The sequence below is a fragment of the Brachycentrus maculatus genome, unplaced genomic scaffold (assembly GCF_059751285.1).
Source record: "Brachycentrus maculatus isolate JH-2025_06_01 unplaced genomic scaffold, ASM5975128v1 h1tg000543l, whole genome shotgun sequence".
NCBI lineage: Eukaryota > Metazoa > Arthropoda > Insecta > Trichoptera > Brachycentridae > Brachycentrus > Brachycentrus maculatus.
The window spans coordinates 750,453-822,541 of record NW_028281287.1 but is presented as its reverse complement, the minus strand read 5'-3'; the positions used below and the strand labels follow the sequence as shown (position 1 = coordinate 822,541).

General features: G+C 32.2%; 1 protein-coding gene across 1 annotated transcript; it reads left to right on the top strand.

Annotated features, from left to right (window-relative positions):
* The first annotated feature begins 15,710 nt into the window (after nucleotides 1–15,710).
* Nucleotides 15,711–51,329, top strand: Hmx (H6 family homeobox). Its single transcript, XM_088273073.1, has 3 exons — nucleotides 15,711–17,599; nucleotides 33,489–33,607; nucleotides 50,264–51,329. Exons 1-3 carry the CDS (start codon nucleotides 16,953–16,955, stop codon nucleotides 51,106–51,108), a joined length of 1,611 nt encoding a protein of 536 aa, XP_088129199.1. The 5' UTR covers nucleotides 15,711–16,952; the 3' UTR covers nucleotides 51,109–51,329.
* Nucleotides 51,330–72,089: the final 20,760 nt, after the last annotated feature.

Below are 72,089 nucleotides of genomic sequence, written 5' to 3'. Positions count from 1 at the left end.
TTTTGAGTATGTTCAAATACTTTTTCACAAATCTGGAATTCCCACTTCTGTTTGAAGGAGTTATTTTTCATATAAAGAATATGGAATATGGAAGTCTGGGCAATTACGGGGCTAACGAATGATTATTCCGAAACCGTTTGTCATGAATTTTATTTTATTTTAATGGTTTTACACAAATTTAACGAGGAATGATAAGGAGAGTGTTAATTAACGTTTTATTAATATAATAAGTGGTAAAAAAACTAGTGTTCTCATTTACAATTTAATAAATATTTGTTGATCATTGAATAAACCAAGTTCTGAATCCTTTTAATGTTATCTTTATAATGATGTGACTGTTACCATTAACTCTAATTATCATTTCATCCCTTAAATTTAAGATCATGTATCAGATAAATATGTACACGTGTGTGTGTGTGTGTGTGAGTGTGTGAGTACGTTTGATTCATCCCTTAACTGAGTAGCAAACCCTTAACAACGCTACCAACCCTTCAGTGATCGGAAGAATTTAGTTGAATAATTATATTCACAACATTTTGAGTGTGTACAAATACTTGTTCACAAAATATGTTATATCTCCAATTACAGGAGTTATTTTCATATTATTTTTTGACATCTCTTCAAAGATGAAGAAGAATATGGAAGTCTGGGCATATACGGGGCTGACGACCGTCATAGACAGGTTTAAGTGATCACTTTACACACGTGTTACATTCACCAATTCTACCCATTATTGACAACCACACTACTTAAATTCTTTGAAGTTCTATATATATGAACCAATTTTGAAACATTGTTCTTGAATCACCAGAACTTCACTAGTTCTTGAATCACTAGAACTTCACTAGAACTTCGCTATTGACATCTAATGATGAGATGAAAAGAAGCTTTTTACTGAGCAGAAACTCTTTTATTAGTATGTGAGATCCTCATTTTCATTTTCATCTCATCAATAGACGTCAATAGATGTGTAGACTTCCATACTCTTCTTCATCTTTGATGAGATGTAAAAAAAATATATGAAAAAAATTATATTTTTGATACATGCATAGTGTAAAGGAGTATTTATATCTACAGAATTAAGGTCCGTCTACCAAAATGCTCTTACCAACCATTTTTTATGCTTTTAATTTCAGGAGACTGCAGAAACCTGGTTTTGAGCTTAAGCAAATCAGTCATGATGGGTTCATGAGCTACCTGCATCGTTTCAAGATCTGCAAGATCGACAGCTGTACGTGTGATGATGAGACACTTCAAGATGTCCCTCACCTTTTGATGCTATGACGCCATTTCAACTTTCAAAGACAACAGCTGAAGGCGCGTTGCAGGAGCCTGGGTGAGGACCTATCTGACATCGGATGCGTGATAATTCATAAGGAACTGTCGCGAGAGATGGTATCATACATGATAAAAATAGTGAAGGACATTCATACCATAAACCAAGTTAGGACGCAAAATGCCGAAGCCTTTTCTAGTGGAACGGAAGATCTGCTGACGACAGTCAACAGTCTGGCTACTCCTGAGGAGTTTTACGTAGTTTCCTCCAAGCAATAAGCAAATGCTGAGAAGTTCCTGATTGGCCCACAATAAACATCTCTCCTGTTCCTAACACAGATTAAAATAAAACATATTTTTATAACTTAAAATATAACTTTGTTTAAATATCACCATAATGATTTTTACAGTGATTTTAAAACAAAGTTATATTTTAATTATAAAATGGAAAATCACAAAGTTATTGCTTCGAATATAAATTACATACATCTTTTTTAGATAAGAAGAAACAAAAAATTTACGATGAATGTGGAAAAAGCGAAGAATGTTTGCAAAGACAGACTGGTGTGGCGTTATATTCTCTCTGCCTACCCCTGCACGGAAGCGGATAGATACTTAGTTAATTAATTAAATAAATAAAATAAGTATAATAAATAAATAATTAAATAATTTTTAAGAGTTTAAAATATTTAAAAAATATTAGTTTCAAGAACATCTGCAATTCTCAAAACTAGTCGTGGTTACATTAACAAACTCAAAAAAGTGATTTAAAAAGACATCTTTCTATCGTTCGAATCCTAACTGTCCATCAAACTTCCTCCCTTAGCTTTTTCTTCTACCTCCTTCCCTAAACTCCCTTTTTTCTTTGTCATCTTTATTATCATCAATTTGTAATTTATGTTTTTTTTAATGTTCAAGTACTATCTACCCTCTGATTGCAAGCAGCTATAAGTATATAGTTTAAAACGTTTTGACCAATTTAACTTGTCTGTTTTTGGTTGGTTGGAAGATATTTCTTTTTAGCAAAAAGCTCGCCAATGCACTTATTTTTTCCGTACATGAAGTTTAAATAAATAATTTAAAAAAACATTTAACAATATTTTATGTTTAAATGATTCACAGTTGTAAGTTGGTCAAAATCGTTAGCTATAAGAAGAAATATTCGAGATTCGAAAGAATTCAAGCTGATGAATGATGAATTGTACGATTACATCAGTCACCGAGCGTCTCAATAGCAGTGTGCAGGAATTCGGTAGCTGAGAGTGCCTGGTAAAAAGTGGTGAATATGAGACGTTATCAAAGGAGCCGGCCTTAATGGTCCAGCGGCACTTTGGCACCCCGAAGTGTCGATTGTTTTCACAACAAAGGTGCCAAGGTGACGTGTTTTGGTACTGCTGCACCCGGATTAACGGATTAGTTGACAACTCCATTATGCAGACGAGAAAACAGAGATTCTCAAACTCACGGAACGGTTGAGATCATCAACCGTTCCAAAGATGCTCGATTAAAACCAATCCTCCTTTTTTTAAATAAAAATATTTTGCTCAAAAAATAAATTTTTATTGTATAATTTTGTGGTTTATTGGATATCAACCTTTCCGGGAGTATGGACGTAAGCGAAAGTCGGTGCAAATTTTCCTCAAATGAGGATCCACGCTAATGAACATCGAAGTCCATCTGTCAGTTAGTATGATGTAGTCATTACTTTCAATGATTTCTATCTTCATAATACTTTTATCGTAGGTTTTTTTACGAATATGACATGGCCGAATGATACGATATATTTCATTTCATTACTTAGTTAATTTTTTAATGACCTATCGATAGAAGAAGCAGGTTGTAAAAAGTTCTTTTGACTGAAAGAGGTATGTATGAAGTTTTATCTTATATGTATTTTTTTTAAACGAAAATCATTTTATAATTTATATTTAAAGCACTAACTTTTTGATATTCCATTTGGAAATTCATATAACTTTGTTTTAAAATTACTATAAACAAATTTAAGATTTTAAAACAAAGTTACATTTTAATTAGAAAATTAATTTAACGAAATTCCCATTAATATTTTAAGAAATTTATTCGAATGAATCTTCCATTAATCTTTAATATCTTAATAAAATTTTATCTTATTTCTTCGTTAAATTTCGTATTCTCAATAAAGTTTTAGAAATACTGGCAAAAATGGAATTAGTTCACGCGTTAAGTACCATATATTACCATAACGCCAAACTTCCACGAATTGTAATCTCACAAACTATTCAATATCCCCCCAATCCTACTGAGAATTCTCTCAGCGCTAATCTTTTTAGTCCATAAGTGTTTATAATTTAAGGGATGTAATAGATCAAGCGTAAAGATAAATAAAGAAAAAGCTCTAAATAAAACCTATCTTTATCTCGAAACAGAAGCTTTATTCTTATTTTTCTTTGATTTTTATTTTATTTATGTATTTTTCTTTGTAATGTTTTAAAAGCACCCATGAAATACGATATTGGTGTCTTTTTAATACGCATATAAGTATGTTAAAATATATTCCCTTTTTTATAAACCTATATAAATTATTTATTTCTATATAAATCAGTCACAACTTCTAATTTGGTATTATTTTTAAAATAAGTCAATTTCTTTTATATGCCAAGTAATAGTGAAGAACTTCGACATTCGCACGTACCTATACCATGTAACTTACTTTGTTATAACAGAAAAGCCTTTTACGATTTTATTTATATGTAAATAAACTACTAAAGATGAAAGCATAGTTTAAAAAACTAGTCGTTATAATAAAATAAACTCAATTGGTTAAAAACTATTGTTTTTCTTTTACAATTTCATCATGTCTTACCACAAAGTGAATGGCGAAACAAAAAATAAAATAAATAAACTACTTTAAGATATTTTTAAAAATTTAATAAAATTGTGGTTTAAAACCATTACAAAATTATTATCATTGCAGCATATTTAAAACACAACTCAATTTATTTGCTTGAGAGTAAATCTTTTTCAATGATACAAAAGGTTCTTGAATCAAGCCAATCCTTTTTATTGATATAGTTTATTAATTATTTATTTATATATTTATTTTAAAACATATCACATACATTAGTCACATATCGCTTACTCCTTTCAACAACGTCATATTAAGTATATATCAAAAATCGACCATTTTCAGTTGTGCATGTTTTCGGAATGCCCAAAAAATTTACTATATCCCAACAAAAGCGGCATATTTTTAACTTAATATTTACCGGCTACAGGGCAAAAAGTGTTGTTTTTGCATTTTGAAGAAAAGGTATTGTTTAATTATTTTTTTGTAAATACACTAAATATTTTTCAAATGGAGAAAAAACCTTCAGGTTTTACCTAAAAAGATCTGTTGCACAGTAAAAACTTCAATAAAAGGCTTGATACATTTAATTATATTCTTAAACTTTAAAAATGGTCTCCTGAAAATTCAAATTTTTTTATATTTGACGTTGTTGAAAGGAGTAAGCGGTATGTATTTAATATTCTTGATGAGTAATTCAATTACTCATTTTGGGACATGAGATTAAGGTTAACAAGACTGAAACATGAATAAGAAAGGAAAAAAAGATAAATAATTAAACAAAACTAATACAGGGAAAATGTAAAATATAAAATAATAAACGGGTATAGTAAATTTAGCATTATATTTATTTATAGACATACTTTAATTGGTAAATATAATTTTCATAAAATGCATTGTGACTCGTGTTTCCTTTCACTCAGCATTATTATCAAACACTGGTGTTACAAATACGAATATTACGGTATTTGATCATGAAACTGAAAGCATCGAAACACGTGAAATAAAAAAATTTAAGAAAAAGTTGGAATTACCAAGTAAAACTTAAAAGAAAACAAATAATTTATTCTTCAATATGGGATAGTGATTTTATAAGTTCTGTAAGGCGAATATCGAGTCGAATTTCAGGTTTAAATTCTAGACGATTGTCCGATTTGTCCTCTTTACTGTTTATGGCTTTTACGTTTAGGAAATGACTTTTTTTTTAAATCACCTAACGTCCAAGTGACTCTGAAATCTAGCTACGGCTTATGCAACACCGTTTATCATGTCCCTACTCAGGCTTCAACTTTTTAAGTTTCATAGCCAATGCTTACTTGTGAGTGGATTTACTCTTTATGTTTAAAGTTACTATAATTTCATGTAATTCATGTGTGAACATTCTAGGCAAAAACACTCGCAGGAAATGATTACAAATAAAACAATATTTCATATAGGGTGGTGATTTTTAAAGCTGTATGAGACGGTTATCGAGTCCCATTTCAGGCTTAACTTCTAGGCGATTGACGCGTTATACGAATCTCTGACTTATAATCAATACTGTTTATGGCTTTTATCTTTGGGAAATGATTTTTAAAAATACTACATTTAATATGGTACAGGGTGGGGATTTTTAGAGCAATATGTATGAGCAATATTGTATGAGACAAATATCGAGTCGAAACTAAGGCTTTCTTACTAGGCGATTAGTGCATGTACGAATGTCAAATTTGTCCTGTATACTGTTTATGGCTTTTATATTTAGAAAATGATTACAAATAATGCTACATTTCATATAGAGTGGTGATTTTTTAAGCATTGTGATACGCATATCGACTCAAATTTAAGGCTTGAATGCTATACGATTGGCGCATAGTACGAATGTTGGATTTGTACTCTATATTATGGTTTTTATGTTCAGGAAATGATTACAAGCGATCAGTGGCATCCTCAAAGGAAGGCGTGGTACGGTGGGGTAACAATGACGAGAGGAGCGAAAGCAGTTAGGAAAGGCAGTGGAATTCAAATGGTTTAATGAGAAACGCGACGACAAAGTGTCCCCCTTTGACTGGACCCGGTTTCCTCTTTTTATCTTCACTCTGCGACTGCTATTTCCTCCCAAACCAATCAGACTTTTTTGCAGACACCGTCACTATGCAAACGGGAAATAGGCCATACGCGTCGAACGGAACTCTATATGAAGAAATTTAGGTTTTTTTTTCAAACCCTTATCTGCTCCCGATGGTGCATAGGGCACTTCTCTGTTTTTTATTTGTATACATTTATTTAAATCACAATTTATACATATTTACAACTTCTTTTTTTTTGCAGAGACCCACCAAGCCACGTTCTTTTTTAGTAGATTTTTTATTGTTTTTAACAATTTTAACATAATATAGACACAAAAAAATGAAAAAATTAAGAATATAAACATTTTACAATTTTCATAAAATTAACTCTTGATCGTTTACCCATTCCTTTATTTTGCCTTTGTTCCATATTTTATTTTGACCTCTAACATCCGTCGGCAACAAATTAAAAATGTTCGGAACAATATATTGCAATGTTCGACTCCCATATTTACTGTTAATTTTCGGGACTATCAAACCTTCGCTGTGTGTAAATCGTGTGTCATGGTTGTGTACTAAAAGATTTCGATATTTTTGTCTACTGCATCATATAAACGCAGCGTTATCTTGATCGTTAACATACGAAGGAAAGGTGATCAGCCTTCCGCTTCAGGTACTATCCAGGGTAATATTAAATTAATATTAGAGTGAAAAAATCAGCTACATTTATTTGACCAACCTTGGGAATTGAATCCGGGACCTCCGGAACGGTAGCCGAGCGTGCTGACATCTTGACCGTTGGCACATGAAGGAGTTCCCAGCAATGAGTAAATTTTGAGAAGTTCCTGATTGGCCCACACTAGATTATCCTTCCTGTTCCCAACACTGATTAAAATGATATTGTTATTTTATTTATTTTAAAACATTTTTCATACATGAATCATATATGTTATATTCCCGATGAGTACTTTCTATTTCTTATTTTGGGACATGAAAAAAGTAACAATAGTTAGAAGAAACAAAAATCCATTTAATCATCCTTAAATCTTGTACATAGCAAATATTAACAATTACAATCTTTAAAAAAATAATTAATAGTTATAAACAAAGTTTGAGTTTCGTTACGAATATATATATATATATATATATATATATATATATATATATATATATATATATATATATATATATATATATATATATATATATATATATATATATATATATATATATATATATATATATTTTTTTTTTTTTTTTAATATTGAAAGCATTAACTTTGTGGATCATATTGATATATTATTTCGAGAAATAAAAATACTTTGTGTTTTGATCCACTCACATTTTTATTAACCAACTAGTTTGGGCAACAACCTGTTGCTCTCTTCAGGGTTTAATTTATATCAATTATATAAATTAAGAATGTCCGCCTCCGTAGTGTAATGGTCAGCACGCTCGGCTACCGTTCTGGAGGACCCGGGTTTGATTCCCAGGGGGGGTAAAAATAAATATGAGTGATTTTTTCACTGTTATATTTATTAAATATTACCCTTACCTGAAGCGGAGGGCTGATCACCTTTACTTCATGTGTAAACGATCAAGATAACACTGCTTTTATATGACGCAGTGCCCTATGCACCATTGGGGTACGGATAAGGGTTTTATTTTATTATTATATAAATTAAACCCTGAAGAGGGCAACAGGTTGTTGCCGAAACTAGTTGGTTTATAAAAATGTGAGTGGATCAAAACACAAAGTATATTTATTGAAAATATTTTTATTTATTTAAAATAAGTGGTGATAACCCTTTATAAACCGATGAACTCATTACAAATAACTGCGGATAGCAATTCAGTGCTACAAAGGCAAGCGACAATTGGAATATTCAGAGATTGGTACCCCCTTTGCTTCTGATACAAAGACTATGTTCAGAGCTGCAGGGAGCCTGTACACAAACTAATAATCTTTTTACAGCATCTTTAGTGTGTCCAAATACTTGTTCACAAACATGGATTGTCTCAAATTAGGAATGATTTTGTATATAATTTATATTTGAAGCACTAACTTTGTGATTTTCCATTTTATAATTAAAATGTAACATTGTTTTAAAATCACTATAAATATTTTATTATAACTTAATTATAATGTCTACCGGTTTCGAAGCTAACCGCTTCTTTATTAAGACTGATTAATACTAAAACACTATTTACTTAAACAAAATTTAAAAAAATAAGTAGAATTTTGAATTTTTGGTTAAGTAGATAGTGTTTTAGTATTAATCAGCCTTGATAAAGAAGCGGTTAGCTTCGAAACCGGTAGACATTATAATTAAGTTATAGTAAAATATTTATAGTGATTTCAAAACAAAGTTACATTTCAATCATAGAATTATTTTTTATTATTTTTAGACATCTCAACATAGATGAAGAAGAATATGGAAGTTTGGGCATTTACACACTCAAAATGTTGTAAATAAATTAATTGGTCAAATTACAAACTAAAATAATGGTGTGCGCGATCCTTCCTGAGATTATTCACGTACTGAGAGACGCCTGAAAATATTTTTGATTTTTTGATCAACTGATTTTTTATCAGCTCTTAAAAAAACACCTATTTTATTCACAACATTGGTGTATTTCACAAATCGAACTCTACTAAGGAGAATTTTGTCATCTCAATATAGATGAAGAAAAATATAGATGTCTGAGTATTTAAAAAGCTTACGATCTGTCGTAGGCTAGTTTGAGTGATGACTTTATACATGTGTAATATTCACCATTAAATCTATGATTGACAACCACACTGCAAATTTTTTTTAGAACTCTATATGTAAATAATATATGATATGATTCATACGTTGCTTAATGTACGAGTTTGCTGAGGTAACTATAGTTGATTTGAGTAAGTTATATTTAACAGAGACCTTTATTTTTAAATGTATGCAAGATCATTAGCGTATTATTTCACATACTGGTTAGATACATAATTAGGTTGTCAATTTCTCATTTGTTTCCTTTAAACATGCTTCTTATCTTATGTTTTTTATATGCCTACTTACTATACCCGTTAGTTGTTTTATATCGTATTTTATATTTTGCCCTATGTTATATTTGTTTAATTTATCTTTTTTTTTTCTTTTTTATTTGTGTTTCAGTCTTTTCAACCTTCATCCCATGTCTCAAAATGAGGGATGAAATTTACTCGTCGGGAATATTGTATATCGCTCACTCCTTTCAACAACTTCATATATCAAAAATCGTCAATTTTCAGTTGTGCATGTTTTCGGAATGCTCAAAAAATGTACTATATCAAAACAAAAGTATATATTTTTAACGTAATATTTACCCGCTACAGGGCAGAAAGTGTTGTTTTTGCATTTTGAAGAGAAGGTATTTTTTTAAATAATCGAATTATTTTTCAAATGGAGAAAAATCTTTGGTTTCACCTAAAAAGATTTGTTCCACAGTAAAAATTTCAATAAATGGCTTGACATTGTATTATATTTTTCTCCTGAAAATAAAGTTTTTTGATACATGACGTTGTTGAAAGGAGTGAACGATATGTGACTTACATTACTTATATGTAATATGTTTAAAATAAATAAATAAAATTTATCCTTCTCATTAGTCCCTGTTACACAGAGATTTTTGAAACTAAAATTTAAGATGCCACAAAACGTAATGAATTCATATACCTATTTTTTTATACAAACAAATAATAGGTACTTCGGACGGGCGCCAAGTCCTAAGACCTCCAAAGAGTCCATTTATACGAGTGTAAAAAGTGCACAGAGGAAATTCAACCATCCGAGCATAATTTCCATAGATTATCCGCAATTATTCCTTTGCAAAATACCGTGGAAAAATAAAAATATCATAACAGATCCTTTGTGCCATTGTTCGTTTGCCGGCAAATCCAATCGATGCGCGCGCATTGCAAGGGTGACCAAACGGTAATCTTTTGGGCAACTTAGCATTTTTGTTCTAGGAGTCGGTGAAAAAAAACATATTTTTTTATTTGATCAGATGGTTTAGAAGGCACTGCATCGAGTGAACACTACGCTAACTTAATCACGAATAATACTGGTTGACAAATTACGTTAAAAGTTTTTTTGCCTTCAATTGAATTATATTTTCAAGTATTTACTATGCATGAATTAAATAAAAATAAGTCCGGTTTTTTTTACTTTACCATATAATTGTTTAATTGTTTGAAAAGACTCGATGATAAAACTACACAAATTACGTTTATTTTATCCATTTTACTCCTAATTTACGCTTGTACATATGTCGAGTGAATACAGCTATTTTCTCCATATTTTTTTCATTAATTTTGTTACTAAAAATAAATAATTAAAAAATTCTGATATAAACTCACCGCACGTTTAACAAAAAAAATCAGCTTATAACGTTGTACTTTCGATGCATTTTTCTACTGTTGACTGTCAAAAATACATCGAAACACGTGCTCACTCAAAAATAATCGATAGAGATATACCTACATGTTTCAAAATTTTGTAGTTTCTAGTTTGTTCCTAACGCAGCTTAAAGTGTATGGTCCCGCTGCAGTCAAACGTATAGTCAGCCGAGTTTCACATAGATCAATGGCTACAATTGTATGGGAAATGTGTAACTAACCATGATAAAGCGTATAATAGCCTGTTTAGTGTACTAAAAGTTCCCCGATTTACAGCTGCCGCAAAGAGTCTCCACTACAATGATTATTAGGTTAATCTTCAAATCGTAAAATATTGCAAACCATATACCATACATTATACGCGCTTATAAGTTTAATACGCTCATTCGCGTTCATGTCAGCCATCAATATGCGAACATCTCAATATTTTGGACGATGCCTATAGTATTACCGACTTCAAATCAAGACGAACGATGTCGAAGCCGCGGAACGTCGAAAACAGTACGGGTCATGAGTATTCATGTAATGTTTATGTAATTCAGGTGTAATTATCTTATTGAAAAACCTTTAAACTGTAAATTATTTTTCTATCTCCTGTATGTTATGTTTATAATCTAATAATTTAAAAAAATATATTAAAAAATAACAAAATAATATAAAAATTGTATTAACATGTTAGTATTCGGCTGAACACAGGCCATGCCTAAAGAGCCGTAATACATATAATAAATGTATATATGAAATGAATATGTATATTTGAATGTATCCATGTATTATGAAAAATAAATAAACAAAATTAAATGATTTTTTCGTTATCCTTGTTCATAAGTCCGGGTTCCTCTGCTACACGTGTGTAAAGTGATCACAAACTCAGCCTACTACAGACTTTCATATCCAATGTTTATTCAATATTTCTTCATCTATATTGAGATATTAACATGTGAATAAAATACTTCCATCAATTGATACGACGTCACTTTGTAGTACCTAATATATCCATTTATATTTTAATTGTACATTTTAATACCCATATTTCTTCAAATCTATCTTAACCAGCTTATGACAGGTCATAAGCCACGTAAATACCCAGATTTCGGTAAAATAACACTGCTTCTATACGATGCAGTGTCCTATGCAATATTGGTCCCTATAAATTAAGAAAAATAAACACTTTATAATAACAATTTTTGAGTTTTATTTCATTACACACGACTAGTTTAGAAAAATTACAATTGTTTTCATCGACAGGTAAATAGTAAAACATGTGGAATTATACAAATGTTTTTTTTTTAAATCCGCCTCCGTAGTGTAATGGTCAGCACGCTCAGCTACCGTTCTGGAGGTCCCGGGTTCGATTCCCAAGGGGGGTAAAATAAATATAAGTGATTTTTTCACTGTAATATTTATTCAAAATTACCGTGGACTGGTACCTGAAGCGGAGGGCTGATCTCCTTTCCTTGTATAAACCATGTATAAACCATCAAGATAACACTGCGTTTATATGACACAGTGCCCTATGCACCATTGGGGTGCGGATAAGGGTTTTATTTTAAGTATATTATTTTTTGAAGTTATTGCCGAATCATAAATAATACCCCATTGGTACGGCTAAGAGATGGAAGAAGATTCTATAAACTTTATAAAATAAAATAACCTTGTTTTTAACCACTTATTTATTGGTACGTTTTTTCTCCAACTGGTTTCAAAAAGAACCTTGTCATCGTCAGGGTTAAACATGTGCGTTAAATTTTGATTAAAAAAATGTTAAAAACAAAGTTGTTTAATTTTATACAGTTTATAAAATGTGCCACAAAGTAAGTAAAAACATTCAAGAAAAAGATGATATTTTATAATTTACTTAAAAACTAGTATATAATTTGCTGAATTTTTTAATCAATATCTGTCTTTAGTAAAAACCCTTTTCCCACGCTGTTCGGTCCACACAAAGCAATACCCAATTTTCTGGTAAATTTCCTTCCAAATTTCTGCTTCATTGGGTTTAAATAAGATAGTTAAATTAGTTATCTAATTGGTCCGTTTGCAAATCTGACATGCTTACTGGACCCCGTCTCGGCTTATCTTCATAAATGGTCAGGAAACAAAAAAATACATCCCAATTTTCTATGTTGCATAAAGAAATCATCAGACCATTAAAACAAGACGCCAAGAGATTGTTTTTCTTAGGTTGATGCAGTTTGCATAATATGCGATTAAAAAACGAAGTAGGTACATAATTTACAACATTTGGAGTGTGTCGAAATACTTGTTCACAAATCTGAATTACCTCCAATTATAGGATTTATATTTCATATTATTTTTGACATCTCATCAAAGATGAAGAAGAATATGGAAGTCTGGGCATTAACGGGGCTGACGACTCGTTTTTTTCTTATTTTACTATGTTATTTTTCATAATAATATGAAAAATAGCTCCTATAATTGGAGATAATCCAGATTTGTACACACTGAAAATGTTTTAAATAAATTGACTGTTCAAATTATTAGTTTAAATAATAAAAAAGTACATTGTTATCTACCATAATACGAATACAAGTATTTTATAATGGAAATATCCTTTAATGAAGATAATTCGAAATTATTAATTATAAAAAGGAAAATATTTATTATTTATTATTATTATCAAAAAGTGGATGAAACCAAAAAATTAAAATATGATAAAAGTTCCAAGGATAGATATTATATATAGAAATACGTATATACATTGTAAAATTTAAAATAAATATTTTTGGAATACCGTACGTTCAAGTGTCTCTGAAAACTACGGCTTATGCAATACCGCTTACCATGGCCCTACTTAGGATACAACTATATAATTTTATAGCCTATACCTACGCGTGAGTGAGTTTACTCTTTATGTTTAAAGTTACTACTATAATTAATATGTATTTTGGATATTAAAAGCATTGTTAACTTTATGGTACGGTAATATAACACTCTCCTTATCATTCATCGTTCACTTTGTGTAATACTACTGTAAGAACACACTACTTTGTAACTGCCGGTTTCAGAATAATCATTCCATCATCAGGTTAAATGTAGATCAAAATAAAATTGTTATGGTCTGACATTTAATTTTTTTTGTGTATAAATGTCAGAATGTAACAATTTCATTTTTAACAACATTTGACCTGATGATGAAATGATTATTCCGAAACCGGTTGTCACAAAATGGTGTTTTTTAAAGTTTTACACAAAGTGAACGATGAATGATAAGGAGAGTGTTAAAACATTGATTGTGTAATTCAAAATCGATTTCCTAATAGCAAGTAGGTACTCGTAATATTTTTCAATAATGGTGAACGGTTTTATTCTGAACAATATTGGCCCTTATATCAATAAGTTGTAGACATTCCAAACTAAGCTATAATATTTTTAAATATCCAGAAATAGTGATAGCTTTTTTTTAAAACACACATTTTCGCCAATTGCAAAATAAATTCAAGAAAGATTTATTTTTAATTGGTCTGGGTGTTTGTGATGTATTTTTCAATTATATATCCTTACTATCCTTCTTGCAGACAAGCCTCAAAAAATAGAGGCTTTAGGTGTTATTACTTTTTTTAAATAAAGACAAAAATCATAAAATGTCATTTATGTCAGTTTATTTAAAATATAATCCATTCAAAAATCCTTAAGAAATTATTTTTAAAACAAAATGTTTTATTTTTTAATTTGATTGATATTTAATTTTTAATTTTAGTTTTGATATATTAATTCATTAATTTTTATTCCAAGGTAATGTTTGCGAGCTTTTAAGTTTCGTATGGTGTATTAATACAGTGAAAAAAAATTTAAAAATATAAAAAAGAAGTAAACTTAAGCAAAGTAAAATAAAATTTTGCTTTTGAGTTTGAATACCGATTGTGAATTATGATTATTATAATTAATACACACATACATACCTTTATACTCGTGAGTGTATATATATATATATATATATATATATATATATATATATATATATATATATATATATATATATATATATATATATTTATACATGTCTGTCATATCGGTCATTTTCGACAAAAATACTGTTATTCGATGGAAAGATTATTATTTACAATCCCAATTTTAATATGTGCACAGAGAAATCTCAGAAAATTATAGTTATTTTTATCATTACCTACAAATCAATGTATCCAATCGTTAAATCCTCCCTCATAAATCGCTTACATTCCATTACCGACGGAGATTTCGCCGCCTCCAAATATTTACACACTTTAAAAAAAGCAAACACACTCGCCTGCCTTTCCCAAATAGAGAAATTCCGACACCCGGGGTGTCGACGAAAATAAAAAAAAGCGGACCAGAAATCTAATCTGAGAATTCCTCGTCAAACGAGTAAACACCCCTGCGGAAGACAAGGACGACATCGCGCAAGAAAGGCGGGGTGGAAAGAGACGGAAATCTCGTTCGAGGGATGAAGAGAGATGGAAAGTAGCTTCCGTTTCAGTTAGGGGTGTCGCCGACGCGCTGGTAGACGCCCACTTAGGGGTAGGTCGCATTCACCCTTGTGTTCAGTATCCAAGCACATTTTACTACAGCGGTCGTTCATAGATTGACAGTTGTCGAGTCGTGATATGAGTGCTTCAAAATGATTCGCGTTATACCTGGACTCGCAAATTTGCGAATCTAAAAGTGAACAATTTAGACTGAAAAAATTATTAAAAAAACATAGTTTTAAACAGTGCAGAAAGTGAATTTTAATACAAGACCTTTTCTTTGTTCATTTTGATATCATAATTTAATGATTTGACATCGTGACTGAAACTTATTATTAGTGTCAAATAGTGTAATCAGTTTAATGAATGTGATATTGGATTATTTTAATAATTTATATGTGAAATTCTTTCGCTTATATGACATTTGATTTATTGTACAACAGCTCTGATTTTGTCGGATGCAATACCTCTAAGTGGTTGCATGTCTGTCGACAATTCAATGGATCGGATGTTGTATAGACTGTGGGGAAACGCTGCCCGAGGCTTGCTGTTTTGTCAGTAATACTCTGTGTTCGATGAATTAATCGCAGGTGAATGCTATCGGTTTACAAAGCATTTTGTTTACAAACGACAAACATTCATTTGACAAATTTAATGCTGCGGTTGGGATAAATACGATTTATTGGAAACAAGACGTACAAATTGATTCCTACGTTGATGATTTTTAAGTTGTAGTAACATATACGTTACTTTATTATAACAAGATCGAAGAAAGTTAATTAAGCGCAAAAGATCTTTCCGCTCTTTTCAAATCAGTAAAGTCTCGAGGATAATACGAAGCGAAAAGTCATCCTGGCATTTATACAGAAAAACATTGAGTAATCGATATCCCAGATTACCCGGAGAAATAAAAAGATTGTGTTACATCAAATAAAGCGAGAGCAATCGACAATAGATTGTTCAAAATCGTTTTCCCTACAAAAAGATATTAAATTACATCGCGACCGAAAGCCACCCTCGTTCATTGCGGCTAGCAAGGGTTTAAAAAGCACAAAAAATAATACAAAGGAGCTTAGAAAGTAATCATAGTTTTAATCGCCGATAAGATCAGGCGACATTGTCGTGTTTTGACGGAAGAGACCGCATCAATTTTGTTACTCGATATATCTGATCCATCTGTGTGGAACCCACGAATGAAATAATATGTCAGAGAAATATAGATCTTCGATAAGCGGTGGCAAATTGGATCGAGAAATTATGCTGCTAGAATGCGCTTTTGAGTAATGTGGGCACTCTGTTCGAGGGAAGGAATTAGCCTTTTGAATATTCATGACTCCTAACAGCCCCAAGCGCATTTGAATATACCAAAATTTGTTGTCGTGGACTGTTAAACTCTTCTGCCAAAACATTCGGTCCTATCTTCGCGGGCCATCTCCGGAGCAGATGTTTTCTATGGCCGAACATAGTTCCAAATTATAAAGTGGGTAATGCAATAAAGTTTTCGGGGTGCGTTTGAATATTCAATAGAATTAACGACGGTGGGTCGCTTAATTTGACTGTTGAACACAATTTAGTGCTACTGATTTGAAAGATAATGTGGTTTCATCGCGACCAGACACTGTGACTTCGGTGCTATTTGACTTTGTTAATACTAGATAAATTATTCATATTAAATGTAATTAAATACTTTGTGATTAAAGCGTAGCGATAATATTAGGGGTGTAACTAGAAGAATAATATTGAATTAAACTACCGGTGGAAATAATTGGATTTTGATAACAAACAAATTAAACCTTTTGACGTACTTCAAAAAGGTAAAAAAACAAATCCAAATTCAACATTTTGACGCAGTTAAAAAAACAAAAATAAGAGCAAATTAACAACATCAAAAAAAGGAATTTTTATATAAATTTTAAGGCAAAATGAATTCTCCTTCGTCTCAAGATGAACGCGATATTGAAGTCAATGTTGTCTCTGAACCTAATAGTCCAGAACCTCCGAGTAAATTTAGGTCAGTCAACATCCTGATAGCTCCAAACTCTCCTCAGAACGTCGCTCAGAACTACACCATAAACGGAGGAAGGAAGTCCCCAATATTCATTCCAAAGTCACACGAAAACAAAACATTAGAAAACAACAGTCTAACAAAATATAGAAATAACCCAGACTTGAGCAGTTTTAGATCCAGCAGCCCTAAATTCAATTATTCTCCAGAAAATAAAACCGAACAATTAAAAATACTGACAAAAGATCGCGGAAGTAATTTCAAAATTAAAGACATGTGTGAACTCTCTCCAGTGGGCAAGGACAAGGAAAGTGATACTCACATAAGTGCCAAGTTGAAGGAAGAGATCAGTAAGGATATTACTCCGAACTCTCCCAAGATGGCTGGAGGCCAGACGTCGGGATACACTTCTTTCTCCATCTCCAGTATCCTGAGCAGGAGTGAGCCAAGGAAGCAGGGTCTGCAAGGACTGCCGAGACCTGGTAGTCCACCCAGAGGAGTCTTGGAAGCAGCTGCTCTAGCTGCTCATCATCTGCAGTGTTCTGATGCTGCAATGCTATCCAGGTATTTTGCTGACCATGGTTACTTTTTATGCTCTATACCAACAACCACGTTGTACATACTTGTGATTTCTAAATGATTCTTCTTCTCTGTCTTACTCCTCATTACTGAAGGTTGTGACCCTTGTCGAAGCAATGACTCTTCTTCAGTTATCCCTTGACTGCACTGCACGTGCTATATAATAATAGCGCTTCAATCATCGAGGTGCCTTCTGCTGTCTTAACTTGATCGATCTATCGTGTGGGGGATCTAGATAATTATGTTTGATCAAAGATGCTGCATCATAAGGGTTTTTTCTTTATATAATGTACTGCATTGTGTTGTTGTCTTTCTATGTCGTGGTTAAAACTTTTTGCTAGGGTTTTTGCATCATTTGTTAAGATTGTGATAGGTTTGTATGAAGAAAAAAAATCACAAGATGCAGTAATAAAATGTCGATGAATAATGGTTGAGTGGGAAATGCGGTGGCTGAATATTTTCTTCAAATGACTTGGCACTGTACGATGAATGACTAAGAAAGTATATTTGGCGAATGTGAACGGGAGAATAGAAAAAGGAAGGCCAAAAAAGACTTGGCATGATCAGATGGTGTGTCACAAATCTGGTGGTGTCACCAAAAGTCTGCGTAATCGGAGGGCATGTATGACTAGATGTATGGATGTGAAAGAAGCGAAGAGTGTGTTTCTACGGAAGAGTGTGGCGTTCCATCTTCTCTGACTACCCCTACGGAGTTACGTCGTGATGTTAGTAGTAGTTGTAGTAGTAGTGAAAACCATAAGTATTTAATGAATATGATCATGACTAATATCATAGAATTTTTTATTGTAAAAATACAATCTATCATTTGCTAGACGCTATGCGTCGGCGTCGCGTCCGAGGAAAATTCTGAAAAAAGTTGACAAAGCTGCAGCCATCCCAGGATGCCTGAAAAATTCTAAATGGAAAAATCATGGAAATGGATTTACAAAACTTGTGTCCGACCCATCATGACGTATGGAATCGAAAGTAGAGCGGACACTGTTGGCACAAAAAAACGCGCTTAGAGTGTCAAAAATGAAGACCCTAAGAAGCATATCAGGCAAGAGTTTTCGAGATATTAAAAGCTGTACCACCGCATGCCCAGATCTGATACCGAAGCATCTAGGCTTCCTGACAGATCTGCTCTTGCTAAGCAATTTTTTAAACTAAGTTGTGAAATTTATTGAAAATGTGAAACAATATAAAATTGTATCCCGATTTTACTGTGAATTAACATTTAAAAGCTTTCAATATGTCACTGCCAATTTTAATACATACAAGATTGTAAGTCCATCACCAAATTACCAGTACCCCAGTGTAAGTCTTCGAGAGTAAATAACGCCAGGATCAGGGAAATATGCGAGATCGAAGATGTCGTTAGGTAGGGAAGTTAACGAAGGAGACAATGGTATGCGCATGTGAGGAGAATGGAATCATCTAGACTCCCCCACATCGCAGTGTACGGCCAACCCCATGGTAGACGACTCCCGGGCAGGAGACTTATCCCTCTTAAAAACAGGCCACAAGGCCTACAACAATATGAAGAAGAAGAAGAAGTACGATACGGACATCACATACAAATAAACAATATAAAAACCTTCTGCTCAATAAAAAAAAGCCTCTTTATCTCATCAGTAGATGTCTCTAGTGAAAATTCTAGTGATTCAAGTACAATGTTTCAAAATTGGATCATATATTTATATAGATAGTTCCAAGAATTTGAGTAGTGTGAATGTCAATCACGGGTAGAATTGGTGAATGTTACACGTGTGAAAAGTGATCACTTGAGCCTATGACGATCGTAAGCCCTGTAAATGCCCAGACTTCCGAAAATGAAAAATAACTCCTATAATTGGAGATAATCCAGATTTGTGAACAAGCATTTGAGCACACTCAATTGTTGTAAATTAAAAATATATTTTAAAAAACAGTACTTTGTAAGATTTTTTTTAGTTAAGGTATTTTTCATAATTAAAATGTAACTTTGTTTTAAAATCACTATAAATATTTTATTATAACTTAATAATAATGTCTACCGGTTTCGAAGCTGACCGCTTCTTTATCAAGACTGTTAGACGTTAAAACTAAGTTATAATAAAATATTTATTGTGATTTTAAAACAAAGTTACATTTTAATTATAAAATGGAAAATCCCAAAGTTAGTGCATCAAATATAATTTATAAGGTATTTTGCATTCATTGTTATGTTCAATACAAGTGTCGCCTAAAGTAAGCGAGTAATTTAAGGCTGTCAAATTACCTAAATACACCCTCGTTCAACACTCAGGACATTTCTTACATCCTGTCCGCATCCTTTCCGTCCCTTCTCTCGTCTTATTACCCTGCCAAGGGGATGTCGAGGGATCGTAAAGGACTAGAAACCCTTGTAAGGGAAGATCCTTTCATTTCTCAAGGAAAACAGACAGTTTTAAATGAGTAAACAAGGATTTTGCGTCGCTTTTTATAGTACTAATATCAGTTTTTAACGCAATGAAGAAATCAAATAGATTTTCTTTTTTTTTCCAACACTTATCAGTACCTAATGGTGCATAGGGCACTGCATCGTATTGACACAGTGTTATCTTGATCGCTAACACATTAAGGAAAGGTGATCAGCCCTCCGCTTCCGGCACCAGACCAGGGTAATGTTGAATAAATATTATAGTGAAAAAATCACTCATATTTATTTGACCCCCCTGGGAATCGAAGCCGGGACCGCCAGTACGTGCTGATCATTAGGTACACTAAGGAGGCGGACTTTTTCAGTGTAATATTGGTTTTCAACAAAACGATGAAATCAAATTGATTTTCTCTTTTTTTAACACTTGTCCATACCCAATGGTACATAGGGCACTGCATCGTATTGACGTAGTGTTATCTTGATTGTTACTTATATGAAAGCACACTCGTGCGCTTCAGGGGGCAGTCCAGGGTATAACTATTAGAGTGTAAATTCACTTTATTTATTTTCTCCCCCCCCCCGGAAATCGAACCCAGGACCTCCAACACGGTAGCTAAACACGCTAACCATTACACCAAGGAGGCGGACCAACATTCTTTTTTAACTGAATAAATTATCAAACTAAGCAGCAACAAAAAAAATGTTAAAAAATGAAATGCACTGTGACTTATATATCACTAAATTGACACGAGTAGAACAGGTGGAATTGTGAATGTTATACGAGTGTAAAATAATCACTTAAGGTCAGAAACCCTTTAAATACCCAGACTTCCATATTCTTCTTTATTTATTTTGAGATGTGAATATAAATATCTCCAATAAACTCAGATTGGTGGACAATGATTTAAACATACACAAAACATTGTGAATTTAATGTAATTTTAAATTATTTACGTAATCAAACAAGAGAAAAATTTGGCTTGAAGTACTTGTTGAAATAATTGGCGGGTATGTGTGAGGATATTCATGAATGTAGAAAATTTGAAGAATGTTTGCAAATACAGAGTAGTGCGGCTTTCTATTCTCTCTGCCTACCCCTGCGGCGAAGCGGAGTAAATCTTTCAGTTGAACGGTGGGATAAACCTTTTCTCTTTCTAACCTGGACCAAATGGCACATAGGGCACTACATGGCATCGATGCAGTGTCACATCAGTCGTTAAGTAATTTAACCCAAGTTGATAAGCTCCGCGCTTAGGGTACAAGTCCAGAGTGATATTAAATATATACACAGATATGACTTCCACTGAAATTGCATTTATGTACTGATTTAAACAGAAAATATTGATCTCTGTTAGTTGAACAAGCGGCTCGCCGGCCTAAGTCAAATTTAACAAGAGGCTCGCAATAAAAAAATATTGGAATGAATTCAAATATGTTTTTCATAATATTTTCTCGGCTTTCCTTGGCAGTTTTTCCTATTTTTCACTAAACGAAACTAAAGCCTACTGTATGGACTGACTTGTTACCAAATATAATATCAATTGTTCATGAAATATTTTTTAATTTCTTTTAAGTATTACTCACTGTGCGCTTGTTAATTTATAATTCAAGTTTAATAAGTCACATATAAGAATGATCGTTTTAGTATGGTATTGCATAGAACATTCGCCGTTAGCCGATGTTTTATTTATTTCTTTAGTATTTCGATTCAGAAATCAAACAAGTGAGAGTGTTTCGCCAGCTCGGCTCGGAAGCGCTTCCATTTTGACGTCGTATTGTGCGCAAATCGGGGAAGCAATCGCTCGCGTCAGGGTGTAGTATGAACTGTGGGGTGTACGATGTAGCGCACACTTCCGTGCGCGCCGTGCTTGCAGCGAATGGTGGCGTATTGAAGGAATCCGCCGCGATAATGGCCAAAATGGCGGAAGAAACGTCGAACAATCGCCCGTTCGGGAAAATTCCGGACGATAGCCCAGAGTAACGCAGGACCGGACTTTAAAAAATGTAAAATTACCGTGGCAAGTAGGTACTATCATTGGTACTCCCTAAGACCAACACAGGTACAATTAATGAGAAATAAAAACAGTCTCCGAAATTAGATACGTTTTGTAATTTAAAAAAAAATTGCCCGAAAATCCTCTACTTTTAGAGGCTGGTCTGCAGGTAGGATAGTAAGGACAGGGAAGGTAAATATGAAAAATACATTATAATCACCCAGACCAATTGAAAATAAATGTTTCTGGAATTTATTTTAAAACAAGGCGGGAAATCGTATCCGAGATGCCAGTTTTGCAATTGAGAGTCTATCCAACTACGCTACGGCACCTGCCTCAACTATTTTTTTTACTTTAACATTGACAAAACCCGGTCACTGGTCAAATAAAATAAATGTAAAAAATACTACTTGGTTGTTATTTTATTAAAACCAATTAACTTTCACACAATTTCCCCACAACGGAAGGCAGAGAGTCTAGAACGTCATTCTAATATGTCCTTATTACATTACATGCGCATACCATTGTTTCCTTCGTTGCATTCCCCACCGAACGACATCTTTGATATCACATATTTCTCTTATCCTGGTGTTCCTTATTTTGTCTCGTAGACTCTTGCCAAATAAGCTTCTTAGAGTCTTCATTTCTGACGTTTATTTCATTTTTTTAATAAAAATAAAATAACAATAAATATTTAGTGTACTGGCGAAAAACACCAACTCGAAAATATGCAATTTTTAATTAATGATGCATGTTATAAAGTTTTCAACGTTCCATAATCTGGCGAAATACACTAAGTATTTTAAAATGTCATATATACTCGTGTATGTGGTTTTAAAAGTAAATTCAACATTAAATTTATTAACGGGTTTTTTATTCAGACTATAAGCTGTAAATAACAGTGATTATTCAAACAGAGATTTAAGAAAAATCGTTTTTTGCCAGTATACTCACGATATATATTGGATATTTTTTAATTCTTTATAATCTCTAATTTAAATGCAACTTTGTTTTAAAATCACTATAAATATTTTATCATAACTTAATTATAATGTCTACCGGTTTCGAAGCTAGCCGCTTCTTTATCAATATTGATTTAATAACAGAAGCGGTTAGCTTCGAAACTGGTAGGCATTATAATTATGTAATAATGAAGTATTTATAATGATTTCAACGTTAACAATAATGATTTTAACGTTTACAATAATGATTTTAACTTTGTTTTAAAATCACTATAAATATTTTATTATATACTCAACTATAATATCTACCGGTTTCGAAGCTAACCGTTTCTTTATCAATATTGATTGATTAATAGAAGCGGTTAGCTTCGAAACTGGTTGACATTATAATTATGTGATAATAAAGTATTTATAATGATTTCGAAACAAAGTTACATTTTAATTATAAAATGGTAAATCGCAAAGGTAGTGCTTCAAATAGAAATTATAATCTTTATAATCTCTCTCATTTTTATTATATTTACAGTTTTTTCTCAATTAAAATCCAACTCCAGTCCTGTTCTATGGCAGGGAGTGGAAAATATAGAAAACGATGGAACCAAAAATGGGAAAGCGATTGTACTGTGAAAGACAAAATGTCTCAGTACGGAATAAGAAAATGGAAAATATCTTCCGTTTTATAAAATTCTTTGTTTGCAAAGTACCTGCCATTTAAGGGTAAACATCTACTTTAATTTTGTAAATTGCTTCAAGTGTTCCCATTGTTATAAAAAAAAAACATTAAAACGATGCTTATAAAAATCTAGTGCAATTTGTTTTTAGATTTAACAACAATAAGTATGTTTTATTAATATTAAACACTTGAATAATCCACTTAATTGAGTTTTATTTTATTTACGACTTGTTTCGAAAACGACAATTGTTTTCATCTTTTGGTACAAATTAAAACTAATGAATAAAAATATATTTAGGTGTATATATAGGTTAATAAATATAGGTAGGGAGGTTGAGGAAAAACATTATTTGTAAAAGGAAACATTGATAATAATGGTGACGTATTTTGAAACAGTATATTATTAATTATTGTTTTATCTGAATTTATATTTTTATGTATTTCTAAATTTTCTAAATTATTCATAACTTGACCTTTATTTGTAACAGAGTGTAATAATTTAAGTGTATGAGAGTCAAATGAGTGGTTAGTTTCCATGATATGATTTGCAAATTCCGAAAAATAATTACTTGTTAGTCCACGACGATGTTCTCTAATTCTAATTCTTAGACTTCTCGCAGTTTGGCCAGTATATTTTTTATCGCAGTTGATTAAGTGGATTATTCAAGAGTTTAATTTTAATAAAATAATCATGTCATTCCACAAAGTTAATGCCGAATCAATAAATAATATAAAAATAAGTATTATAAATTGAGCGCTAAAACAATATATTATCAGAAACCTTTTATATATATTTTAATTTCACACACTTATTTATTGTCACACGTGTTTTGATGTATTCAGTATCAAATCAAAAATGGAAATATATTATTACAATAAAATACAACGAAAATAGCACACACAAACAATTTTACATACAAGGGTATTCCTGAAAATACCAAATTATCATTCCAAGGCTTACGACCTACCTTGGCTGGCTTAAATGATGAGTTTATATTTTAACATAGATCTAAACATGAGTTATTATTTTATACATTTATAAAACCTACTATTTTTTGACATCTCATCAAATATGAAGAAGAATATGGAAGTCTGGGCATTTACGGGGCTGACGACCGTCATAGGCTGGTTTAAGTGATCACTTTACACACATGTAACATTCACCAATTCTACCCATTATTGACAATCACACTACTCAAATTCTTGGAAATTCTATATATATGAACCAATTTAGCAACCTTGTTCTTGAATCACTAGAACTTCACTAGAGACATCTATTGGTGAGATGTTAAGAAGCTTTTTACTAAGCAGAAACTCTAATATTAGTATGTGAGGTCCAAATCCTGGATTATAATCACACACATGAGAAACGCCAGAAAATACCATTCAGCCCCGTAAATGCCCAGACTTCCATATTCTTCTTCATCTTTGATGAGATGTTAAAAAATAATATGAAAATAACTCACAAATAACAAGTATTTGGACACACTCAAAATGTTGTAATCTAATCACATGTCTTAAAGATCAAGTTTCATCATTTATTCGTTTACTATGCACCCTTGAGCTCAAATGAGAGTCACTAGAAGAGGAAAGGTTTTCTTACTAAATAGTAGATCCGGTCATTCAGTTTCAAGCAATTCGGTATCAGGCCATTCGGTATTATTTCTTGAATGTTTTTCGCAGATTGTGGCACATTTTATAAACTTTATAAAATAAAACAACTTTGCTTTAACCACTTTTAATTGGTGCACTTTTTCCAACCGGTTTCGACAAGAACCTTGTCATCCTTGTCATTTAGTAGTTTTTTTCCCGTTTTTTAAATCACATTTTTAAATCATATTTTCATATTTTCATATGGTGTTTTTTCGGAGTGAGTGGATGTTTTTGGTATCGTAAGGAAAGGGTAATTAACTATAACCTAACTATGAGTATTTCAATATTTTATAATTTGTACATAAACCCTGAGGATGACAAGGTTCTTGTCGAAACCGGTTAGAAAAAGTGTCCCAATAAAAAGTGGTTAAAACAAAGTTGTTTTATTTTATAAAGTTCATTCGGTATTGGGTCATTCGGTGTTAGGCCGTTCGATATTAGGCCATTCGGTATTCGGCCAGCTACCCTACTCGGTTTTCGCTACTCATTCCACACTACGAAACCCAGAGGCTTGTGGCGGCTTTGTTTCAGGAGAAACCAAAAACCTTTGGCCTAATAGTGGAGTACTAACCATGGCGCTTTATAAATTTAAGGTGCGGTCAGACTGGGCATTTAACTCAGCTCCAAATTACTAGTGGCGATCGGGCACTTAAGTAAAATGTATCGCGGTTAGATGGCTACTAGAAGGCTCGGATATATCGGCGATGAGTGCTTAGGATCTTGTTAAAACCACCTGAAATAGGTACTAAAAATAACATGAAAAATTGTTCGTCAGTAATTCAACAAATCGGAAGGATAATTAAATTTTTAAGATTTTTTTCAGCTTTTTATATTATACATAATAAGAAATTAAATACCTAGGTATAACACTTGAAATACCATGGTTACATTAGTGAACTAGTAGAACGAATAAGAAAATGCATATATATATATATATAGTAGTTTTTATTAACTAACTAACTAACTAACCATCACGCCGCTTCCCCGCAGGGGGTAGGCAGAGAATATAGAACGCCACACCTCTCTGTCCTTGAAAACATTCTTCGCCTCTTCCACGTTCATGCATCTCCTCGTACATACCCGCCGATTGTTACGACTCCTAACCTGACCACTTTCAAGTATTTGGCATACCTGATCGTGCCATTATTTACAATAGTTTTTATTATTTACACAAATATTTCCATTTCATACTATTTCTGTGAGCCTTGGCGGCTTTATTATTAGAAATAGGTATCAAATTGTAATAGCGAGGGTTCGAACCAAGAAACTCTGACTTAAGATTCCGCGACACTAATCACGTGACTACAACCCGTCACGATGGAGGTGTTTTAGTTAAAGAATAAATGTTTCTAGACACAGGCATTTTGTTATATTTTTAATCGATTATAAACGTAGGTATTAAAAGCTATATATAATCTACCCTAATAGAAAAGGTCTCGCACAGCAGACGCAGATGCCGACAGCCTTTATTATTTTGCAAGAATAACTCGTTACAAGAGGGTACGCCGTGATTGGATGATTGGGGTGTGGTTGCTCCCCCTCCAGCGCGGCCGGGGGAGGAGGGTGTGAGGAGAGGGGATCGCATCCCCTCCACGAAACCTTTTACAGAATCCACCCTCTTACCCCCCGCCGTACCGACACTGCAGAGATTGGAAACTGACTAAATCGGGAAACGAGATTTATTTTGGTATTTGTAATATTTGTGATTCAAACATAAATACATATATTAAATAAGCTAGAAGAAAAAAAAAACACTAAATGATCAATAAACCTTGTACATAATAAGCAAGGTAAATAATAAATGCAATTCCCACCTAAAAAAAATGTTTCTGTCCGTCTCCATAGTGTAATGGTCAGCACGCTCGGCTACCATTCTGGAGGTCCCGGGTTCGATTCCTTGGGGGGGTCAAATAAATACAAGTTATTTTTTAACTCTAATATTTATTCAAAATCACCCTGGACTGGTACCTGAAGCGGAGGGCTGATCACCTGTCCTCCGTGTGTTAATTAATGATCAAGATAACATTGCGTTTATATGCAGTGCCCTATGCACCACTGGGGTGCGGATAAGGGTTTGAAGAATATTTGTAATTTTCAACTAAATTCAAACTTAATAAATCGCGTCACTCCAGGGGTAGGCAGAGAGAATAGAACGCCACAAAAATCTATCTTTACAAATATTCTTAGCCTCTCTAACATTCATGCATCTTTACATACAAACCATCCCATTATGCCAACTTCTGAACTGACCACTTTCAAGTATTTGAAATATTAAATCACTCCAAGTTTTTCTCGGTGTTCCTATACTCGTAATTTCAACAATATTGGCATCAGAAATTTTTTATACTGTTTTTTTTTTCATCATACATTTGCTCTAAATGCTCAAGCCATTTCACACACCTTTCTAAAATGTTCTCGTTTTTTCGCACATGCGTCTGAAAGATCACATTTCGACTGCATTCAGTCTACTTTCACCCTTCATTTGATAAATCCTTGCTTCACATCTATACATTAGTGTTGGTTCTAAGATTCCATTGTGTACTGGCAGTTTAAATTTCAATGATAGGCTTATATTTTAAAAACTTTTTTATAATCTAGGCATTGGGGCAATATTTATCTGGCGGAATATCGAATAAAACATCTTTTAAACACAGCCAAGAAGGAAAAATATTTTTGCTGCTACGGGTAAAACTTAGAAAAAAATTAAGAGCAATCCCTCTATTGCTTAGTGAGACTTAAGATTTTGAACAAATAAACATTTAAACTTTTATTTAAATATATGTGTAAATCCATTACATACCCGTTTGTACGTATGATGTCCGCCTCCATGGGGTAATGGTCAGCACGCTTGGCTTCCGCTCTTGAGGTCTCGGACTCGATTCTTAGAGGGGGGGGGTGAAATAAATAAAAGTGATTTTTTCACTGTAATAATTATTCAATATTACCCTGGACTGATACAAGAAGCGCAGGGCTGATCACCTCACTTTTATGCAATTAACGATCAAGATAACACTCTGTCAATAACATACAGTGCCAATAACATACAGTGCAGTTTTAACTCTTATTTGCACCCTTGGGTGCAAATAAGAGTTAAAAAAAGAAGAAAAGAAAATAGTTTTAATGTATAAAGCAATATGGTGTATTTTGAATGTATAATTACAATATGATATATTTTGTACGTATAAATACAATTCGGTATATTTTAAATGTTTAAATACAGTATGGTATAAATACAGGATGGTTCAAAACTTCTGCAACATCCCTCCGGCATCAAACTTAGCAACTGTTGAAGTACGCAAGCAGCCAAAACACTTTTCTGGAAAACAAACTCCCTCCGGCGAGGCGCACTTAACGAAAGCTATCGACGCTGGTACGTACCAGATCCCTTATACGGCGGTACAGGGCTACTGAAAACTGAAAACTGAAAACACCAAGCTTCTGATAAATATGTCGTCTTTCGCTTGTCTGCACTCGATGCTGTTAGGGCAGTGAAATTAGTTGATATAGTGTTATACCAATCATAAATTCCTTAAAGTGTTTTGAAGGCATGAACATATGTGAGTATATGTTTTACTTGGCTTAGCCCGCCTTTAGGATTATCGATTGTATTTTTCAAAATATGAATAGTATAAAAATGTTAATTTTTGAAATTGTGAAAATAGATGCAAATATTTTTTTTGATATGTTTTATTTATTTGAAAAGTTTGGTAATTTTACGTCTTTTACAAACTTAAAATAAAGCGTGTTTTTTAGACAAAGTAATTATGTATTTAGGTTTTTCTGAAATACATATTTAATATTATATTTTGACATCTCATCAAAGATGAAGAAGAATATGGAAGTCTGGGCATTTACGGGGCTGACGACCATCATAGGCTGGTTTAAGTGATCACTTTACACTTTACTTTGAACGTTTGCTATAACGCACATACATATATGTAGTTATTTTTATAATACCTAATAGAATTCGTTCAATTTAAAATCACTTTTCCAAAAAAAATATCGAAAATCATGGTTTTCATCCCTTGCCTTGTTGTTTATAATCGTATAACATATAGTCTGATGATGTCGATAACGACGATACCCGGCCACTAGTTAAATTAAATAAAAGTGGAAAATACTGTACAAATGTAGTACTACCAAGAAATATCAGTACAAAACTTAAATCGAATACAACGGCTACTATATTATGGATTTTATTAAATTATAATTTATTTTTCTAGTAATTCAGTTTCGCATGCCCCTGTAGTTTCGCCCGAACAAGTACATGTACTTAAGGGCTCCCTTAATTGGTTAATATTTCAATACTGTTGTCTCAATCCCTTTGGGAAGCGTTGTTAAGAAAGGTAATTCGCTGTCATTAATAATTCACCCTTCTAGAAAATCTTAGCTGAATTAACCACCCTTCCACTCGCAACAGTCTAATAACATTTTTAGCATTTAAACAAAACAATCTGAAGCTGCCTCTTTGCGATAGAAGATTTGAGAATTAACTAAGAGAGATCTGCTTCTCACATATACGAAATAGAAATTACTGAGTGTTATTTTTATTATTAATCGGTTATATTTTGCTTATGAAAAGCAATGTTTACTTTGTGGTATAGTAATATAACACTCTCCTTATCATTCATCGTTCACTTTGTGTAATACCACTTTATTAGACTCGATTTCGATTCGTGACTACCGATTTCAGAATAATCATTCCATCATCAGGTCATTAAAATAAAATAAATTTATTACCGTCTGACATTTGTACAAAAAATAATAATTTAAAATCAATAAATAAAAATTTACCCATAATAAAAAAATCAACTGAATTTAATATTAAGTCCACTGTTTAAAATATTCACGTTGTGATTAATTTGTCTTCTTTCTCACTTTCAAAGTTTTATTTTTGTATAAATGTCAGACCATAATAATTTTATTTTATTTTAATGACCTGATGATGGATTGATTATTCCGAAACCGGTATTCACGAATCAGCATTTATTAAAGTGGTATTACACCAAGTGAATGATGGAGAATGTCAATAATCGGTTATATTATTTTTTGTTTAAGTGATCACTTTACACACGTGTTACATTCACGAATTCTAACCATGATTGACAACCACACTAATATATATTTGTTGAATTTCGAAACACTGTGCATTGGTGAAATGAAAGAAGCTTTTTATTAAGCAGAAGCTCATGTCAAAAAATAATAAAAAACCACTCCTATAATTGGAGATAATCCAGATTTGTCAACAAGTGACAAATCAAATTTTCAAAGTGTCAAATTTGACACACACAAAACGTTGTATCTGATTTCTTATTACACACCTACTTTATGAAAAAATGAAAAATAACTGTGAAAAAGTGTGATTTCATATCACAAACCTACTTTGCAAATCGAAATATGTATCTGAAAAGAGCTAGAGTCATCATAAGAAATAAAACAGCGATATACGACGATACAAAATAATTGATTCGTTCACGTAAATATTGATTTTCCGAAACGATCCATCACATTACTTCAATCGCAGTAAGTATTAAGAAGATTGCTTTTACGTGTTTCTCTTCACTTCCTAACGTTTGAGCGAAACGTTTGCCACCTCTAGGGATATCCGAACTTTGAATCCGGAAGTATTTCCCGATAAAATATTTAGTGTATGTATATGTGTATGTATATGTGTATATTTATATATATATATATATATATATATATATATATATATATATATATATATATATATATATATATATATATATATATATATATATATACATATAATATTATTTTTTGACATCTCATCAAAGATGAAGAAGAATATGGAAGTCTGGGAATTATTCGGGGCTGACGACGGTCATAGGCAGGTTAAAGTGATCACTTTACACACGTGTTACATTCACCAATTCTACCCATTATTGACAACCACACTACTCAAATTCTTGGAAGTCCTATATATATAATTCAATTTTGAAACATTGTTCTTGAATCACTAGAACTTCACTAGACATCTTTTGGTGAGATGAAAAGAAGCTTTTTATTTAGCAGAAACTCTTTTATTAGTATGTGAGCTCCGAATCCTGGTCCACACACATGAGAAACGCCAGAAAATATCATTTTCATTTTAATTATTTATGCTTATAATGTGACCAGATAATTTATTTACAACCTTTTGGAGTGTGTCCAAATACTTGTTCACAGTATTTGGACACACTCAAAATGTTGTAAGTCATATTAACATGTGAACCGAAAACAAAAGAATGTTATATCTACCGGTAAATTGGTAACTAGAAATAAACTATATTCACAGATAACCGATCTACCAAAAACCAATAATTCATTCCCTAGGTGTTACCAAACAAATATTCGCTCTGGAGTTAATACAGATATTCGAAAGTTAAGTTGTACTTGAGTTAAGTGCCTTTCGAACCAGTTGTATAAGTATATGAACCTTACATAATGTAAAGCCGCTTATATACCCAGAGGAATTGGCTCTAGGTAAATGGAAGGCTAAATCAGGCGAGCAGGAGAGCCTCATAGCTTGTTCTACCCTTATCTTACCTAAGGGTAAGGGTGAGAAATTCCAACTTGAGTTAAGTGCAATCGATAAACACTAAGTGAATACTTAAGGCCGAAATATTGTAATTTGGAATTTGGTACTTATCGGTAATTAACCGATAAACAAGACTTGATAGCAGAGGCGGCCAGTGATTGAAATAGTCAGCGGTGCATTTATTTTTTTTTCAATAAATTCAATCATTTTGGGTTGTTTTAGAAACTCGTTTACGAATTAATTACAGCAACAAAATTTACAAAGCCCACTCCATTTTCTGCTTTATTATGTAATTTTTATAGATTAATCCACGTTTAATGAAATATTTTAATTTCTAGTCGTTGTTAAATTACCCTTAAATTTTGAATAATAGAATAAAAGCTCTGCTATCTACATTACATTCTTCACCTCTCAACATAAATGAAGAAGAATATGGAAGTCTACGCATTTACAGGACTTACGACCGTCATGGCCTTGGTTAAGTGATAAATCACTTTACACACGTGTAACATTTGCTTATTCAACCCATGATTTACAACCACACTACAAAAATTTTGGAACTCCTAGGTATATTGATCAAACTCATGACACAGTACATGTGGGTTCACAACAGCCATCTATGTTGGAATATAGAAAGCTTTTTTAAAGCAAAGATTCTTTCTATTGGTTTGCAATTTCTGAATGTCGGATTTAATTCACATACTGGAGACCCGCCTAAAAGCATGATTAAATTTTTTTTTGTGCAACTTATATTTGACCAGTTATTTTATTCTTAATTTTTTTAATTGTATGTCTATATGTTAACAAATTTGGATTATCTCCGCTAAGGAATTATTTTTTACATTTTTGACATCTTCACGTAGATGCAGAATAAAATGGAAATCATGTTTTCAGGCGGTCACTAGTATGTGAATTTTATCCATTTTCTTCTTGCGGGGAGGTATAGAAGAGAGTTTAACAATTGTTCTAAGGGAAGCTTTTTAAAAAAATTAAAAATAAAATACTATTCAAATTGAATCATAAATATTTATATAATTAATTATGTAAAAACATGTTGTGTATATGTCCACATACTGAAAAACCACATGTGCTTGTAAGTAGTAATTTTTTGTTTAATGTTTAATGTGGTTACAAAACCTTTTTTTTATAATTTTAATCAATTTTCTCAACATTTCTACGTACAATCTTAAAATTAAAAACGCAGCTCTCTTCAATAAAGAGACTGAGTTCTTCTGCTTGGAGAGGAATTTACATTTCTTAGTTATGTTTGTTGGAAAAACAATTTATTTTTATTGAAATAAAATAAACAAAAGGTTTTTTTAAACAAAAAGTGCATTTTTTACAAAAACGTGATTATTTACTATTTGGTGTCTTACTAGCTTAATATTGCCCTAAAAATCCCAAAGGATTTTAAACTTGGAAGTTTAATATATTGACTTGTTAAAAATGACTAACAGCGTTGGTGTTTATTTTCTTGCTAAGCAAAAGTGACTTAAATGGCCCTCCTGAACATTTTACGTTTTGTTAGTTGGCCACTTTCTCTTGTACGACTGCGATATGTAAAATTCATTTGATTTATTTGTTACCATTTTAATGTCTTCATTTTTTTAATTATGATGATATTTATGGATATTTTTTGTTTGTTTTCAGATTGGGTTTCATGTCACCTTTTGGGGCTCTGGGAGCTCGCTACGCCCCCTTGGCACCGGGCCCCTGGTGCGCCTGGGGAGCCCTACCCCCTTTGCTTGATAGGCCAAGCCCCAACCACGGTAAGGATTTTTTTAAATACATTTATTTGTTTGTATACACATTACAAATGTCTCTCGAGTGTAGAAAACATATCAAAGGCATTGCAGTCTTATACGACGACAGTACTGTATGCATTAGGGTAAATAGCTCATTTTCATATCTAATGATGTTAGACGGGGGTGTGTAAAGTCACCGTGGATGTTTAGTCTACATATACCATAAAAATATGCAATTTCTCAGAAGAATGTGTGACAAAACGATGTATGATAGATGTGCGAATAGTGAAATAAGGAAGGAATGCAAAGCTGAGATAAGCATTATCGATAAAATTAAGAAAGGTGTGTTGAGATGGTTTGGACATGTAGAACGAATGAGTGAGGAAAGAACGGTAAAACAAATTTATGAGGCGAATTTAATTAGGAAAAGAAGCAGAGGAAGACCGAGAAAAACATGGCACGATCAGGTATGCCAAATACTTGAAAGTGGTCAGGTCAGGTTAGGAGTCGTAACAATCGGCGGGTATGTATTAGGCGGAGAATGTTTGCAAGGACAGAGTGGTGTGGCGCTCTATTCTCTCTGCCTACCCCTGCGGGGAAGCGGCGTGATGGTTAGTTAGTTACCATATATATAGATAATTGCATAAAAGAACTGAATGGAAAATATTGGAGTAAAAATGATCAATATTTTGAGTGTGTTAAAATACTTACTTAGATTATCTCCAATTATAGTAGTTAATTTTCTTTTTTTTTTACTTTCGACCGTTGTAATGACCGTCGTACGTCGATGGTCGAAAGCCCCGTAAATGCTTAGACTCCCATATTCTTCTACATCTATGGTGAGATGTCAAAAAATAAAATAATCAATTTAACTGCTGACGAAACGTACTTTTTACCGATAGTAGAGAGGTTAGAAACGTCTTTGTAAAATAAACTTCGATGAATTTGGATCTATTTGAGGTTCTGTTTCTTCACTTGGCGACTGATTCAGGTGATATATATACGAATTCCAAAAGTTTGGTTATTAATCATGGGTAGTACGGTATTTGTTGTCCGCCTCCGTAGTGTAATGGTCAGCACGTTCGGCTACCGTTCTGGAGGTCCCGGGTTCGATTCCCAAGGGGGGGTAAAATAAATATAGGTGATTTTTTCACTGTCATATTTATTCAATATTACCCTGGACTGGTACCTGAAGCGGAGGGCTGATCACCTTTCCTTCATGTGTAAAACGATCAAGATAACACTGCGTTTATATGACGCAGTGCCCTATGCACCATTGGGGTGCGGATAAGGGTTTTTTTATTATTATTATTAGTACGGTAAATGTTACACGTGTTTGAAGTGATCACTTAAACCAGCCTACGACAGGTCGTTGGGCCCTGCCGTGGGACCTAAGCTTCTACATATATTCGTCTTCATCATTGTTAAAATTAAAGCATCTTCTTTAGTTTTAAAAATAAAAAATTGTTTTGATATTCATGCAACTCGTCATTCGAACAACCTCTTAGGACGAATAACTAAGCTCAGATATATGTTGCGACCTTCTACATAATTATCCATTAGTACATACATGCACTCATAAGTAAAACCAACTAAGCAATACAGTAAAACCTCGATATAACGGACCTCTATTTAACGATCTTCGGTGAAAGTGAATAAATTAAAGTCCAGGTGTAATTATTTTACTGTAAAACCTTTATACTGTAAATAGTTATTGTATCTATTGTATGTAATGTATATATTCTAAATATTTAAAAAAAAAATAACATGTAAGTATTTCTGCTCAACACAGGCCATGCCTTAAGAGCCGTAATACATATAGTTAAAAAAATATGTATCTATAAAATAAATCAATAACAATAAAATAAAATAAAATAACGGACAAAAATCTAGTCAATTGTAAAAAAAGTCCTGTAAATATTATACATGCTTTATTTCAATTGTAAAAAAATGTATGAAAAAAAAAATAGTATAAATAAAACTCTTTTTACCATTTTTTTTCTTTTACCACTCAAGAAATATATTATACGACTAGTTTTGGAAGCTACAGATGCTTTTATCTACGGGTTTGAATAAAATCAGTTTATTTTCAAACCCGTAGATGGAAGCATCCGTAGCTTCCGAAACTACTCGTTAAAATATAAAACTCAAGTGATGAAAAAAGAAGTGTTTAATTTATAATTTTATGTCTTACCTTAAAGTGAATGTCGAAACGATACAAACAATTTAAGCGGCCATGATAGTCATTTCGTACGTCTAGCACTAGAATTTGAGACATAATACTGTCCTGCCAAAAATGATGTTATCAGTGATAAGATCACATCTCGGCGATCTAATAACATTCATTGACTATTCGTCAGATAACGTAGTTTAAATATATCATACGCATCTTCGTAGTTTTAGAGAGTTGATTATGAAAAAAACGCAAACTTTAAATGTACAAACAAAACTTGATATCATTTTCAAAGCAGGATAAACTCAATTTAATGTCAAAGAGCAACGTCATTTCAAGACGAGTATCTACCTACTCGTCTCGCGAATGTCCACAAACAATTAATATAAATTTGTTTGTGTTTTGTATTATGTATTTATTGATTGACTTTGCGTTTAATTTGTAGAACTCTTTTTAATTTATATTTTAAATATCATAATTAAACACTGATCTAAAACAGGTGTTTGATTATAATATTTGATAATGCATCAAACTATTTGGAAATGCCATAAGAAGGCGAAACAATTGTCACGAATTTTGTTTTTATGTGTTTTTAATAATCAAATTCAATTTAGGAGGCTCTATATAACGGACTTTCGGCTTTAACGGACACCCCCTCCCACCAATTAGTGCGTTATATCGAGGTTTTACTGTAATTACATAAACGCATTACTGAACGCACACTATTTACAGAAAACATTAAAACTGCATTCAATGCAAGCTGAATTCTACTAACTCCATTATGACATTTAAGTAATAAAGTATTATTATCCCAAAAATATTGCGATCGCTTAATCTGATATCTCCATTAAAATTTTATTCATATCCGCATTATTTTGTCAATTAATTCAAATTATTGTAAACAGTAATTTTGTAAATAAATTAACTGTTCAAATTATAAGCAAAAATAATAAAATGAAAATGGTACTTTCAAGCTTTTCTCATGTATGTGATTATAATCCAAGATTCGGACCTCACATATAAATGATGGAGTTTCTGTTCATTAAAAAAGGTTCTTTCATCTCATCAATAGATGTCTCTAGTGAAATCCTAGTGATTCAAGCACTTTGTTTCGAAATTAAGCCATAAATATAGAAGTAAAAAACAAAACAGGCCACAGGCTTACACCAAGAAGATGAATAAGAAGAAGATATTTAGAAGTTTTATGAATTTGAGTAGCGCGGTTGTCAATCATGGATAGAATTGTTGTCAATCATAACCTATGACGGTCGTAAGCCCCGTAAATGCCCAGACTTCCATATTATTCTTAATTTTATAATATTAATCATATATCGTTCACTCCTTTCAACAACGACAAATATCAAAAATCGTCAATTTTCAGTTCTACATGTTTTCGGAATGCCCAGAAAATGTACTATATCCTAGCTAAAGTGGCATATTTTTAACTTAATATTTACCCGCTACAGGACACAAAGTGTTGTTTTTGCATTTTGAAGAAAAGATAAAGTTTAATATTTTTTTTAAATATACTTAATATTTTTCAAATGGAGAAAAAACATTCAGGTTTTACCTAAAAAGATCTGTTGTACAGTATAAACTTCAAAAGACGGCTTGATATTTAATTTTAATAAATTTTACTATATTTTTAAACTTAAAAAATTATCTGAAAAATCAAGTTTTTTTTATATATGACGTTTTTGAAAGAAGTGAGCGATATGGAACATGTGATATGTGTTACATTATACCATTGACACGTTTATACCATTTTATTTCCTTTTCATAGACATTCGTAAGTAAATAGCAACCTAATAAACCTTCTGGAATGGGGTTTAGAAGCCAGGCAAGTGATTTGCACAGCAATTACAGCCGATATGCACCCGATTGAATTAAAATGTATGCAAATACATACATTATCGTCTCTATGCATGTGTTTTATAATGCTAACTAAACTAGGGTGTAATAATGTCGAACTGATTGAATCATCGGATTAATAGTGCATTTGTGGAAACAGCGAAATGGCGTGACTCGAAGAATAATACAGATGGCGCAAAAACAATCACCCTATCGGAAGATGGTATATTTTTTTCAAATAGTGTTGTACGTCAATCATATTTGATATTTATAAATCAAATTATAAAACGGACACAAATGTTTATCAACACTGGCGGCAGTCGAATTATAGATATTATAATTATCACCTAATAAAAAAAAAGTAAAGGTCCAGCTAAAGATTTACTTCAGGTATCTTCTTTAATGAAAAAGTTATATAAAAACAGAATTGCATGATTAATTTTGCGCCATTTTTATTTATTAATTAACTGCAGCTGTCTAGTTTACAAATTGCTCACTCCTTTATACAACGTGATATATCAAACATCGTCAATTTTCAGTTGTACGTTTTTTGGAATGCCCAAAAAATGTACCACATCCCAGTAAAAGTGGCATATTTCTAACTTAATATTTACCCGCTACAGGGCAGAATGATTTAATTTAATTATTTAATTTTAATTTAATTATTTTATTTAATTATGTAATATAATTATTGTATTGTTTAATTATTTCTTTAAATATCCTTAATATCTTTCAAATGGAGAAAAAACCTTCAGGTTATACTAAAAAAGATCTGTTGCACAGTAAAAAGTTCAATAAGTGGCTTGATATACATTTATTAATACATTTTATTATATTCTCAAACTTTAAAAACGATCTCCTAAAAAATCAAGTTTTTTTGATGTATGACGTTGTTGAAAGGAGTGAGCGAAACGTCAAATATGATTGCAAAAACATTTGCAAAAATTATAACATTTTTCAATAGGGTGATTAATTTTGCGCCACCCCATATAAAGTTATGTTTTATTTATTGATTTGATGTTAAATTTGTAGATCTCCACATTCGTATTTTAAATGTTGAAATCAAACATTTATTTGGGCCTATTGAGACTTTGTCCGCCATTTTTAATCGTTTAAAAAAATTAGCGAATACGCTTTTCATTGCCTTAATTTAAATATGGATAGAGCTATTATAGTCTAATGAATAATAAGATCTAGATTAGCATGTACATACACCTCTTGACTGAGTACTCAATAGTTCTCCCTCGCTTTCTCCATACAAGCAAAAAGCACCCTTGTCAAATGAAGCAAACAAAAACCGTTGCGAGATTATATCGGGTTACAAAATATGCAACGAGCTTAGTTCGGTTCAGTTTTTCAAAGTGTGCTTGGATATTTTTTACTACTTTCACTGTTAACGCTTTTTCGAAAAATTCAAATTAAATATATTTTTTTATAAATAAACACCTATACACGTATTTTATATTGACCAATGAGCACTTTCTGACCTTAGACATAGATTTACTGTTTTAGAATATTTTTTTCTGTTGACTCTTTTAAAAAACCTTTTAGGGTCGAGTTGTGTTGGCATTATAAGATTTATGTAAATTATTTAAGGTGAATAATGTATTCACCTTAAATATATATTGTAATTTTTCAGCCTTTAATTCAGTTTTTTATTTTGAAAACAATGACAGCCCAAAATTTCACTTCAGGACATTCATGGAAAGTTAATATTTTAACTATGAAGTATGGTAACTTTAACTTTGCTTGTATTTGATAGGTTACTTTAATATCCAGACATTCACCAATTCTAACTATGATGACAACTACACTACTCAAATATTTGGATATCTTAGAAAAATTTATCAGTCGTGATGATGTACGTGTGAGTTCACAACAGCCATTTATGTTGGAACGAGGAAAGCTTTTATTAACCAGAGACTATTTTTATTTGTATGCGAGGTCCGATACCTGCATTATATTTACATACAGCCCCTCCTGAAAATATGATTTTTAGTTTTTTATGCAGCTTATCATTTGACCAGTTATTTTATTTACAACATTATGAGGGTGTTTAAATACTTGTTAACAAATCTGGATTATCTCCACATAGGAGTTTTTTTACATTTTTTTACACCTCAACATAGATAAAGAAGTATGTATAAGTCTGGGCAATTATGTACAGGGCTCACCACACGTCATAGGCTTGGTTATATGATCACTTTATGTATTTATTTAGTTTTACATTTGCATATTTGTATACTTATATTTTCAAATATCTGCCAACTAAAAGCTAAAGACAGAACAAATAATTTGATCGCATTGTCAATTTTGATAATTTTTCATAGGTATTTTTGATAAACGAGCCCGATGGTTTTGATTGACGAAGGATTTGACCATTTGACATAACATTATCCAAATCTATTTAATTTTGTAAGGGATGATTATAAATAAAATAATGAATTCAAGATATTGAATACTTTTCGAATAAAGAAGCTTTAACCGTGTTAAAAATAAGCTATTGTGCTTCAGGTATATTTGTATATAAATACAGCTGACTCCACGAAGAATTGGACGCTTAATCCGGGTAATACGTTATATTAAAAATACATTTCGTAAATTATGTTACAACTTGGTAACAAGGTAAAAATAAGATAAAGAAAATAATGATGCTGTACAGTATCTACTCAATGAATTAGGGCCACCCATTATTTTTTTGAATACTCTGAAATCTTTTGGATTATTATATTTATTTTACATAAATACTTTAAGTTTTCTATTGATATCTAATATCATGTATATTACTTTCAATAATATGTAAAATATACCTGGATTATTTAACCCTTTACAAAATTTCAAACCCTTTTTCTGAGAGAGGTCCCTAATTAGCACAGGTAGACAGATAGTTGAAAGTTCAAAAAATAATCCTATCTCATTTATTAGTGAAGTTTCTTGAGTTTTGGTTGTTGTTTTGTTCAAAGAGGTTATATAGTTATCGTGTCTTGTGAAAAAAACTTAATTTTTAATTTTAGTACATAAAATATAATTTTTTTTTGTAAACACAAGTGTTTTTTTTGAAAAGGACGAAATGGGAAAAAGTAAAGACATTTCTGAGGAAAAAAAGTCTAGTGTTATAGTGCTACTGAAATTAGGAATACTATCTAATAGAGAAATTTCAAAAAAAGAAAACGTTTCTCGTCAAACAGTGGACAGAATTTCAAAATCAATAAAAAATCAGTCACCCGCCACCAGCAATCGGCGAAAGAACTGTCGTAGGATTAGAAAAACAACACCGAGGACTGATCGAAAAATCGTTCAAAGTACCTTAGAAAACCGTAGTGCATCAGCAAAAACATTAAAAATAAAATTGGAAGAAGAGGGTATAAATATATCGGTATCAACACTGAGGCGACGTTTTTACGAAGTAAATCTGAAATGCAGGCGCCCTGTAAAAGTACCAAAATTGACACCACGAATGAAAGCGGATCGATTAAAATGGGCCAGGCTACATCGAAATTACTCGGTAGATGATTGGAAAAAGGTATTTATTTAAACTGAATTTTCAACATATCATTTTAGTAAATAAACTTATATGTTTGAATTAAACTTAAATTTTCATTATTTTTCAGGTCATCTTTAGTGATGAGTGCCGGTTAGAAGCCGTGACAGAGAGCCGTCGATTCATCAGGAGAACACCAATGGAACGTTACAATGAGGCCTGTGTGATAAAAGTTATCAAACACCCCCCTGCAACAATGATATGGTCATGTATTATTAACAATTTACCTGGGCCGTTGTTTTTCGTGGAAGGAACAATGAACCAAAATTCCTATAAGCAGGTCCTCGAACGAATTTTATTGCCCTTCTACCACACTCGACCCAACAGAAGGTCCATACACCTTCATGCAGGATGGGGCACCTTGCCACCGGGCTAAATCAATAATAAAATTTTTGTCTAACAAAAATCTGCCTTTGCTCCCCTGGCCTGGAAATTCTCCGGACCTTAATCCTATAGAAAACGTATGGATCATGTTAAAAAATAAGGTATACTCATTTCCAAATCCGACAGTAGACTGTCTAAAAAAAAATATTCAAAAAATTTGGTCAGAAGACGAAGAAATAAAGAACATGATAAAACAGTGCATTTTAAGTATGCCAAAAACAATTGAGGCAGTTATTTCTGCCAAAGGTGGAAATACTAAATACTAACTATATTTATATGAAAAAATATGCGTAATTTAAGCGTAATAAAGTGTTCATGTGTAAATAAAATTCAATGTTGTTTTATTCAAGGTTTTCTCTGAGTTATTCCTGTTTGAATTGAGAAATTGCGCGAAATTCTGCGTGGCCCTAATTCATTGAGTAGATACTGTATACTAGAGCGAAATTATTACATGTTGACATCTCATTATGTGTGTTTGTGTGTGTGTATGTGTGTGTTCAGGAAGAAATAGTATACCAATGAATTATATTTTATTACGGAATAATATTTTTATGTATACACTGAGTAATATTCAACATCTACCAATTTTTGACCCAAATACATACGAGTATTTCGTGGTTTTTTTTAATCCCATTTTCAGCAGTAAAAATGTTAGTCAAATACATATAGCAGAAACTTTTACAAAAATTATATGTATGAGATACTTTTTCCAAATCATTTCACATACTACGAAACGACTGAAAACATCATTTTCAATTTTATACGAAAATCTTATATTCATGAACCAAAAATTATCTTATGTACTTGTGTACCATATAATCCAATCAATAATTATTAATTTTATAAGTATTCATAAGAGTATGTATTACGGACATTTTAAGCTAGTAATCAAACACAGAATTAGTCTAAATTGATGACTACTGCTTTATATGGATACACAAAACTTCCCTCTTTAAACGTATTAAAAACTGACCCATCTTTGTTCCATCCCAACCCTCTCAGAGTCGTCGTTTTATCAGCTAATCTCCAAATTACCTGGGTACGTTCTGCCTCGTTCATCGCAACCCTGTTATTACCCTATTTCAATGTTTATTTTGACCGTTTTGAAAAAAATGGATGATTAAAATAATTGGCGCATAACGACGTAATACATTTTTACGAAATTCATTCAATAATATCAAAAGGGTACACATTCCCTTAACAAGCCTTAGAGGAAAATTAGCATTGATAGTGTCTATAAATTATTTGATTAAAATGTGGGTGGGAATCAAAAACTCTATCAGCAGTAGTCGAGTAATTAAAAAAAGTACTGTATAAAAAAAATACTTTTATTGGTGTCCCAATTTAATGACGAAGCATCTATCGTTATTATACAAAACAATTCATACTTTATAGTATCTCAAAATTATTTGATGAAAATTACGAGTAGATATTTAATACTCTCATTAATTGATTCAGAAGTAACTTTGTGGTAAAATCTATCCATTTTTATTTAATATTTTACTTAGTAAATACCACTATTTCTTAAAATCTACTGTGACACGTGTTTCGATGCATTCCGCATCATTTTGTACATATATAAATTAGACTGCGACTGTGGAAGTTGGTACATTGGTATGAATTCAAATTTATGAACCAATTTTGGTTCTTTTAAAAACTATAGATTCTTCATCTTATTCGGAGCATCTATAATATATATTGATTTGTTTTACAATATTTTGAGTGTGTCCGAATACTTGTTCACAAATCTGAATTATCTCCAACTACAGGAGTTATTTTTTCATATTATTTTTTGACATCTCATCAAAGATGAAGAAGAATATGGAAGTTCGGGCTTTTGTGGGACTGACGACCGTCATAAACAATTCATTCATTCAAGAACAAGATTTCTAAATTGGTTCACATATATATATATATATATATATATATATATATATATATATATATATATATATATATATATATATATATATATATATATATATATATATATATATATATATATATATATATATATATATATATATATATATATATATATATATATATATATATATATATATATAAAATTATATTTTCTGGCGTTTCTCATGTATGTGATTATAATCCAGGTTTCGGACCTTACATACTAAAAAAAGAGTTTCTGCTCAATAAAAAGCTTCTTTTCATCTCACCAATATATGTATCTGGTGAAGTTCTAGTGATTCAAGAATAATGTTTCAAAATTGGTTCATATATATAGAAGTTCCAAGAATTTGAGAAGTGTAGTTATCAATAATGGGTACAATTAGTGAATGTTACACGTGTGTAAAGTTATCACTTAAACCAGCCTATGATGGTCTTGACTCCCTGACTTATATTCTGCTTCATCTTTGATGCGATGTCAAAAAATAATATGATACTTAAAATATATAATAATAATAATAATAAAACCCTTATCCGCACCCGAATGGTGCATAGGGCACTGTGTCATATAAACGCAGTGTTATCTTGATCGTTTTTACACATGAAGGAAAGGTGATCAGCCCTCCGCTTCAGGTACCAGTCCATGGTAATATTGAATAAAAATTACAGTGAAAAAATCCCTTGGGAATCGAATCCGGGACCTCCAGAACGGTAGCCGAGCGCGCTGACCATTACACTACGGAGGCGGACGGACTTAAAATAATTAACCAAAAATTTTATACATCGGTCACAATGTTGGGCTTTTTTTTACCGGTGTAGTTAATTTCACCCTTCAAACTTTAACCCTTCAAAGTGAAATAAATTCACAGATAAGCACTACACTAATATGTTATGACTATTTCTACTACACTGGCCTGTATCATTATTTTTGCTGGATTACGGCAAATTATAGTATTACTGACAATTAAATTTAGTAGAATTTCCATAATTTCAAATATATGACTTAATTTAATTTCAGGCCATGACAATTATTCAAATTTATAATCACCATTTGTAAATTACTTGAATATTTGGATTTACAAGTTACAAAAACGAACATATAAATTTTGTACTGTTATGTTAGCGATTTTTGCATGTATGTAGGTACGTAATTACATATTACTTTACCATACAATGGATTAGGTAAATTAACTTTTTCTCCTGTATTTTTTTTTTTAATTCAAGCTTAATAATTTTACTATAACTTGTGTGTAAATTAACATATGGTAAAATAAATAATATTTATGTTTTGTATCACCCTGAGCTCTTTCACCAACGTCATCTATATCCCTTCAAATACTTATATTCCGCTGCTTAAACCAATGTCTAATTGATGATCAAATGATCATGTTTAGAATGTATAAATGAAATAATGATTTATTTTTTTTAAATATTGACTAAAATTTCAAAACACCAAACATGGTAAATAACACCATTTGATAGTGGCATTTACCAAGTAAAACTTAAATGAATTATTCTTCTTCAAACCCTCATCACACCCGATGGTGCATAGGGCACTACGTAAGTAAAACTTAAATGAATTATTTTTTCTTCAAACCCTCATCACACCCGATGGTGCATAGGGCACTACATTATATAAACGCAGTGTTATCTTGATCTTTAACCCTCCGCATCAGATACCAGTCCAGGGTTATGTTGAATAAATCTTATGTTGAAAAAATCACTTATATTAATTTAACCCTTCCCCCCTGTGAATCGAACCCGGGACCTCCAGAACGGTAGCCGAGTGTGCTGACCATTACACAACGGAGGCGGACTTAATTAAAAATAGTAGTGGGTCAAAATTAAATTCAGTCTCATCATATTTTCTAAATAAGACACCACTAAATGTGATAGATCTTAATGTCCTATTGCCTCATTATTTTTTGTCAACTGCATAGCATAATACTACTATTCACTTGATAAATACCACTATTAAATTGTGGTATTTACCAAGTAAAACTTAAATTAAAATTAGAAGTACAAGATTGTCCGCCTCCGTAGTGTAATGGTCAGCACGCTCGGCTACCGTTCTGGAGGTCCCGGGTTCGATTCCCAGGGGGGGTAAAATAAATATGAGTGATTTTTTCACTGTAATATTTATTCAATACTACCCTGGACTGGTACCTGAAGCGGAGGGCTGATCACCTTTCCTTCATGTGTAAACGATCAAGATAACACTGCGTTTATATGACGCAGTGCCCTATGCACCATTGGGGTGCGGATAAGGGTTTATTATTATTATTAGTACAAGATTAAGTTCAGTAAGGGATGCAAAAGCGCTGATTCGAGAGCTTAACTGTGTGTTTATGTTCAATGACACATAATGAAAAATGAAACGGAATCCTTACAAGACATTCGTCGCTTTGTCGATATCCGTGCGTGCGTAGGGCCGGACATTAAAGCTCGACTGCCTAATTAGGGAGTCTCCTAAACTAACTAGCTAACTAAACATCACGCCGCTACCTCGCAAGGGTAGGCAGAGAGTATAGAACATCACGCCAACCTGTCTTTGTAAACAATCTGACACCTAACTTGACCACTTTCAAGTATTTGAAGGGTTTTAGAAATAAAACAAGTTTTTTACGTTCGAAGAAACAAAAATCCACTAATTGATCTATCAATTAACCTTGCTATGTACTAAGTCTGAAGTTCTGTATTAAGCCTAAATTTTAGACTAATGTCCTTTTTTTTAAATTACCTAACTTGACTGTGAAATCTAGCTACGGCTTATGCAACACCGTTTATCATGTCCCTACTCAGGCTTCAACTTTATAAGTTTCATAGTCTATGCCTACTTGTGAGTGGATTTACTCTTTATGTTTGAAGTTACTATAATCTCATGTAATTCATGAGTGAAAATTATAGGCAAAAACACTCGCACGAGTTATGTCCTTGGGACGTTGAAGGTTGAAGGAGCTGTTTCTTTTTTTTTACTTTTTATTTCAGTTTCTTTTTATATCAGTTAGGATTTCACTCTAAAACTTAGACTAAGCTTCACATAAAGTGTTTAAAAATGATGTGTAGAAATCCTAAAAATAATTAATACGAAAAGCCTTAAACTGCAACATTTTGAAACAATAGAAATTCATAAAAATATAAAAAACAATAAACCCATAATTAACAATATCACAATAACTAAAACCTCCTCCCTTTTGTCTATGTTCCCAGTGATAAGGAATAAAAATAAAAATAAATAACAGCTCCTACCCCCTCTTCAACCTTCAACGTCCCAAGGACCCAACTCTAAAATGTAGAATTAGCTTCACATACGGTGTTTGAAAATGGTGCGAAATGCATCAAAACACGTGCCACAATAGGTTTTAATAAATAGTGGTATTTACCAAGTAAAACTTAAATTTAAAATGTCCTTTAGGTTCATTTGGCTTTCAGCGCCTCGTTACTTTAGTGCGAGTTTTAGAATTACTAAAAATAATTCAATCAAATTTTGTGTTTATCTTATTAGTCAACGCACATATACTGTTTACAGTATACATGTATAAGTACTTGTACGTACGCAAGTAGTAATTCTATTAATTGTCCATGTTACAGCGCAATCCGGAAGCCAGACAACTTCACAAATGACCGAGAGACAATCGGATTTTCAGCAATCATTTGCTTCAACACAAATTGCTTTTGACCTATAAAAATTCGATCGTGTACCCATAAGCTATTTAGGCGGCATTTTATAAAATACATTACCTTTATAAATCAATTATATGTTATTTGATTGGTCCTATCTATGACCAACCTCTAGGGATTAGCAATACATTTCAAGGGACACTCTCCAATTGCTGAAAATATTTTCATTCTTTATAAAATTAAACAACTTTGTTTTAGCCACTTTTATATTATTAGCACACTTTAACCTACCGGTTTCGACAAGAACCTTGTCATCATCAGGGTTTATTCAATTCTAAAACATTTAAAACATTAAAATACTCATAATTAATTACATTCCCTTAAACATGAAAAAATGTGGTTAAAACAAAGTTTTATATTATCCACTGACACTTCGTGATGGAATTGCATTCTTAATATATTATTAGATTAAAACCAATATTTTTAGCTTTTCCACTTTATTTTTATTTGACCAGCGACCGGGTTTCGTCGTTACCGACATCATCAGACTGGTGATGTCGGTAACCAGTCTGATGATGTCGGTAACGACGAAACCCGGTCGCTGGTCAAATAAAAATAAAGTGGAAAAGCTAAAAATATTAGTTTTAATCTAATAATATATTAAAACAAGGTTGTTTAATTTTATAAAGTTTATAAAATGTGCCACAAAGTATTTGCAAAAAGCATTCAAGAAAAAATATTTTTATTCATTGGAAAATATTTGGATTTTATTGTTATTTTATATTTTAATTAAACTGACGAAAAAAGTATCTTTTTGGTTTAATTATTAACCATCTTGTACAGAATATATATATAGTACGTTACCTGCTTATTGTTAAGAAGCAATATATTTCAACTAACCAAAAACAGACTAGTGATTTTGGCCAAAGTTTGAACCTCATATAGCCATTTGAATGAGTGAAGTAAGAAGAGTAAAATATTTTTTTCAACCCTTATCCGCACCCCAATGGTGCATAGTGCACTGCATCATATATACGCTGTATGATCTTGATTGTTAATACATGAAGGAAAGGTGATCAGTCCTCCGCTTCAGGTACCAGTCCAGGGTAATATTGAATAAATATTATGGAGAAAAATCACTTATATTTATTTGACTCCCTCCTCCTTGGAAATCGAACCCGGGTCCTCCAGTAGGGAAACCGAGCGTGCTGACCATTACACTACGGAGGTGCACAAGTAGAATAAATTTATAAGGCGTTAACAGAAGACCGGGGAAACTAATATTTAGTCAGGTCAGGAATCGGAATAATCTGTGGGTACGTATGAGGAAATGTATGAATGTAGATGAGGCGAAGATTGTTTGCAAATACAGATTGGTATGGCGTTCTGTTATCTCTGCCTACCCCTGCGGGAGCGGTATGATGGTGAGAAAGTTAACTGTCTATAAATTTGAAATAATAACGACTGTAGGCTTTATTATACCCAAAACATATTTAGACAAGTACAATCTTAGTCTCTAAATGTCACGTCGGATTACGAAGAAGCCTGTTGAATACATTCAATAAGGATTACCAAAAAAATACTTGTGCGTGAATTTTGTACTTCGTTTCAATACTATTTTAAAACTATTTATTTATTTTTCACCACACACATAATTACAAATTATAGAAATGTGCCGTCATTGAGTTTTCCCGTGCCGCGATCACATATTACAATACTTATTTATTAAATAATATGGAAATATAATTAATTCATATTTGAAGCACTTTGTGATTTTCCATTTAATAATTAAAATATAACTTTGTTTTAAAATCACCATAAATATTTTATTATAACTTGTAATAATAATAATGTCTACCGGTTTCGAAGCTAATCACTTCTTTAACAAGACTGATTAATACTTAAGACGTATCACAATGAGTGTTAAGACGATCAGTGTTAAAAGACAAAAAAATCGCTGAAAACAGCTGATATAAGACAAAATTGATTTGTTCATGAGGACATCAGTAGTTCTCAAAACTCATCGTGTTTATGTTAATAAACTTTAAACTTAAACAAGTGTTTTATTTTTATAGTTAAATTGATTTATTGACATTGGCTAAGCAGCGAGTGGTTAGTAGGTATAACCACAGCTTGAAAGAAAATCTAGAAGTCCTACAACTGACCAGTTTAGTGAGAGACTAAAGCTTTAAAAGCTTCCAACAAGACAAACCCGCATATAATTTTATAAATGCTCTATTTTTAAAATAAAACATTATTTGGTTTAAAAATATATAAATTTATTTTTTAAAAAAATAAAAAGAAATACATAAATATTGTATTAGTCTCTTAAATAAATATTAGCTGTTAAATATTATGATATGGAGTACTGCTACCAAACCTAATCTGTCTCAGAACAAATTTTACAGGAGAGAAAAAACAAACTCGTGAAATTAAATAACTCATTTGTTTTGTGTATTTTTATATGTACAATATATATCTAAATAAAACTAAATAAGTATTGCAACTACAGCTATTTCGCCAGATTATGGAATGGAATACACTATTTAAGATATTTTGTAGAACAAACTTAGAAAATGAAGAATTTTACAGATATACTTTACACTACCGATAAATGAAAGTGAAGCATAGAGTTGGGAAAAGAAAGATTAAAGTAGACAGGATGCTGTCGAAATGCGATCTTTCAGTTGAATCCGTGGCAAAACGATGTATGGTAGACATTCGAATGGTGTAATAAGGAAATAATGCAAGGCTGAGAGAAGCATTACCGATTAAATTTTGAAAGGTGTATTGGGATGAGACGGTTTGGACATGTGAAACGAATGTGTGAAGATAGAACGGTTAAACAAAATTATGAAGCCAATGTAGTTGGAAATAAGGACAGAGGAAGTTCGAGGAAAACTTGTGACGATGAAATACTTAAAATACTTCAAAGTGGTCGTCGGGTCAGGAATTGGAATAATCAGCGGGTATGTTCAAAAATATGCATGAATGTGGAAGAAGCGAAGGTTTGAAAATACAGAAGAGGTGTGGCGTTGTCATTTTCTCTGCCTACCCTTGCGGAAAGCAACGTGATGATTGGTTAGCATTTTATATCATGACCTGGAGCTTACTTCAGCAAGAAATAGTTACAAGGTTACGGGAAGCTTTCGAGAGAATATATCCAGAAATTGTAATACTAATGAAAATATCTCCATTGTTACAGATGGATCTAGTACGACAAACGAAGAAGGTTCTCCACCTGGATCTCCAGCCCCTCAGAGAAACGTCTCGCCAAGGAGTCGAAGCAGGTCTCCTCGACCATCCGGCTCTCCTCAACCCCTGGTGCACCAAAGTAGACCAGCGCACTCCCATCCGGCATACCTCGACACAGATTCATATCTGCAAAGATTCCGTCCCAAGAGTCCGACACCCCATCGAGACCAGCCGTCGAACTATCAAACCCAAGCATTCGGATCATCATCAAACCTGAACCAAAGTAACGATGACATGATCGTCGAATCCGACGGAGAAATCGACGAAAGCGACGATTTTGACAGTCTCAAAGACTCGGACAAGAGATCGACCAACAACATGTCGCCAAACGGACAAAACAGTATGAACAAACGGAAGAAAAAGACAAGAACCGTGTTCTCAAGATCTCAAGTGTTCCAGTTAGAGTCCACGTTTGATATGAAAAGGTATCTGAGTAGTTCAGAGCGAGCTGGTCTCGCGGCGAGCTTGCACTTAACAGAGACCCAAGTGAAGATTTGGTTCCAGAACAGGAGAAACAAGTGGAAGAGGCAGCTAGCCGCCGAACTGGAGGCTGCCAATATGGCGCACGCCGCTCAGAGATTAGTCCGAGTCCCAATTCTCTACCACGAGAATGCTGGTAACCCACAGGGTCTAGGTCCTTTAGGCTCTCCTCTTCATCACCACCCTGCTCTTGGTCTTCATCATCATTTCGACGGCAGCTCTGGTCCTCCTGGAGGGCTGTTCATGCACCAGCCTCCACCGAACCTACCACCCAGTCCCGTTACGTCCAGAGCTCCCTTGTCAGGTCTGGTCTAGTCCAACGATTACAACACTTGGAAGTATTATCAGGGATATTGTTAGTATGAGATTTAGCGATTGAAGAAATTGGACGTCGAAAATAATTAAACGTCTTCATTTATTGATTGGGCAGTCAATTTTGTGGTAAAAATCTATCAATTTTTAATATAAGTTTTACTTCTTAAACACCGCTATTTCTTAAAATCATTTTGACTCATGTTTCTATGCATTCCGCATCATTTTCCAACACCGTGTGTGAAACTAAGTCTAAATTTTAGAGCTGTGTCCTAAGGACTTCCAATCTTCAACATTTTGAAACGAAAAAATTCATAAAAATATAATTAATAACAAACCCATAATTAACAATATGACAATGACTAAAACCTTCACAATATGTTCCCACTAATGAAAATTATAAATACATAAAAATAAGAAACAGCTCCTACCCTCTCTTCAACCTTCAACGTCCTAAGGACACAACTCTAAAATTAAGACTTATCTTCACATATGGTGTTTGAAAATAATGAGGAATGCATCGAAACATGTGTCACAATAGATTTTAAGAAGAAGTGGTATTTATTAAGTGAAATTTGAATTCAATATGTTACATTCCTACCTTTATTACTAAGGTTCGTTTGAGTCAACCTCATTTCACTGTACAATCAACTATTTATTCGAGTTTTCTTTTGAAAAACTGAAACAATTATCCATCGAATGGGATACAATATTTTGATTACTAGTTACACAACTATTTGGATTTTTTTTTTACTTAATTTAAACTTTTTAATTACTTTGATCATTCTTCAATCGTTACATATCTGATATACAATTATTATCGGAAGTGTTGAACTTGTAAATAATTTAATAGTCATAGTATTAATCACCATAGTATTTTAAAAAAATAGCTACGAATTTTTATCAATCTCCTTGCTTTGTAGAAATAAAAAAAAGTCAATTGTAAATATGAACGTTATATAAATATGGTAATATAAGGAATTAAATTATAATTAACATAACTGTACTATATATTTGATGTTTAACGTGTAAGAAAAATAAATTAATAAAATATTGTATACAGAGTGAAAATGACGTGATTATAATATTAAGTACAGAATGTCAAGAAAACAAAAAATATTCAAGCTTGAAGGAATTTCACATGAAGATCGCAGAAAAAATGTAGAGAATTATAATGTTTTTTTTTGTAAAAACAGTAACTAAAATAAAAAAGATAAAAATATATTGCATACAGAAGAACAAAAATAACATTAAATGTTTTAAATTCTTAACAGATTTCCTTTTGACTTTCTTCATTTCCCCTCCAGTTATTAAAAACAGTTTTAACAGTATTTTTTATCTTTATAATCACGTCTACTCACCCTGTATAATTGCAATCGAATTTTGTGAAAATAGAAATAATATAAAATATGTATTTTGTCTGTGAGTAGTTGATAGTTCTAAAATAATAAAATGAATATTTGAAACATTTCATGCATATAAAATGAAATAAATTTAAAAACTTTTTTAACCACCTATTTTTATTTTTAACATAATTTTTGTGTAAATATACATTACATATTTAATATTTGAAGTTACCTGATATTTTTATGACGTATTAATTCAGTGATACACCTTTGGTTAGTCAATTTGATATGTACGTCAACGTATTATTTACCAATGCTTCCCATATCCGAAAAAAGGGGTTTTAATACAAAGTTTTTAAATTTATTCAATTATATTTTGTACAAAATTAATCACGATTAAATGTTTTTAAAAATTACGCGTTAACTTAATATATATTAAATATAATGATAAAAGATAAAAACCCTTATCCGCGCCCCAATGGTGCATAGGGCACTGCGTCATATAAACGCAGTGTTATCTTGATCGTTTACACATGAAGGAAAGGTGATCAGCCCTCCGCTTCAGGTACCAGTCCAGGGTAGTATTGAATAAATATGACAGTGAAAAAATCACTTACATTTATTTTACCCCCCTTAGGAATCAAACCCGGGACCTCCAGAACGGTAGCCGAGCGTGCTGACCATTACACTACGGAGGCGGATTTGAAAAAAAAATAAAAAACAAATTTCTTTTCTGGAATAATTCAACGCCGTTTTCAACGTTTTGTTTTATTATTCGTGAAGTTGTTGAATATTTTGTTTAATTGGTTTTACTTTTAAACCTCTTAGTATTGCCATAATCCTATTACAACTGTCAGAATATAATTCGTTGACTTTTAAATTTATTTGTGGGGCTTAAGTAAAAATTCAAGCAGAATCCCTAAAGAGATAAGTCACTCAGCGTTTCTAAAACTTGACTTTAGAAGAAAAATAAATTCGACCTCTATAACCTTTAAAGAATATTTATATATTAACATTTTTTATTGTTCAGTCGTACAAAATACAAAGTACAGCTATAAAAAAATTATATATTTTCTATGTTTTGTATTGATACTTGGCCTTTTCAATTAATACGTAGACTCACTATTTTCGGTGCATATTTTCACCTCTACCGTTAGACATTGTTCATTTATGAAATTATATATCAATGAATTGCGTCGACGATATATATATGGATCTCCTTTTCAAAAAGTTAAATGGATATTTTAACGTGCATGTTTTTACTACTCCCATAAGATATTATTCATTTATGAAATCTATCAATGAATTGCATCGAAGCTAAATATGGTATCTGGTTCTCCTCTTTAAAAAGTTTGAGAAACCTTGTAATGTTAAATGGAAATTTTCACGTGGATATTTTTATTTCTACCGCAAGAAATTATTCATTACCTTGAAAAAAATAAAAACAGATTCTAACTAAAAGGCTTACGAATTTGGATAATACTTATAATAAAAACAACAAAAAAAAAATTTAAAATGCCAATTTAAATTTAAATGTCAAGTGCAATAGATATTTTTTTAATCATTTTATTTTTTAAACTTCAAAAGCTCGAGTTGAAATAATATTAATAATGAATGTAATATTAATTATGTCCGCCTCCGTAGTGTAATGGTCAGCACGCTCGGCTACCGTTCTGGAGGTCCCGGGTTCGATTCCCAAGGGGGGTAAAATAAATATAAGTGATTTTTTCACTGTAATATTTATTCAATATTACCATGGACTGGTACCTGAAGCGGAGGGCTGATCACCTTTCCTTCATGTGTAAACGATCAAGATAACACTGCGTTAATATGACACAGTGCCCTATGCACCATTGGGGTGCGGAAAAGGGTTTTATTATTATTATTAATATTATTTAGGCAATTTTTATGGATGTTTGTAACTATGAACTTTTTTGTTTGTGATATTTATTGTAAATGTATTTAAATATAGTATTGTAGTACCTATTGAATTGTAAATAGTATTTATTTGTAACGATAATTCATTGATATGGATAGAATAATTATTAAATATTCACAAATATTTAAAGAAATTACGACTTTTATTTTTTCCCCAAAACAAATAATAAACTTAAAATATAAAATATGCAATATGCACTAAAAATATGCAATATTTTTTTATGGTTTGATATTCATAGCGGTAAACGAGTTTGGTTTGCATGCTGGAAGTCCCGGGTTCGATTCCCTGGAAAGTCTGAATATAGCTGATTTCACTATCATATTTATTTATTACGACCCCAGGCGGGTACAAGAAACACAGAACAGATCACCTTGCCATCATGCATTTAGCAGTGAAGATAACACAGCGTCGATACAATACAGTGCCCTATGCACCATTGGGTGAGAACTAGGGTAAAGAGAAGACAAAAAATGCATTACTCACTTCGCAAAATTTGAGTAGTCTGGTTGTCAATCATGAGTAGAATGGTCAATGAAACACGTGTGTTAAGTGATAACTTAACCAGCCTATGACGGATCAGAAGCCCTGTAAATACCCAGACTTCCATATTCTTCTTTATTATCTTTGAGATTAACCATGTAAACACTTATGTGATTTTTTTTAATGGCGTATTTTTGTATGACATTAATTCCATTCTACTTTTATTTTCTTCTTCATCTATGTTAAGATCTAAAAAATCTATATCAGCACTAATCACTGAATTACACCCAACATCGAGCGAATAAATTTTTTATTTTAGTTAATTTTTTTTAAATAATCAATTTTCTACAAAATTTTGAGTGTGTCTAAATACTTGTTAAAAAATCTCGAATTACAGGAGTTATTTTTTAAATTATTTTTTTGACATCTAATTCAAGTACTTTGTAACGAATTTTAAAAATATATATATTATATATATATATATATATATATATATATATATATATATATATATATATATATATATATATATATATATATATATATATATATATATATATATATATATATATATATATATATATATATATATATATATATATATATATATATATATATATATATATATATATATATATATATATATATATATATATATATATATATATATATATATATATATATATATATATATATATATATATATATATATAGAAGTTCCAAGAATTTGAGTTGTGTGGTTGTCAATCATGGGTAAAATTGGTGAATGTTACACGTGTGTACAGTGATAACTTAAACCAGCCTATGACGGTTGTAAGCCCCGTAAATGCCCAGACTTCCATATTCTTCTACATCTATATTGAGATGTTAAAAAATTTCTGAAAAAATTGGAGTTAATCCAGGTTTGCGAACAAGTATTTGGGCACACTCAAAACGCTGTAAAAAAAGATTTTTAAATAAAAATTCTACAATTATGATACCAAAGCAATTTCGAGTTACCCTATAATAATTGGCTACCCAGGTTTGGGGCTCTAATTAATACAGTAATAAAAAGAGGACCAAAGATAAGGATCGCCTAAACTTTGGGTCGCGTGCGGGGCATGTTTTAATATTGTTTAATTCAAATTAAATGCGACATGCGCCCCTCGCGGAGGGCGCAAGATTATTTATCTAATCAGGTTACATAAATCATTAAACAAACATTATTTGAGAAGCACTGTTATCAAGTACATAACGTATTATTAGCGACCGAAGTCATATTTTAAGGGGGTGACCTGAATCAGAATGTCAAAAAAAACAGTTTTTTTTATCATTGCTTCATTTTTTAACGCCATACCGCAAAAGCAGATCTCATTCTAGATGTCGCACGTTATTTCAAACATGATTTTTTTTTTAGAATATATCGTTCACTACTTTCAACAACGTCATATATCAAAAAACTTGATTTTTCATGAGATCGTTTTTGAAGTTTCAAAATATAATATAATGTATTAAAAATAAATATCAAACTTCTTACTGGACTTTTTATTGTGCAACAGATCTTTTTAGGTAAAACCTGAATGTTATTTCTCCATTTGAAAAATATTTAATATATTTTTTTTATAATCAAATAATACTTTTTCTTCAAAAAGCAAAAAAAAACACTTTCTGCTCTGTATCGGGTAAATATTAGGTTAAAAATATGCCGCTTTTGCTGGGATATAGTACCTACATTTTCTAGGCATTCCGAATACATGCACAACTGAAAATTGACGATTTTTGATATATGACATTGTTGAAAGGAGTGAGCTATATCGAGGGTGTACAGGCAAAAAAGGTTAACACGAAAATATGCAATTTTGACTAATGATACAGTATTATAAAGTTTTCAACGTTCTATAAACTGGCAAAATACACTAAGTACTTTGAAATGTTGTATTTATGTGGTTTTGCAAGTAAATTTAACATTAAGTTTAATATCGGGTATTTTATTCAAGCTGAAAGCTTTAAATAACAGGGATTTTAGGGTTAACGTTTTTTACCAGTATACTCGCGATTTATTAATATTTTTTAAAATGTACTGGACTGGTACCTGAAGCGGAGGGCTGATCACCTTTCCTTCGTGTGTTAACGATCACGATAACACTGTGTTTATATAATGCAGTGCCCTATGCACCATTGGGGTGAGGATAAGGGTTCGAAAAAAATATATTTATGTTTATTTCCCCTTTTTGCATTTTTATGTCCCTGGAGAAAAAATATCATAAATAAATGATATCTAATTAAAAACCTCATAATTATTGACATAATTTTTAAAAAAATCTCAATAATAACAAGGTGGATCTTACACGTTATACGTGTGTAAAGTGATCACTTATTCAGCCTATGACAAGTCATAAGCCCTTTAAATATCCAAAATTTCTATATTATTCTTCATCTACGTTGAGATACCTTGTAATCAAGAAGAACCTTCACTGATCCATTTCATATGGAAAAATAAATAAATATAATCAATTAATTAATTTACAACATTTTGAGTGTGTCCAAATACTTGTTCACAGATCTGGATTATCTCTAATTAGTAGTATTTTTTTTTTGACATGTCAACATACATGAGTAGCAGACTTCCATATTCTTTTTCATCTCTCTTGAGATGTCAAAAAATAATTAATTAATTGATTAAAAAATGCTTTTCTTTTACCTCTTTATATCAATGTCCAAAAAATATGAATTTGCGATGCTTTAAAAATTATAGGTTAAAACTCCCATCTTAAAAAAATGTCATCAAGTCCACAAATAAACTACAATGTGTTTATTTTCTAAACCCAGTACTGTGTAATTATTTTTATCATCATCGTTTATCGCTTAACGATGTAGGTATCATTAATTATAATAAAATAGTTTTTTTAATACTGCGTATGCAACTTCAGTAAAGGTAAGCAGAAAAGATAGCGATCTATCAACATTGATGATTATGATACACAATGGAATGATCCATGATGTGTTATTATTGGCTAATAAATTGACATGAAAAATCACAAGATTGTCGGTAACATTATTATTGAAATCTGCATAGAACTTAGGGAGATATGAAGGTTGAAGCTTTAGATATTTTAATAAAACGTAAAACGGACACCGCTATACGTCATCGGGTGTGTTATGGGGCATATTCCTTTTTTGTATCTGCTTTATTGAGCTATAAAAGTAGTAGCGTGGACTCGTTTCTGGGACGTCATTCGTAACCAACTTACGAAAACAACGTTTTTACGAAGGCGAATTTAGCAAAAGAAAATGATGAATGAAAATATTGATTTTTTGGGTGTTTTGATCTATTGGGGATTATTAACATAATTTTTCATTTTAAAAATTAGTCACACACAGATTTCATTTCATATTTTTCATTATCTTATTGGGATGTAAAAATGTAAAAATTACTTCTTAGTGGAGAAATTATTGCCAGATTTGTGAACATTTGAACACATTAAAAAATAATGTGAATTAAAAATATCCTTTTCTCCGTTCAAGTGCCTGCTTGAAACAGTTTCAGCCAAAACCGAATAATTAAATTTCATGTACACAATTTGAGGTTATGTACACGCCACTTTTCAGATGGCGCGTGCGCGCGCTTTGTCACGGTGAGAGTGCGCATGCGCGGCTTCCGGCCCTCGCATTGGCCGAGAGGTCCCTCGCGAAGCGAAACATTGTTTTTTAAACGCGGCGCGTGGCTGTTGCGTGGATATAGTTTATGGTAATTGAAAATATGTTTAGCGGGGGCTTGTTTCAAGGGTAGGTACTTGGATCCGCTTTGAGTGAGAGTAATGGATTGTTTTTGTTTGAATTTTTAAAAGGGATTTTAGTATTGAGGGAAATACGTGCGGGAAAATAATTTGAGAGGGAAAAAAATATCTGTGTTTCAAGATGAACGATGACGAAGTCGAGGAACGTCGAGAATAGTACGGGTATAGAGATGAAACAGCATTTAGAAACTAGCATAATACCTACGTCTAAAAACAAACACGTAAGTAGAAGAAGAAGATTCATGCATTTTTTAAAAATAAATAGAAAAAATTCCCTCCAGTTTTTTTTTAATTTTATGCCTTAATAACACTAAGTAACTAAATAACTAACCATTACGCCCCTTCCCCGCAGGGTTAGGCAGAGAGATAAGAACGCCATACCAATCTGTCCTTGCACACAATCTTCGCCTCTTCCACATTCATACATCTTCTCAAATATGCACACCGATTATTTCGACTCCTGACCTGATCACTTTCACGTATTTGAAATACTTGATCAAGCCAAGTTTTTCTCGGTCTTTCTCTGCGAACCGACCACATTCGCCTCATAAATCTGTGTTTCGATTCCCTATAATTAAAAAAAACCGTTATCCGCTCCCAATGGTGCATAGGGCACTGCGTCATAAAAAAGCAGTGTTATCTTGATCGTTTACACATGAAGGAAAGGTGATCAGCCTTCCGCTTCAGGTACCAGTCCAGGGTAATATTGAATAAATATTACAGTGAAAAAATCACTTATATTTATTTTACTCCCCTTGGGAATCGAACCCGGGACCTCCAGAACGGTAGATGAGCGTGCTGACCATTACACTACGGAGGCGGACACACCCAGAAGAAGAAGAAGAATATTTTTATTCCACAAAAATGATGCCAAAAAGTTAAAAAATAAATCATTGAGGAAAAAAAAAACATGTAACGATCACTGACTTGTAACTAGCTGAATAATAATTTTTTATAATTTTTTTTAAACATCTATAATTGTTAGAAACAAATATTAGAATTTATTGGTTTCAGGGATCCGTTACGGTCGCTGCGCACGACGCGACGCACTCGGGACACAGGACATAGGGAGGTAATGCGTGTGTTAATTAGATGGGCGGAAGTGTTAGAATTAAATAAAATAACAACAGCAGTTGTTTTGAGCTTGAAGAATTAGTAATACTAACGTCCCACAAATGACATTAGTTTATTACTAGTAGTGTGATACCTACCCCAAAAACAATGCCTGCCTACAAGCCATATAGATAGATACATCGCTCACTCCTTTCAAGAACGTCATAAATCAAAAATCGTCAATTTTCAGTTGTGTATGTTATCGAAATGCCCAGAAAATGTACTTCATCCCAGCAAAAGAGGCATATTTTTAGCTTAATATTAACCCGCTACAGGGCATAAAGTGGTGTTGTTGCATTTTGAAGAAAAGGTATTATTATTTTTTTTTTATGTACTAAATATTTTTCAAATGGAGAAAAAACCTTCAGGTTTTACCTAAAAAGATCTGTTGTACAGTAAAAAGTTCAAAAAGTAGCTTGATATTTATTTTTAATACATTGTATTATATTTTTAAACTTTACAAACGTTCTCCTGAATAATCAAGTTTTTTTTTTATTTATGACGTTCTTGAAAGGAGTGAGCGACATGTACGCCTTACAGAGTGTATATAGTAATCCGAGCGATCAGGAAAGCGTTCGGAATACATCGAATTCACAAGAATATATAAAAAAAATTAAAACACGTTTTTTGACCACTCATTAGAGCGCTTGTGCACTCCACGGAATTTTATCTACGCGATAAAAGCGACTACGACAGTTTAGCGTGATCGAATTTCCGTGCACCGTGATCACCGATCCGAAGAAAGATGGACAAGAGCACAAGCCAATCACAGCCAATCATCTTTTTAAAACGCTAACTGACCTGCCGGACGGTAAAATTCCGTGTAGTGGACATACGTCCTTAGGGAGCTTGTATTTCACCGTCCAGCAGTCCGGTTTCGAAAAATAAAAGCGACTTATTCAATTTCATAATGGCCACAGTGATCAAAAGATGCCTAAAGGTTCTAAAATAACACGTGTAAAATATCTAATTCAGTGCGTCAAATATTAGATCAATTTTTATTCAATAAATATAATAAGAGTCAAATTTAAAAAAAAAATTTGAATTTATTCCTCTAGAAGATAGACTACAAAAATTATATTAACCCCTTACATTGTTTTTGGAAAACCCTATTACCGAAACGTCTACTCCGCAAATAGTAGCAGGCGTCAAATTACCGGGGTAAATTGATCTGAGATGTCTCAATTAATTCAATTACATCTGTAGGTATCAAATGGTACTAATCTGCTATATCCGATGCAATTACATACAAAGTGGTCCGATAATGGGAAACGTCACGCCTCGGGGATCCAAGGTATCTACCCGTCTAAGAATAATTATAAAATTACTCAAATTAAATGCAATTTATAGCCGGGTTGTAACGATTCCCTTCCGAGGCAAAACAGCTGTAAGAAGAAAACAAAAAAATGATTTAGAAAGGAAAACAAGGTTAGGGTTAATTAAAGAGATTATTAATTATTAGGTAAGGTAAGGTTTGACTAAGAAATGTTGTTAGATAGGGAATGCAATGATATGCGCATATTAGGAGAATGGAACCATCATCTCAGCATAGATGAAGAAGAATAAGCAATAAATGTTTCTCATGTAAGTACGTGATTTTTTTTTCGATGGAAATTGCATTTATTATGTACAAAGTTAACAGATCATTAAGTGGATTTTTGTTTGTTCTAACTAATTCAATATGTTTTATTTGAATCTGGGTTGGGAACAGGAGGGATAATCTAGTGTGGGCCAATCAGGAACATCTCAGCATTTTCTCATTGCTGGAAGGTCATGTATGTGATTATAAATCAGGATTCAGACCTCACTGAGTTTCTACTCAGTAAAAAAGCTTCTGCATCTCACCAATTGATGTCTCTAGTGAAAATTCTAGTGATTCAAGTACAATGTTTTGAAATTAGGTCATATAAATAGAACTTGGAAGAACTTGAGTAGTGTGTAAGTCAATCATCGGTAGAATTAGTGGATGTTACACGTGTGTATATTGATCACTTAAACCAGCCTATAACGGTCATAAGCCCCGTAAATGCCCAGATTTTCATATTCTTCTTCATCCTTGTTGAGATGTCAAAAAAGAATGTGATAAAGAGTATACATCTTTAAAAAAAATACATAGTTGCATCTTGTATCCGTACATCATGGCGTAATGGCGTAGTCGAACGGCATAAAAGCGAGGTAAAAATTTAAATAATAATAGATTATGGTTTTCTTTTATGTAAGCGCCAATGGAATTAAAAATAAATGTCATTTTATACGTTAAAAAAATGCTCAGAATTTTCTGTTCCTACCCGTTGCTGTAGACTTAATAATTAAACGTGGCAGCATCTATTATCTGCGTACGCCAAATTTACCCCAAATTGTAAACACTCCCTTGGTAAATATCGTTGATTTATTGAAATATTTTACGATGGCAATCTGTTTTATTTTTACGTGTGGTGAGGAATTTCAGATAGTTATGGCAACATTAAAAAATGAGATTGTCACGCTGCTGGCAACACCACTCGCCACCGTCTGCCTCGGCTCTGAATTCAAATGGTCATTATAATTACGATACTTAGTTAATAGAAAGCGCGCGCAGGTCACGTGAGCGCTATTAGGAAACTAATGGCTCTTTTTCTACAGGGTGGTTAACAAAATACTAACCTGTATTTTTTTTTAATTTTTGTCTTCTTTTTAATGGCTTTTCACCTATCTAGAATGTTCTAGCCAGTGTCGAGTAATTGTCATTTTTATGTGAACTCATCAAATATGCCTATTAAATACAGTGAAACCCCTATTTTACGTTTTTTAAGGGACTGAAAAAATCTTACATGAAGGGACGATGTGTTATGTAAATGTGTTGAATCAAAATCATATTTATTTCATTTATTTATTATGATAATTATGAAAGTGAGGTTTTTTGCATACAAAAACCTAAATGGAGGGAAAATTTAAATGGGAGATATTGAATGTTTTTCTTTAGAATCATGTAGATGAGATTTTTAGTATACGAAAACACGAATGAAGAGAAAATTTTAATCTGGCAAATAGAAAAAAAGTTTATTTTTTATAAAAATTGTAATGACTCAACTAATAAAACAAACAAAAACGTAAAAACAGCACGTAAACGATGATCGCGAATGATGCCAACAAAAAAAAGCATTACAGATAACTAACTAGCTAACTAACCATCACGCCACTTCCTCGCAGGGATAGGCAGAGAGAATCGAACGCCACACCACTCTGTCTTTGCAAACATTCTTCGCCTCTCCCACATTCATACATCTCCTCATACAAACCCGACGAAGATCGAGTAAAAAAACGGCACAAATCTTTGTGGCACATTTTATAAACTTTATAAAATAATAATAAAATAAAAACCCTTATCCGCACCCCAATGGTGCATAGGGCACTGCGTCATATAAACACAGTGTGATCTTGGTCGTTTACACATGAAGGAAAGGTGATCAGCCCTCCGCTTTAGGTACCAGTCCAGGGTAATATTGAATAAATATTACAGTGGAAAAATCACTTATATTTATACGACCCCCTCTGGGAATTGAACCTGGGACCTCCAGAACGGTAGCCGAACGTGCTGACCATTGCACTACGGAGGCGGACAAAATTCGCTGAACATATATTAAATAACAATCATTCTTTTAATTTTGAAAATGGCATTGAAATACTAAATTCTAATAAAAAGGTAAACTCATTGAATAATTTTGAGAGTTTAGAAATTTAAAAAACTCCAAAACAAAATTTAAATATTATTAATAATCAATTGAATTTAAGTAACACCCCTATTTTTAATATTTTCCCAAATCCTATTCCTAGAAATAAATTAAATAAAAACTCCACATCCCCACCTCTCTCACTCCAAACCTAACTTAATTCCTTATACATATTTGAATGTTTTAGAATTAGTACATGTTAAACCCTGATAATGACAAGGTTCTTGTCGAAACCGGTTGGAGAAAAAATGTACCAATAAAAAAAGAGGTAAAAAACAAATTCGTTTTATATTATAATGTTTTCAAATGATTCATGTTTCACATATCATTCCTCAACACCCTATACCCTAACCTCTTTCTAATTCTTGGCATATGCCGTTTGCAAGGGAATGTTAATTAAAAAAAATAAAACTCCCACAAAAAGAGGGGTTCTAAATTAAATGTTTAGATTCCGGTGTTACCATATCGCAAAATGATTCATTATCGTACTGCGATCGGGTTGCCAGTAGACATGCATAAATTGAAATAATTAAATTACGGGGCAGTTTGATCACATTCATAGGGAAAAGTCCCATCAAAATTATTATTTTTATTTTTCTATTTTTACTAAATGTATTTTATGAATATATAATATTTTAAAACATTTAAACTTTTTTTAATAAAACTAAAAGAAATTAATAACTATATAACGTCCAATTTATACGTTCAATGAAAACGTCCGTTTTAAAAACTATTTAAGCATTTTTTTTAATAACTATATAACGTCCAATTTGTTTTGTATACCATCCAATTTGATTTATTCTACAAACCATTATCCACACTCGATGGTGCATAGAGCATTGCATTACATAAACGCAGTGTTATCTTAATCGTTAACATATGAAGGAAAGGTGATAAGCCCTTTGCTTCAGGTAACAGTCCAGGGTAATATAGAATAAATATGAAAGTGAAAAAATCACGTGTATTTATTTGACCCCCCCCCCCCCCGGCAATGAACCCGGGGCCTCCAGTACGATAGCCGAGCTTGCTGACCATTACACTACGGAGGCGGACAAATTAAAGCATTAATTAAATTATTGTTTTATTAAACCTCTAATTTGATTTGTATGGCGCTCAATTTAGTTTGTATAACGTCGAATTTGGACTTTAAAACATGTATTCAACTAACTTAAGATATTTTTTCAAATAAATATCAATAGTTACGGAAGTATATTATCTCAAATAATAACATTTCGATGCTCAAAACGATTTTGGGACATTTTAAACGCTTTGAAACTGTTTCGCAGGGTTGCCAACAATGGGAGTAATAAAATCGAAATTGGAATCGAATTAACATTAACAAATGGGTGTCAAATTGTTCGCATTTCGTGTGACAATGAATGACAAAGGCGCGATGCTTTGTTGGGCCATTGTAGATGGGCGCTACCGTACCTAGTCGCCACTTATCCAGCATCCAGTGCGGCTCTGTGTAATGAATGACATGTCGAGATTGTTGGCGGACTATTGGGCCAATTCAGGATCGGATTAAGAATTACCAAGATTTTTTTTTGTTTAATATTATTCCATGTGATGTTTATTATTTATAATAATTAGGTGCATATTGTAATAATCGAATCTTCATTTTCTTAGGTGAAAACTTTTGTAGAAAATTAAGAATAAAATTATGATTTTACTGTGTATGTCTATGTGCATGTGTGTGTGTGTGCACACGCGCGCGTGTGTGCGTGTGTGTATGTGTGTGTGTGTGTGTGCATGTATGCTCCACTCAGTAGTTATTGATATTCTGACTTTACTTATTTCAACCATAGATGCCACTCATTAAGAATTTTATCGAAAATACGAATTAAAAAATATGACAGGCGCCGTGGCGTAGTTGGGTAGATGCTCGACTGCGAAACTGGCGTCGTGAGCTCAAAACAAAATGCGAAGTGCAAAACAAATTCAATAAAGACTTATTTTCAATTGGTCTGGGTGTTTTATTTTTCACTTTTACCTTCCCTGTGATGTATTTTTCACATTTACCTTCCCTATCCTGCCCTTCGCTACCTGCAGACAAGCCTCTAAATGTAGAGGCTTTGCGGGTTATGGCTTTTAAATAAAAAATACATAAATTCCAACAATCAGCCATACTTCCAAATATTTTACTACCCCCTTATGAAAGCAATCAAATATGTTCCATATTGCAAAAAACAAACAGACAAGTTTCAAAAATTAATTCAATGTGTTACATCAATAATGGGCAGAATGGCCTTTTTTGATGTTTTAAGCGCTGAGATGCTAGGCTGTCCAAACTCAAAACACAGTAAGGGACATTTTTTTGTAGTACGTTTTTATTGCATTTTTGGACTAAGTAGAATCTACTTAGTCCAAAAATGCAATAAAAACGTACTACAAAAAAATGTCCCTTACTGTGTTTTAAATTTGGACAGCCGTGCTAACACGTATTCTTTCATGTAAACATTACAGAAATTAATGCACATATTTTATCAATATCATTAACCGTAAACCTTGCTTTAAAAAATCTGAAACAAAGTTATTTTTATATTAACATATTATAGCTCGTTATATCCAGTTGAAATAATTACCAGTTTTAAATGATCGAAATGAATAACGCATTGATAATGGAGTTCTAATCCAGGTCTGGCGTTGCAGTCGTGAGGAGGAATCAAAGAGCAGACTGGTTCTCGTGTTACAAATAGCACTTAACAATAGCTCCACATTTCTACCGCCCTGGGCTGTTCAGAAGAGGGGCTACTCTTTAGTTAGGCTACACATATATATATATATATATATATATATATATATATATATATATATATATATATATATAAATATATATACAAATATATTACACCAACTTATAATAATTACTATCGAAAAATATTTTGAAAATTATTTCATTTGAGACAAGGAATTTATCAGTTTTATATGAAGATGGAAGAGAATATCCCAGGTTTTACAACCTGGAATTTGGGTGGCATTTTTAGAAGATCCAATAGTTTTTAAACTTTTACTACCAACACGCCGTTTCCCTGAAGGAGTGAGCAGAGAGGATGGAACGCCACAATCTTTTGTCTTGACACTCCTAGCTTCCTTCAAATCCATACGTCTAGTCTAGCATGCCCTTCGATAACACAGACTTTTTACACCGCCAGATTTTAGGTTCTGATTGAGCTGGTAGAGCCAAGACTTTATTGAGATACATATATGTATTCACATATGTCAAAAAAGTAGTTATATGCGTTAATGTATATAAATATATATATATTTAAATATATATATATATATATATATATATATATATATATATATATATATATATATATATATATATATATATATATATATATATATATATATATATTTACATATATATATATATATATATATATATATATATATATATATATACATATAGTAACACACACATATACTCTGTCCTTTTTTATGTAAGTTGTTATTTTGATGGATTTTATAATTTGGTTTAACGTTCCCTCATTCGACAATTTGCAAAGTGCATACATAGCATTCTCATATTGAAAATTAAAAACCATAAAACAAAACGTAACAAAATTTAAATGTCGTTGGTATTTTCGAAATGTCGCAAAGTCCAACGCCGAATCCATTAGTTGAACCGGACTAATTGGTCGCCCCTCGGGCCAGAGCTTTATTAAATAAGAGATTTACACTTTTTACGTGTTTGAGAGGGAGGGGCAGCCGAAAAGTCCCATTCATATCAATGTTTGTGCAAATATACTTTAGTTGTAATGAATTAGAGTACAATAACACTACAAAGAAATTTAAAAAAAAACCCTGAGGGCTTGTTCCATTCAATTCCATTCGAATGCCAAATGCAGAACTTAAGTGTAAAGGGACCCCTACATTGTATTTCAGTTATTCGAAACTTAGTTTTAATATAAATAAAATATCGTATGTAATCAAAATCCCTCTCTTTCTTACATCTATCTATACAAAGTTATGCTTAATTGAAATGGGGCATGATTTTTTTACAGAAAATAAAACAGAATTACACATTTTTTTAAAGAGAAATATATGTGTTTTTATTATTCACACAAATATTTCAATTTCATACTATTTCTGTGGGCCTAAGCGCCTCATTATTAGAAATAGGTATCAAATTGTGGTAGAGTGGGTTCGAACCTAGAAACTCTGACTTAAAAATCCGAGACACTAACCACAGGACCGCAACACGACTTATACTTTATTTGGTTTATTTCTTAAGGTGACAAATACTGATGAAAATTTTAACCTTATACTTCTTCATCTTCAAACCATTATCCGCACCTGATGGCGCATAGGGCACTGCATCGCATAAACACAGTGTTATCTTGATCGTTAACATATGAAGGAAAGGTGATCAGCCCTGCGCTTCAGGTACCAGTCCAGGGTGATATTGAATAAATTATACATAATCTAATTGCCCTCAACATTTACACTCTACACAAAAATTAATACAAAAAAATACAAAAAGGAATATTGTTTGGAGGAAGAAGGTTTTGAATATATATAATAATAATATAACACTCTTATTATCATTCATGTTCACTTTGTGTAATACCACCAAAATCATTAAATAACGTTTTTAAGTAGTATTGCACAAAGTGAATGATAAGGAGTGTAAATTATATGTACTCGTAAAAAAATTACCTTGTTTACTTGTTTTTTTACCACATTAGTATTACATTATCACGACTATTTTTGAAAGCTCCAGATGCTTCCGTCTACGGGTTTCAATATAAACTGATTAAAATACTTTTTAAAAGATTTAATTTTAAATAAAACGAGTGTTTTTATTTAAAATTAAATCATGTCTTACTGAAAGCGAATGCCGAATCAATGCAAACCATAAGGATAGTATTTAAATTTATAATTTAAATTTAATTTTAATATAGTTAAAAGAATGACTCGTTAGTACCTACCTGGAAAATTAGAAATATACCAATTTTTTGTACAAATTTTGGTCAGAAAACTATAGAGAGACCATACTTTTCGAATCCATCAAAAATATTCGGGATTGAAATTCAAATTTGAGGCAGGAACGTCTGATTTAAAAAACGGAAAGGATTTTAAAGTGCATATTATATAATATTTCACTCGTGTGTGTGCGTTTCAGTATGTGGCGTGCAGGTACCGCAGTTAAAAGTTTTCCTCTGTCGGTATCTGAGCCCGCCGGTCCCTAATATGCCTTTTTCCGTGGGGAGATAAAACCCAAATTAAAATGATAAAAGTGCACGGCGAGCCGCGCGAAAAGAGAGAAAAAGAAAAAAGAAAACCGCCCCCTCCGATGCGCCCCTGCCTGGAGGGGGACGCACCGATACGGCAGGGCCGGAGCGAGCGAGACGGGGCGCCCCGCGACCGGCCAAAAGAGACAAAGTAAAAATATTAACATGCCGAAATCCCTCTCTCATCGGTCATATGGCAAAAAGAAGCGAAATCAAACTGGACCCCGCTTTTATGCCGTTCGACTACGCCATTGCTGTCGGACGATGTACGGACAAAAGATGCAAGTATTTAAAAAATAAAAATATACATATTAGACTTAGAAGCTTGACTGCGAAACTGGCGTCGTGGGTTCGATTCTCGATAAATTCAAGAAAGATTTTTTATCAACTAGTCTATATGTTAATTTATGTATTAATTTTATATCAAACACAGATTTTTTGAGTTTACTAAGTTGTATTTTATTAACAAAAAAAACATAAAAAATAATTGTGACAATTGTTTCGCCTAGTTATGGCATTTTCAAACGAACGTTAGAACGAAACTTAGTAGACTCAAAAAGTCTGTGTTTGATTTAAAATCAATAAATAAATTAAAATGGAGTTCTACAAATTAAACGCCAGATCAATAAATAATAAAAATAAAATAAAAAGTCTATATGTTGGTCTATGTATTGTTTACATTTTCCTTTCCTATCTTTACTACATGAAGACAAACCTCTAAAAATAACTAAAATAATAAAATAACAAAATAGGCTTTGCGGGAAACTCTCAGCGATGACCACAGAAAATCAGCAGATGTGATATTCTAATGAATTGCTCAACTAGCTTACAAAATGTAAAATTTAAAGTCAAATAATCCAAAACTTTATGGTCAAATAAACCAAATAAGCTTAATGGAAAAACAAACTCTTAGAGGCACTACTCTGTCTGACATCGAGTGTGATTCTTTTCTTGGTGATCCAGAAACTGAGAATGTGCCAGCTTGCGGGATTTCAGGGGCAAGCAAAGTGAAGCAGAGGAAACAAGTTAGTATATGGAAAGGGTCCGAAAAGCAAAGAAGAAGGACCTACAATCTGAGGACGAGGAGAGCTTTTTTTTTTATTTGTATACATTTATTTAAACCACAATTCATACATATTTTGAACTTTTTTTTGCAGAGACCCACCAAACCATCTTGTGTGTCTTGTCGGTGGAGTTCTTTTTTAATACATTTTTTTACTGTTTTTAACGATTTTAACCTAATATAGACACAAAAAAGAGCTTACCCCAACAGTTTACAAGGACGATAAGTTGGGATGGAGCCAGGAAGAAGAAGATCAAGATTACGAGATATGACATAAAGTATCATTTATTGATTCGGCATTAACTTTGTGGAATGACATATTGATTATTTATTAAAATTAAACACTTGTATAATATACCATTTTATGAGTTTTTTTATACACACGACTAGTTTCGAAAACTACAGATGTTTTCATCTACAGGTGATATGTAAAACATTTGCTTTTGTTAAAAAATTGAACAAATGTTTATTTTTTTATATAAACAATCAACATAAAGTATCAGCAAAAAACCTTCTAGACATTTTTACAACAACAAAAAAATTATATGTTGATTTCATTTCATCCTATTAACTCCATATTAACATACTTCATTAAATGTACATAATATTATGGATATCATGTCGTTGCATCATTTTGCCAACATGCGACTCACGAAGCGCGGCTTTAAGTAACTTTTAGACAGAAATGGACGGTGGCAAAAATTTTAATACGCATTCGCACACATCACACATCGCACACTGCACACTGCCCACTGCCCACTGCCCATCACACGGCCCGGCCAGTGCTAATGCTGGATGCGGCCCTGCCCGCGCCCAGGGCCGGCTGCCTCCCTTCGGGGATAAAGAAAATACTACCCAACTACGCTGACCAACGTCGGGGATGGATATTCGAGTACTTATCAATCATATAGAGGTTAATTAATTAAAAGCTGTGAGCTTTATGTGCTGCATCAATGTACTTAGAATTCCATTATTAAATGGTAGTGGAAGATTTTGTTTTAAAGGTAATATATTCAACTAAATAATATCTTTTTTTTTTAAATTCAACTTCACGTACAGAAAAGAAATACGTACATTGGCGGGTTTATTTTTAAAAAGTAATATCTTTCAACCTACCAAAAACAGAGTAGTAATATTGGTCAAAAAGTTTGATACCATATATAGCTGTTTTCAATCAGAGGGTAGATAGTACACGAACAAAAAAAACCTGAATTACAAATTGATGATAATAAAGTAGGCCAAGGAAAAAGGGAGTTTAGGGAAGGAGGTAGAGGGAAAGTACATGAACAAATAAAACATGAATAACAAATTGATGATAATAAGGTAGGCAAAGGAAAAAGGGAGTTTAGGGAAGGAGGTAGAGGGAAAAACTAAGGGATGAGGTTTGATGGACAGTTAGGATTCTAAAGATAGATAGTAATATCTCAGAAATTTCTTAAAAGTTATTAGAGAATGTGATTTTTTTACAAGGAGAGGTAATTCATTCCATAAGTCTGGCCGCTTGGACAGAGAAGGAATTACTGAAGAATGATGTGTTATGGCGAGGAATGGAAAGCGTTCTTTCTTGAGAAGAACGAAGAGATAGACCATGATCTGAGAGGTATATAAAGTTTCCAGGAAAATATTAAGGTGCATTGGGGTTGTGAAGAATATTGTTAAACATCGTGAGAGATTGAAGATTTATGCGCTCGTTGAAGTGAAGCCTTTTAAGTTCCGTACGAAAACGTGAAACGTGGTCAAATTTTTTTAATTGAAAATGAAACGAAAAATCCACAATAATTACACACTTTTCAAATTTGATATTGGCCAGTCCAGGGTAATATTTAATAAATATTGGAGTGTAAAATCGCTAATATTAATTTTAACCCCTCCTTCTAGAAATCCAACCCGAGACCTCCAGCATGGTAGCTAAACACGCTAACCATTACACCACGGAGTCGAAAAACAAACTTCAATTTATTTATTTATTGATTTGGCGTTTAATTTGTAGAATTCCTTTTTAATTTATGTATTAATTTTTAAAACAAACACAGATTTATTGAGTCCACTAAGTTGTATTTTATGATAAAACACTTAAAAGTTAATATTGTGACAATTTTTTCGCCTAGTTATGGCATTTTTAAACGGTTTGATTTAAAAATTAAAACAATAATTAAAACAAACTTTAAGATAAAAAATTATAATCGTTTAAAAATTTTTGCATTAAATGGAAATTTAAATTTGTTGATAAATATTTATCTATCATGAACAACCGATCCGAAACAAATCAATTAGTCGATACACAGGGTGGCCAGAAATAACGTTCGCTTCAATA

Excerpts from the sequence above, each read along its gene's own strand:
- Hmx (XM_088273073.1), top strand. The coding sequence starts at position 16,953 with ATGAATTCTCCTTCGTCTCAAGATGAACGCGATATTGAAGTCAATGTT. Across the intron at positions 17,600-33,488 it reads GATGCTGCAATGCTATCCAG|ATTGGGTTTCATGTCACCTT; the intron begins GTATTTTGCTGA and ends GTTTGTTTTCAG. Across the intron at positions 33,608-50,263 it reads TAGGCCAAGCCCCAACCACG|ATGGATCTAGTACGACAAAC; the intron begins GTAAGGATTTTT and ends CCATTGTTACAG.